Source organism: Pistacia vera, unplaced genomic scaffold (assembly GCF_008641045.1).
Source record: "Pistacia vera cultivar Batoury unplaced genomic scaffold, PisVer_v2 Contig71, whole genome shotgun sequence".
NCBI lineage: Eukaryota > Viridiplantae > Streptophyta > Magnoliopsida > Sapindales > Anacardiaceae > Pistacia > Pistacia vera.
In genome coordinates this window covers 829086-899115 of record NW_022196568.1, presented here as the reverse complement: position 1 = coordinate 899115, position 70030 = coordinate 829086, and the positions used below count along the sequence as shown (strand labels likewise).

Here is a 70030-nt window from a genome sequence, read left to right as displayed (position 1 = left end):
TAAAATTTAAAAATTAATAAAAAAAACTTTATAGTTTTGCTAATTTAACTAAACACCCAAATATATAAAATTTTTGTAAAATAACAAAAACACCCCCACTCACCCACAATGCCAGATTTCGGCCACCACCACCGGAATCTGGTCGGAATCTGACGTTACGACGCAGACCAATCGTGCGTCGATCTGGGCGTCGACGATCGCAAAATGTCAGATATGGTCATCGTTGTCGGTCAACGACGACCATTTCTTTTGCCGTCAACGCCTTTTCCGGCCAGATCCACTAAAGGCCATATCAACGAATTACCGACCAGTTCCGGTCGTTTGTACGCCGTTGTGATAGATTCCGGCTACTACCGATGGTGGTTTCTGGAATCTGGCAACTATGAGTGGGTGGGGGTGTTTTTGTTAATTAAAAAAAAAAAAATTTGGTGTTTAATTAAATTAATAAACTTAAGGAGTCTAAAAGTAATTAAATAAAATATAATAGTATTTCCTGAATAATTAAACAAACAGATATTTTGATAATATGATTGGAAATAGTAGGGGTGGGATAATTCGGTTAACCGAATCGGTTTATCCAAACCGGACCGGTTTCGGTTAAAACCGAATGTAAACCGAACCGAATTTTCAGTTTGGTTACTGGTTAACCGGTTTTAAATTACCTTTAATCCTTAAAATTCTTCAATGTTTCATTTAAGTTCCTAAATTCAAATATTTATTATTTTATATATAATAATTTTGTTGCTTTTATGTTTAGGGTAAAACCGGTTTAAAATTTTTTCCAAACTGAATCGATTTGTAAAAAAACTTAATTTTCGGTTCAGTTTGATTTTCAGATTATTTATCCTACCTCTAAAAAATAGGGTATAAAATAATAAACCAAATGACCCTAATTATCAAATGCATCAAAAATGGAAAGTATAAAGTACTAACTACTAACCTGCTTTACAACTGAAAAATAACTCAACTTATTCTGATGATTGAGTGATTCAAAGATGCTCCCAGCCCCACAGTAACTTTACTGTACCTCACCAACTTTTTTTTTTGACCACAAGAGAATTAAGAATAAATGCTTCCAAAGTAGAGAAAAAACTTTGACAAATGTGATTTCGACTTTACGAGCAGTAATATTGACCATCACCGACCATTCTCGACTCACGTGACAATTTTTAATAAAGAAATATAAATTATATTTACTCTGGACATAGACATAGTACAAGAAGAGTGGTGATTATCCTAACATTAATCTCACGTGACCATTAATTATTGAATAATATTATATTTATAATCTAATTTTATAAATTTTATTTCACAATCCCGACGTTATCACATCGAGGTTATGAGTAAAAGTTTGTGAGTTTTTTTCTAATTTAAGTGGGTTTACCCTATTAATATAATTAACATTTAACTATTTTTTAAATTCATAAAAATTGATCTTTCGGTGAAAACTATATGTAAACAATGGGTTATTAAAGTGTTGTTTGTAGAATTAGATTGACAAATGTTTTAATAATTCTGAAAACGATATGCTAAAGCTAGGTTGAAAAAAAAAACAAAAAAATCGAATTTATTTTATTGAATGGATTCCTCAAGTAAAAAATTCCTATAATTCCTTTAATTACAATGCATTCATTTTGAGCCTTTCCTTTTCATAAATGAAAAAGATAGTGATGACTATTGACTTTCACAAAATAATACACGGCTCTGTGATGCTTTCACATGATGATATGGCTCCCTGCGCATCAGACGGGTAAAGTTAACTATTTTAATAAAGGATGTTTATTCACCATTGATGTAACGTTTCAAAATCCTTTACACCTTTTGAACTCTATCTACCACAAATACATGTTAAGATATGGTATATTTTTATTTTAAACTGTAAATTCCTTATAATATTAAAGATATATTTTTAACTTTAAAAGGGTGATACAACGGTTAAGAAGTTTTATTTCATTTATTGATTTCCTAATTCGAACTTTAGGGTTACATACCATAAGCTGGTCTGAACACCCTGATTATAATTTTTTTATTTTTTTTAATTCCCATTTCTTGACTATTGATGGGTTATAAATATAATTAATTGAATTTGATGGTTATTAGTTTTTAACTTTTTACCAAATTGAATCGGATTATGTTAACATGTATGAGTATTATAATGGTAGCCAGATGTTGTAATTGCAAGTGCTAGGCAGTTGGCATGCGTAGAGAGTGGGGCGTAAAAAGGGTGCCAAAAAATTCCACGTTTTGGTTATATCTTTCTTCTTTTTTGAATCCGTCACACAGGGCCATATCATAATGTGGTCACTCATTGGTGTAAATTCTCTTTATTCGTCTGTGATCTCTCCTATTTTAGACATGTTGGCCGCAACTCAAAATCTTCACATGATTCGATTAAGATTCGTAATGTCAACTATTTGATTTCTATCAATTCGACGGTTATGATTCGCCTAACCCTTCCGACCAAATAAACCCTGGTACACCATACACATTCTTACGTAAAGAAAAGAAAACGAAAATAATAGTATAATAATTGATAGCATAAGAGCGTGCATCACAGAATTAACGCAGCAATTGCACCGAAACTAAACCCGGACGTATACTGGTGTAAAAACCGGATTTGATAATCGGCGATAGGTCCGGGGACTTTTGTGAAAAAATTTGGTGGATTTTGCTTGATTAGTTCCTCCTTCTGGTTGGTTCCTCTTTTTTTTCTATCGGTCAAAAAAGACGAGTCGGCGTTTCCTCTAACATTTTTCGCAAGCCCTAATTTCATCGATTATTCGTCTCTTCTCTCTAGTTCGTCTTAATTTGGTTAATCACACCGTAAGCTCTCTGCTTAATACGGTTTTTTGTTATGTAATTATCGTTATTTGTTTGTGATTTTATATTGTTTGGATTGCGATTAAATTCGATTAATTCTTATTGCTTGTTTGGTTGTTTTGATTAGATCGGCGGCTGTTTGAGGACTGTATGGGCTGATTTGGTTGATTATTGATTTTTGCGGCTATTAATTTAATACTGATTGAGGCTTCGTTTTTGTTGAAAATATAAGCTTATAAAGAGAGAGATGGATTTGGTTACTAGCTGCAAGGTACTTAAATTTACTGGATTGTTGTATGTTCAGTTTGCCTTTTTAGTTTAATTTGACTGTTGTCAGTACCTGTTAATGGGCTTTTTTTTTCTTGCTTATCAATTGTAGTTTTGTTAGTGTGGTTTATTGAATTCTTTATTAGTTGTTAATTGGAAGATAGTAAAAAGACGGTTTGCGGATTGCAAATTTGAGTTATTGGAATTAGTAACATGTTAATTCGCTCGTTATGATGTGATGAATAAATTTTGTTATTAGTTTTGTAGTCCAGTAGGGTGGAGCAATATGTAAATTATAACACGTGTAGCGTGTGCTCGCGCCCGTGCAAATTTGGGTTCTTTTATTGATTGCAGACTGTGCTCGTATGCTTACAGTGGGTTTCATGTCATCATCTCTTTATGTTTTGGTAATGCAGCTATAAAAAGAATAACACTTTGAATAGTTATGATAGTATATGTTGTTGAATTTATTTCATATTAAATATTATGAAGCATCGTGAAATTATTTGTGTGAATGAATAAAATGATATGCTTTTACTCGATGTTCAATGCACAACATTTTTTGGACAGCACCTTTTTATCTTCTTCGTCTGTGCATGTGTCTGCGTGTTGCAGCACATGCAAATTTGCAACTGTTACTTTTGAAACCAAGATTTGGTAGGTATGCTTAATGGAGTGTTTTGCTAATACGCTTTTATAAGTGCTTCTGAATTCACCATATACATTCAATATTATAAAGAAGAAAGAACCTAGCTCTCAATAGATTAGTTCATTAAATTACCATAGAAAGTAAAAACTAGAAATGAAACAATGATTGCGTCGTGCTGGGGAGTGCTGCCTCCTCACCCCACTTTAAGCTTTTGATGCTGCTAGTATGTGTCATTAAATATTTTAAGATTTGTGGTCATTTTTTACCCCTCTTCTGTAGAGTGTGGCGATGTGCAAAGAGTTTTTGAAGCTTGCATTTTCTGTTGTAGGACAAATTGGCATATTTTCGAATAAAGGAGCTCAAAGATGTACTCACTCAATTAGGTCTTTCGAAGCAGGGAAAGAAACAGGTTAGATGTCTGATTTTTCTCTTTTTATGCTCATCAACTTGTAATCGTGCATTCATGGCAAATGTTCAAAAATTGGTCAATTTTGAGGCCATTCATTATATTTCCCTTTATTCCTTCCAAATAAGGAAGAAGGTCCAGTGCCGACTAGCCTGATTTGGTTATTGTTGGATGCCACTGAAGGATTGTGTTTGATTTTTTTTCTGGGATGTGCAGGATCTCGTTGATCGGATATTAGCCATTCTGTCTGATGATCCAGGTAATTGTTCTGTTTCCCATTTTCTTCTTCTACATTTGGAAAGAGTTTTGTTGTTATTCTCAACAATTGGTTATTGCATCTTTTACTCTGTAAAGGAGTACTAAAGATGTTTGTAATGTTATAATTTTTTGTTCTGTTTTATCAAATGTTTATATTTATTATAAATTATATGCTATGCTCGATTTCTTATAACTTAAGGTTTAGTGCTATGATTGAAGCTGGAGCATTACTGGACCTTTTTTCCCCCTCAAGGTTTAGTGCTTTGATTGAAGCTGGGGCATTACTGAACTCATTTTTTTCCCCTTCCTTCTATTTATGTATCTTCACCTCTTTTTTACTTGCTTCTGAGTTTGCTTATGAATGACCTTTTGAGCTAGTGAAAGATTTTGATATCACAGGAGGCTGTTGCTTTTAATTTGTGCTTCCAATATGGAAGCTTGGGTGACTTACTGGCTAATATTTTGTTTGTCTTCTCTGTGTGTTCGTGTTGTGTGCACATGTTAGAGAGAGAGAGATTCTGATTTGAAAAAGGATTATTGAGATATTAGGAGAAGTTATTAATTGTAGCATGTGCTTCTAATGCAGAGATGCTTGTGAGGTTGCAGATTCATGTTTCATTATTCATTTGTGTCTGTGCCTATGTATCTTAGCTCTGATTGTTCAGAGTTAGTGTTTGTTGTGGTGGCAGTTATGATGGTGACGGTGGTAATCAAATGTTTCAGTGGCAATTTTCAGTAGAATTGACAAAACGTATTGAACTTTGAAGTGGAATGTTTTATCTTATTTTTTTGAGTTCTCAGAGGATTAGAAAGAAAGAATTGAATTCCTCAGTCAATATGGAGGCTCTTTTTACTGTGAAAAGATCAGAATCTTAAATAATTTGCTCAGTCTGGTGATTTATATTGAAGGCATTCTGAGTGCAAAATAAAAGCTAGTTGCTTTTGACCTTCTAAGGGCTCGTACACTCCCAAATCAACCTCAAGACGCACCCGTTTGTCATGTCTAAGGTGTAATTCAATTTGAATGAATACTCCCTTTTTGTTTGTGCTTATGGTTTTACTTTTTATATAGCTCTATATTTATTTTTGGGGGAGGGAAGGGGTTTGACATATGTGTATTGTTGTTTATGGTCTTGGTGGCGGTTTTGGTATTGCTTTTGAACATTCCCCTGGCAGCTGAACCTTTATTTAAGCAATGTTTGTCTTTGAGATTGCTTACGATGGAAATCATATAATCTTTGTCACTTAAATGTGTTTTGCTATTTCTTTTTCATAGTTTCCAAGATGTGGGCAAAGAAGAGTGCCGTAAGTAAGGAAGATGTGGCCAAACTGGTGGATGATACATACAGGTTGCTTTCTTAGTCATTTGTCCCTTTATTTTATGATTTAATTTGCAGTACTGATCAAGGGCTTATTGTTTTTCTTCTCCTGGTAGCACATTGTGAATAGTTTTTTTCTGCAGATGTTGCTTTGCTATTTGATATTTTGTCAGTTACAATACTTTTATGCTTTGTAGTGTCCTCTATATGTGAATGCTTCATTCTTATTGTATCTCCCTCTGACTAGCATATACCGTCTCTTTTTCCCAGAAAATTGCAGGTCTCTGTGGCCCCTGACTTAGCATCAAAGGGACAGGGCGTTTCCAATAGCAGTAACATGAAAATTAAAGGGGAAGTGGATGACTACATACAACCAGATACTAAAGTTCGCTGTCCATGTGGAAATTCTTTGGAATCTGAGTCGATGATCAAGGTTATACTATCTACATAGTATCTGTGTTTACTATTTATATGCTTGGATCCGTGCTTGTACTAGATTTATGAGTCTCACATGCTAATGTTTGATTAATGTGTAAAAAATTTGCTTCTTCTATGTATCAGAATTATGCAGGTGTTGCTCTTCTGTTTCCATTATTTTACCTACTAAGAATTGCTGATACTTTCTACTTTGCCTTTTTTTTGTTAATTCGCAGTGTGAGGGTCCCAGATGCCATGTGTGGCAGCACATGAGTTGTGTTATAATCCCAGAGAGACCTATGGAGGGAATTCCACCTGTTCCTGACTTGTTTTATTGTGAAATGTGTAGACTCAGCCGAGCTGACCCGTACGTATCACCTCAAATTCTACTTTTTTTTTTCCCGTGAACTGTAATGTTTTTGGCTTAGTACTGCTTTTACGCCGCCTCAAATTTGACAGTTACATAATCTTTAATATAACCCCCACCCAATCTGTCTAATTAACTGTCAAATCTTTTCATGATCTGCATTTTTTATGTAACTACTTTCTTCTGAACTTGTTTATTTCTTTCATCATAGGTGTTAACATGAGGTAAGCTGTTTATTTACTTTCAAAATTTACCTTTCCATGATATTCTGTGGGCATTCCCATTACAATTAGACAGACAAAGAAGACCATAAGACCAATATTTATAAAAAAGAGAAAAAATATATAATGCTGTAGGAATTTTAACAAATAAAGTTGTTATTTTCCTTTGNTGACAGTTACATAATCTTTAATATAACCCCCACCCAATCTGTCTAATCAACTGCTAAATCTTTTCATGATCTGCATTTTTTATATAACTACTTTCTTCTGAACTTGTTTATTTCTTTCATCATAGGTGTTAACATGAGGTAAGCTGTTTATTTACTTTCAAAATTTACCTTTCCATGATATTCTTTGGGCATTCCCATTACAATTAGACAGACAAAGAAGACCATAAGACCAATATTTATAAAAAAGAGAAAAAATATATAATGCTGTAGGAATTTTAACAAATAAAGTTGTTATTTTCCTTTGAAGATGTACCTGTGTTAAGTTATTATTTTGTCCAAAGTTTATGCCACACAATTATGTGGCTGAATAGGGTGGCATTATGCTTGATAATCATGGTTTTTTTTAACCTTTTTTTTTTTTTTGGTCAAAAAAATCTTTTTAAATGCATTGTTTATTGGTTGGAGTGAAGACAACGTGTTTCTGCTCCGGAATGAGTATGATGATTCGAAATTAGAAAAAATTAACCTGACCGATTAGTTTGCATGCAACATTTTTGTATGAATTGGCTTGAGCATTTGGGTAACAGGATTCTTTTGAAGTATGCCTCCAGGCTTAATTTTCTGCTAACACTGTTGAGGGAAGTCAAGTTCAATTCTTTAGATCTGGAGTTTTATGAAGTTTCTGGACCTCAACTTCCTGACCAGCCTCTGCCTTACTACGATTAGTTGTTTGATTCAGTTACTTCTTGGTGTTCCATTGAAGATAATTATTTGCATTTTGTTGATTCTTTGCTTCATTATTATTATTGCTTTTTAATGTGGTTCTATTTGTACAGTTTTTGGGTTACAATTGCAAACCCTTTATTCCCTGTGAAGTTGACAACTACAAATATTCCAACAGATGGGTGAGTTCATTATATTGCATTCCCCTTTAGACATTTTTGAGATTTTCAAATGTGTAATTTACTACAATTGTTTTATAGTAAGGTAGTGCGCAGACCTTAATTTTGCAAGGCACAGATAGCAGATTGGTACTTTGGTCTTGACTCAAACCTGATAGCTTGTAACATTCTATTAACACCCACTTATTGATGGTATTTTTCTTTCTATTGGCTAAATTAGGGACTGTGAGACCAAATCTTCGTGGTCTTTAGCTATCTAATTAATTTCAGTCTTCTAATGATTGTTGGAGGATCCCTTTTGTTGTTCCTATATTCATTTCCACAGGCAGAATTAATTGATTTTTGATATTGATTATGTGCTGTGTGATAAAGTGGATGTATTCTCAAATGGATTTAACAAGCTGTTTAATTGTTTGGATTATATCTTCTGTGTGGCAAGGAAGATGGTGCCATAGGCTTTGGTTTTGATATATGAATTGCATGATGTAGCCTCTTTCGTTGGATTTAAATGGACAGTTTTTGTTTAACTTGCTCTTTGTAAACAATCCACATTATAATTATTTTTGCTTGTATTTAGTAATAGTATTCTATTGATCTGTGTCATGGTCTTTTTTAATATATATTACATGTACAATATTTCCAGTACAAACCCAATGCAGAGTGTGGAGAAAACATTTCAACTCACAAGGGCAGACAAGGACTTAGTTTCAAAGCAAGAGTATGATGTTCAGGTTTGTTTCCGCACAAAATGAGGCCTTTTAGTTCAATAGTGTTTATTAGTTAAACATGTGCTAATGCTCTGTTTTTAATGTTATCATTAAGGCATGGTGTATGCTTTTGAATGACAAAGTTACATTTAGAATGCAGTGGCCACAGTATGCTGATCTACAGGTCAATGGTACAGTGATTGAAGTTTCTTTGAATGATTTGTTGATGCAGTGCTTACTTTTTTTGGCCAGGAAACCAGAAAATGTAGTGCTTAAACTTACCAGGATTTCTCTTTTCTGATCATAGTTATAATTAACTTGTACTTATATATTGAAATTATATCTGTAACTCCTTGCACTGGCATCTTTTGCACAATTATAAAATTATTTGTCAGTAGTTTACAAAATGAGATGTTTAGGTTGAGGAATTTCTACGTTTCAAAAAATAAAAATAATAAAGAGGTTTATTCAACAAATAAATCAGTGGTTGTTCCCTTAGGCAACATGACTTATGATTTAATTTATGCATGAATGATTGTACAGGTGTACCTGTTCGTGCTATTAATAGGCCTGGCTCACAACTTCTAGGTGCTAATGGTCGTGATGATGGTCCAATTGTGAGTTTCCTTTCTACAAAGACTTGGGAGTTTCTTATGCTCAATTTCTTCTCATATGTCTATCTCTCTATGCTTGCTATGTCTGTGCACGTTTGCGTGTGCATGCACGTGTGCTTATGTGTGAGTGAGTTGGTGACTGTGTGATTTATTTATATTCTATTACTATCTTTTGTTTTACTAGTGAAACATTTCTCCTGTGGTTTATTACATTCTATGTATCAACTTATTTTATATTCTGTTGTCAGATTACACCATGCACGAAAGACGGAATTAATAAAATTGTCTTGACTGGATGTGATGCTCGCATCTTCTGTTTAGGAGTTAGAATTGTAAAGCGGCGAACTGTTCAACAGGTAGTTTCTTCTTCTGAATGACCTGCTTTGGTTGAGCTTTTATGTCTTCTGGCCGTCTCTCTCTCTCTGTGTTTCAGTTTTTGGGGGCGTGGTGAGGAGTGTTTATATGTTTTTACCTTCTTTCTGTTATTGAAAAGACAGTTATTAGTGGTTTGCTAGCACTTATTCCTTTATGCATCTATTCAAAATTATTCCTTTTTGTCTTCTTTGTAATAGCATCTGGTTATGGGATGGGGTGGAAGAGGGTTTTGTTTTGGCTGGGTGGTGTAACAGTTTTCCACCTCTCCAAATTCGCCCTTTTTCCATCCTCAGTTGCATCTGGCATGATAGTCCTTGATATTTAATCATTTCTGCTGCACTTTATGGTTTATAAAAAGATTGTTTATTTTGTTTTTGTTCCTGGGATTGGACCTTTAATTTTTTCAATAATTTCTCTTTTCATGGTAGGATATGATATATGTATTTTTGCCTTGCTGTCTAGATTCTCAACTTGATTCCTAAGGAGTCTGATGGTGAGCGTTTTGAAGATGCTCTTGCTCGTGTTTGTCGTTGCGTTGGTGGTGGGAATGCAACTGACAATGCTGACAGTGACAGTGATTTGGAAGTTGTTGCTGACTCTATTGGTGTCAATTTACGTTGTCCTGTAAGTTGCATATTTTTCTTTGTGAAATGCAAATGGTCTTCTTATATTGTGTTAGAGTTATGATTTATGCTCTTAACATGGAAGACATCAATGATTTAGTTAATGGAATGTGCTATTTCAAAAGCATAAAAGTACATGCAACCCAAATGCTCACTTCACTTGCGCTCTCGGTCTACAAAAAAATGAAGATATTTTTCTTGAAAAGAGGCCAATTTCTTGGACAAGTTTGCAGTCAACATCTAAGTTAGTATTGTAGTTTTGTGGTATTAAATTCATCTGGAGTATGATCATACTATCAATAGTTAAGAAGAGAGAGTTGTTTGTGACATTCATTCCCCTGGTGATGAATCTACTCTTTACCTGTGAATTAGCAGCTTGAAAGTGGACTTCCTATTAAACCTTACATTAGAATATCTTGCACTTGTCTTGGGGGTTGTCTTTATGTTAGATTGATACTATCCAGTTTAATATATTTGGTACATTAAGAAATGCGTGGTCTTCACTCTTCCTTTTACCTAATCATCGTAACGTATTCCTGCAAGCTTCTTGTGAATAATTGGTTGTTTGCTCACTCCTGATTGTACTGTGATGGACATATTTGGAATTTGTCTACTATATCTCCTTCAGTTGTAGGGTTCATGGAAGTTGTTTGATAGTTTGACTAGGCTTAGGATGGGTTTACATTTGAAGCAAAAAAGTTGCTGAATTTCAAATATCAGCTGCTAGAAATTGCTTTATTTAATAATTTTTTTGATAAGAGCACGGATATGAATCTATATTTCTGGTTCTTCTATACAACTTCAAATACGGGGTCTTATGGTTGACATTAAACTGATTATTTTTAAAATGAAGGCAATTTGTGGTTCAAGGGTTTCGGTGTAGGTACCATGCCTGACAAATTTAAGGTTGAGCTTGAATTAACATTTAAACCACATTGGTTCTGAGAGTTTTAACTATAGTATCATGCTTGAGGCACCCTTCACTCCTACATCTCACTTTATGAATTAGTTATCTAAATGGCAAAGTATGATATGTATGTTTCCATTGTACAAGTTTTTGCTCTGTAATGTTTTTAGAAAATTACAATATTACCAACCAATTTTTTCTTTCAACTTTTAACATGAATAGTTTCTATGAGATTATCATAGGCAACATAAAATTAATAAAAATAAAATAAAATAAAAAAGAAAGAAAGAATTCTCTGTTGGCTTTTGAACATGGATAAATTTGTAGATAATGTGTTTTACATGGCATATTGTTTTCTCATTAAATTTATCACTCAGTTAATTATCATTTATTTGTACTAAATTAATATCTGTAAGACAGATATTTGTCATGTAATTCTTCATTTTTTTCCATGTGAATTGAGTTTGGTTGCAGTTTTTCTTTAGTGCATTAATGTGGATTAGACTTTGGTTATGTTAGGCAGTAAAAAGTATTTTGATTGAAAAGTTGCATTGATGTTATTTTGAAATATACAAAGTATATGTATATATATTTTATCCTTTTACCTGTTCATAGATGAGTGGTTCAAGGATGAAGGTTGCTGGAAGATTTAAACCCTGTGCTCATATGGGGTGTTTTGATCTTGATGTTTTTGTGGAGCTGAACCAACGTTCTAGAAAGGCAAGTAAACTGAATCTGTTAAATTAGTTTCATTTTCTTATTTCTTTTTCATTTTTTCCCCTTTCATGTCCTTATATATTCATTTTGTTAATTTTGACAAGCATTGGTCTTTGACTGCAGTGGCAGTGCCCTATTTGTCTCAAGAACTACTCATTGGAAAATGTAATTATTGATCCTTATTTCAATCGGATTGCATCTAAGGTAGTGCACTTTTTTGGACCTTCCGTGTTTATGTTTTGCTGAGATGCATTTTATATATATGGTTTACTTTTGTGGTCTAGATGAGGGACTGTGGGGAAGACATAGCTGAAATTGAGGTGAAGCCTGATGGTTCCTGGCGTGTAAAAACGAAAAGTGAAAGTGAGCGGAGGGAAGTTGGGGATCTTGCGCTCTGGCACTTTCCGGATGGCTCTCTTTGTGCCCCTGTTGAGGAAGTTAAACCAAAAGTGGAAACATTGAAGCATGTTAAACAAGAAGGTGTTTCAGATGGTCATATTGGTTTGAAACTTGGAATCAGGAAGAATCGCAATGGTTTGTGGGAAGTAAGCAAACCTGAAGATATAAACACTTCTTCTGGTAATAGATTGTCGGAAAAGTTAGAGAATCATGAGCCAAAAGTTATCCCAATGAGCAGCAGTGGCACTGGAAGCGGTAGGGATGATGAAGATCCAAGTGTAAATCAGGATGGTGGTGGTACTTTTGATTTTACTAACAATGGAATTGAGCTTGATTCTAGGTCATTGAATGTTGATCCAACATATGGATTTGCTGACCAAAATCTGTCTGCACCAGTTGCAAATGCAGAAGTTATTGTTCTTAGTGATTCAGAAGATGAAAATGACCTACTAATATCGTCTGGGAACGTGTACGGGGATAATCAAACTGATGTTGGTGGGGTTAATTTTCCAGTGCCCCCTACTGGAATTGTTGATAACTTTTCTGAAACTATGGGTACTATAGGTACTGGTGGGAATTCCTGCTTGGGTCTCTTTGCTGCCAATGAAGATGACTTTGGAATGCCCCTCTGGTCATTACCTTCTGGAGGCCAAGGTCCCCCAGGTTTTCAGCTGTTCACTTCGGATGCAGATGTCCCGGATGCCTTGGTGGGTTTACAGCATGGCCCCATCAACTGTCCGACACAGATGAATGGCTATGCATTGGCTCCGGACACTGCAATGGGGCCTTCATCTTTGGTCTCAGATTCTGCTATTGTTCAGCCTACTCCTGACCTCAGTGACGGTCTAGTTGACAATCCCTTGGCATTCGATAGGGAAGATCCCTCTCTTCAAATATTTCTTCCAACAAGGCCTTCAGATGTGTCAGTGCAGTCTGATTTGAGAGATCAAGCTGATATGTCAAATGGTATCCGCACTGAGGATTGGATCTCTCTTAGGCTTGGGGGCAGTGCCAGTGGCGGTCACAGTGAACCACCAGCTGCTAATGGATTAAATGCAAGGCAGCCAGTACAGTCTAGAGAAGGTGCCATGGATTCTTTGGCTGACACTGGTTTGTTCCCTTGTTCTTTTAAGAGCTACAATATTGTTTAAATTTTAGATATGATCATTACAGATTAAGTGAGGAAGCTTCTTGCTGGTTGCTTTCCACAAGCATGAGTGTATTTATTTAGGTTCTGTGTTACTGTTGTCAGTGCTGAAACTTGGTCTGTTAGTTTGGTGTAATTCTGTTTGGTGGTGTTATGAACTTAATTTTCAACCCTTTCCCCTATATATAATCATGATTCTCATTTTAGGGTTGGGATACAGCTAGGAATTTCGAGCCATCTTTGTGGCAGGGATTGTCCAGGTGTAGTTTGTCAAAGCATTCCTAGGATTACTGCAGAGTCATTATACTGTATCGTCCCTCACTCGTGAATTCTTTTTTTTTTTTCGGCTCCCTTAATCTTTGTCTGGCATGTTTCATTTTCTGCAGCTTCTTTACTTCTCGGTATGAATGATGGAAGATCTGAGAAGCCAAGCAGGCAAAGGTCAGATAGCCCTTTCATGTTCCCTCGCCAAAAACGTTCTGTAAGACCGCGGTTGTATCTTTCTATCGACTCAGACTCTGAATAGAAAATTTTGGTTCTTGTATCCAAAAAATTTATAGCACTCGTGCTTGAACCTTTCTTGGAGGTAGAAGGCTCCTTATGGGAGGTTTGTTGATCAGCCCTTAATGATTTGAAAGAAAGTTGACAAATATTTGGTCCTTGTAAAAGGCTCAATGCAAGTGTGAGAAATACACAGCAGAACTAAGTATGCAAGAAAATTATCTCTTAAAAATTTGTTGCCAGCGCCTGCAGAAATTTTCCTTTAATGGAGAGTTATAGGCCCTATCATCTGATGCTGTTTGTTTTAAAAGAAGCCCTTTCCCCTTGGTTGTTTTCAGAGAGCTGCAGGTCCATTGCTGGTAAATTGTACAGAAGAGAGTCATTTAATCAGAAAGTTGATTATTCCTTTGGTTTAAACCTTTGGATTTAGTGGGGGGTCCCCCCCCTTAGGTAAACACAAAATGCCTTTTTGTCTCTGTTTTATGATGAGAGCAAATAGCCTGTAAATGTTTACTCAGATTCAATTATTTATAGAGAAATAAATTTTCCCATTGAATAGTATGGCCAAGAATTGTCTATTTTACTATTTTGCTTCTGGTGTCTCTCACCACTATGCTTGATTGCTGGAATTTATATATTCAGTCAGAATTTGTGGATAGAGTTGGTGTTGGGGGCACTTTTTATGTCGTATCATATGGGCAGAAGGCAAAAATCTCAACAATGATCATGGAAGGTTAAATGTTGATATTTGTCAGCGTTGATGATGTGTGTACTCTCAACTCTGATTCTTAATGGTTGAGGAGTTGAAGGTGATGATCTTCTGGCACAAATCATTGAACTTGAATTTTGCTTATGTGGGCAAGTCATCTTTTGTATTATTACTATAGTTTAGTCTAACTTGTGTGTGTTTTTTTGTAACATATATTTTCTCAAAGTTATGAAGGTGCCATCCCCCACTTGCTGGCTGATATCACCTGCAGGTAATTCTTGGTATTTACTTCTGCCAGGTTGAGTTGAGTAGTGGGTAAATACTATGTTATCCGGCTGGTTATGTTGGCAAGCGGTTCTGATGTTTCCAGAAAAATAAAAATGTTTAGGAGGGTCAAACATACTTTCATTATCATCCTTAGGATCGGGATGAGCTGAACAGATATCTTAGATTGTCTTACATAATCTCTGAAAGGTACCAGAAATCTTGGGATATTTCTGACGCTTAAGATGGTTGATTTTAAATGGAAGTTGCACTGGGAGTGCCGTGGGATAAAGAAAAGAAAAGCTCAGAGGAATAGTTGCGTTACCGTGTGAATTATTTCATTCGGATTTCTTTCAGTTTTATGGGTGAAATGGTTACTCCTCTTTTCTGTTGGCCTATAATTTATTGGCCAGGGGTCGTGGTGATGTTAGATGAACGATTGGCCTTGTTGGAAGAAGAAAATCGGGTTTATCTTCAAATGGCAAATACAATAAAAAAGCAGACTAATCTCAAGTTTAAACCCTCATAGTGGGTTGTAGAAAGGGTCAGGCAGTGCAAGACAATCGTTGCCAGGTGCATGAAAAGCTGTTGATTAGTTTGGAGTAGGTTTCTCCAGGCTCAATAAAAGCCGCATTCAAAACTGTTGGTATCTACTTAAAATGTTTTGTTTGATTAGTTTGCAGTAGATTACTCCAGACTCTAGGAAAGCTCCAACACAAAAACGTTTTGACAGTTTGATTAGGAACGTAAATTTGAAAATGTAGCATTCCAGTTTCCCGAATTCAAGCTAGGGAAAACAATTTAGTACATGTAAAGCGCACGGTTTAGATCAACAAGAGAATTGTCTTGTAATTTTAAGGGATTGAAACGGAAGAGGAAATTTTCTCTTGAATAAATAACAGAAATGGAGGACAAGAAGACGCGTAGGCCGTAGGGAAATCCATACCGTAAGCCTATTCAGGTCACTTCAAATTTAGGCGTATGAAAATCAAGTTCTTAAGTTCTTATTCTGGAAACTTCTCATCTTCATTCACGTTCTGGAAAGTTGCTCGAGAAAGTTCTCCAAATTTTCTGTTTATAATCTGGTCTACAAAGTTGCCGGGGAAGGTTCTCCAAATTTGCAGTTTATAGTCCACTGTGTTTGCATGTTGGAATCAAGTACCGCACTTTACATCTTTTCTATTAATTTCTAGTGGGGAAAAATTTGGACACGGTTGACGGGTACAGACATTTTGAATGTTAATCCTCCGACGTAAGACATCATCGGCGGGACAATGAAAGTCGCTTAGCTATTTAACTCCTGGAAAACGACCAGCCATTTTGATTCAGATATTCATAACATTAATCAACACTACTAGAAAAAAAGGTAAAGAACGAGACAATCTTGAATTCACCAATGTCCAACTCATTTCTCAAAGGCCAGCACTATCAAGACTTCCAAATTTCTATCTCGTGGTTCAGTCAAAAACCCTGAGCCACAACAATTCTCCTAAAATCCAATTCAATTCCTTTTGATTATAACATTACAACAGAGTAAGACATTAATGTGACTTCTTCACATGCACTCGATTGCTACACCAGCATGCCCGATCAAACTAATAACGATCTAGATGTTTCAGATAAACACTGAGCATATAGAATGAACCTGAGTTCTGTAGGAGCTTTGGTTTGGAAGAATTGTTGGAATGGTGGGACAAAATCCAACACAATGCAAGTTTATCATTCTTCACCAGCAGCAACGGGCTTCAAGTGCCTAAAGCTCTCGCAACCTGGGCAATTATGCAAGCTTTCATGAATATAAATGTCACACTCAAGGCAGAAGTACTTCTTGCATTTTGGGCAGGCAACACAAAGGCCAGGTTTATTTCCTGCGACAAAACCAAATGGGTACTTAGAGCAAGAGAAGAACGAAATCTGTATCATATGGACATAGGATTCCACTCACTAACTATTGAAATAAAAGAGGAAAAAAGATGCACATTTCTTTGGTTTTCTCTCTCTCTCTTTTCCCCTGTTTTAACAAAAAAAGAAAAAAACAAAATATGACTCGGTTGAATAGAGTTTACTCGTGATTGGCTTAGTATAACATACCCTACTGCCACTGCATCTCTTCTACCACATAAGGTTAGCATATTCTCCAGATGATTTAAGCAGGTACCCTAGCTAGGAAGTTTGCCAAAAATGATTGTCTTCATCTCGGTTTAACTTGAAGTTCAGAAAGAGGGAGAGGGAGTGTGAGAAATTAAAGCTTGGTTAGATGGCTAACTCCTGTTCTCATCAACCTGCATTAAGCTTCAAGAAGGCACTGGCAGGTATGCTGACTCAGAGATGCCCAAACAAAAAGACTGAAAGAGAATAGGGTGTTTGTATATAAAAGTAGCATTCTTTGAAAACATTATTTACCAGCTTGTGTAAATTTAAATCACCAAATGCAATTTCATTATTGCTAATCAAAGTCAATCAAATGCCAAGTGATTCAGGAATTGCAATACTTTCATATATTGTTTTTCCACATAACTAGTGCTTACCAAGATTCAGAAGAGTCTGCTGACAACCAAAACAAGTTTTTTGTGATCTGATATGCGGATCATTCAGATTTGATGGAGGCACCTCATCAAATGGTGCAATTGGAAATAGATGATGATAAGACCTTGCCAAATGGGGTGAGGAAACAAGTTGCAACCCACAAATCCGACATTCAGTAGGTAGCTCACAGACACGTGCTTTGCATCTTGGACAAGTATACCCCACACCAACTTTAGCTTCTTTATGACACGAACAAATTGAGGTAGAGCTCTCCGCTGCTCTCTGTGGGAAACCCATCTTGATCAAATTGGCAATTGCAAATTCTGCTATTGCAGGAGGTGGAGGTGCATGCTCTAGTATTAACTCCTTAAAGTGAGACTGCATATTAATGAGACAACGTAAATCAAACTAATCATGAAAAAAACTTATTTCAATTAGCAAGTAAGAAATGTTATTACATGTGCTAATTGAGCAACTCCAACAAATTTTAAGCACAGAAGACAAGTATCTCCATTTGTGCTTGCTTATTTATATTAAGTGATTCTCATAGTGGCAATTCCATCAACATGGAATAATATTATGTTCCAATTCCTAGACAGTTTAAATTAAATTAAATTCCTCTTGGTCTGTAAGCACCAATTAGTTAGTCAAACTCACCTCATCCAAGGCTACAGAGTATGATCCACCAGTTTCGTGGCAAAGATGTTTGCATACAAACATTTCTGCAGAGAGGCCAATAACTGAACATCTTATTTTAGATTTCTTACATTGCTGAATGGTCTCCATTATATTTCCCGGATCACAAGTACTGAGAGCTGAATATAAGATCAGAACTTCACGATGACCATATGATGGAATTTGATTGAGAAGTGCTTGTGTGAGATCCAAGGCATTTTGTAGGGAAGCATCACCTGAGCATTCCAACTTACCCATCAAAGCTTTTATATGTGACTCAGGGCTCCCACCAAGATCAGTTAAGCAATGAGCAACCCCATCCTTTATGGTCACCAGCCCAATTTGACTGAGAGGATTCTGGTCAAAAAACTCCCTAACAAAAGCCTCTACATTTTTTGCAACCACAGCCATTCGACTTGGTCGAAAATCCATCTCAGAAGCTGCCTAAATGCATTAAAAGAAACAAAGGATTAGCAGTTCATCACTCTAACTATGACAACTGTATAACTTTTGAACCATGTCCTTCATTATTAATCAAAGATAACTTCTAAATAATATGCCTGTTTTCTAGTGTCTCAAGCATTTATCTTTTCACTACTGTTACACATGCTTTTCAAGTTTTGTCAATGTCAAACTCAGAAAGTCTCCGTAAAACATGATATCTATTTGATGCATAATCAGATAATCTCAGTTCCCAAAAACTTAAAATGCACATTCTTCTGAAACTAGAACCACTCAGACCAAAAGAGAACTATAAAATACAAATTATAAGAAATCATCCGATAAAATTAACAAAACATTTATGTGCTCTCCACAAAGAGCACTTCTTGCCTAAATCTGTCCTTGAATCTCTGTATGCAAAGTGCTAAAAGCTGTGGAAAAAAAAAAAAAAGAACTATCCAATAACAAAACTCTTTACCCTGTATGAAAACAACCCATGATAAAAAGTTTCAAACTTGAAGCCTTTAAAGAACACAAAATTCAAACTTGATCAAACCGTTAAAAGAATTCAAAAGTGATACACGTGATCAATATTCAAGTTGAACAGTGGAAAGCATACCCGAGAAAGATCGATAACAATGTAGAGATATCGAATGAGACCCTTTTGAATTCGAGAAGCGTTGGCAGAAAGAGAACGGGCACGAAGGCGGCGACGATACTGAGCATGATAAATTGCTGAGTTGTCAATGGGTCTAAGCAGCCCCGACTCGTCCTCTTGTAAAGCCTCCCATGATCTATCATCTGCGTAACTTCTTTCCCACGCTTCGAGGCCTCCATTCAAATCATCCTCATCTTCATCATCTTCTTCTGCTTCTCCGTTCAATCGCCTTCCCTCCCTGTTCTTCATCTTCCCCTAAACCCAACTGCTTCTTCAATATGTTTTGTGCTAATTTAGTGAAATAGCCTACACAACTAAAACTTTTCAAATCTAGCCTATTTAGGCTCTGAAAGACCTAAATGCCACTAAATGCTACACATTTTAAATTATTTTGGGCTAATCTCAGAAAGTACCCTTGGATTTTCAGAAATTATCAGATAGATGTAAATTTGGGGAAATCAGTCAGAAACTACCCTTACAAGGTCACCCCTCCAATTGACACTGTTTCATTTTCTCTCACAGTTGTGTTGAAATAATTATTTTTGTCCCTATATTTGTATATATGATTAATTATATTTCATAATGAGAAAGTTTAAAAACTGAAATTAAATATATGGACCAACGAGTAATTGTGTTCGGTAATTTTTATCTCTCAACTCTAAACATTCATCCCATGTAAAAAGGTGTGTAAAAGAGTTATTTTATGTCCATTAACTAAGTATTGTATACCCCTAAATTATCATTTACTCCCTTAAAATTATCATTTATCCCCTTGAGATTATCATTTAACCCCAAAAAGAGTATCAAAACAATCCCTATTAGAGGTATATAAATATAACACTTTCCAAAAACCTCAGAGGCATCTACTTCAATAACATTATAGAGTGCGTTTGGTGTAGTATTTTGGATAGGATTTTGAGGATAATATTGGATTGTTGGATAGGGGAATATTACGACGTAAATTTGAAAAATTTATGAAAAAGCCCTTAGGTTTACTAATTTAATTAAAGACCCTACTATATAAAATGACAAAAACACCCCCACCACCTGCAGTGTCAGATTCCGACCGCAACCGAAGGAATCTGGCCGAAAAATTTCGTCACGGCACAGACCGATCGGATCTGTGCCGTAACGCATCATTATGGCCTTTTCCGGCCAGATCTACGGCCAGCGACGGCCAGATCGGTGTAATTCTGGTCATTTATGATCGGAATTTAGGCCGTTGTACAGATTCCGGCTATCACCGGCGGTGGTTGTCGAAATCTGACAAGTTGGGTTGATGGGGGGTTTTTTGTTAATTTTTAAAAAAAAAAATCAGAGGGCATTTAGTGAAATTAATAACCTTATGGGGTCTAAAAGTTATTAAAAAAATAGAGTAATATTTCTGGAATAGTGTGCCAAACATTATTTGGAGAATAGAATTAGAAATATGGATAAAAATAGGGAGCCAATCGCACCCATAATTTACCTGATTTTTTGAGTTTATAAGGTGTTTAATAAACTTCGAGAATTAATTGAGATACACACAAATTAACCTAAACATCTCGAATACCCCAAAAAAAAAAAAAAAAAAAAAAAAAAAAAAAAAGTTTATTACGCTTGTGCAAGTCGTTGACTTCAGTTAAAACAGAGAGTAACTTGAAGGTGGAGCAACAATTTAAGTACTGTTTTAAGTATAGTGATAAACCTCCAACATAGACGTTACGAGGGCAGAAGCTATTTTCCTTCAATGTGTATAAATGCATCATACTTCTGAATTAACCAAACAATAATAGTGGGCAATGTATGTAATACAATGGCAACAGCTTTAAGGCTTTAAGCCATTCAATTTCTTTCTTTGGGAAAATGGGGCATGAAACTTAAAAAGTGTTGCAAAGAAATGAAATGCTACCAAAATTTTGCCTAATTTTCTTTTCCCACTAATAATCTCACATCTATATAGTTTACACCCATCTTTTCATACTAGAATCCCCTAACACAAATAATCTTATCTTGGACAAACCAGAATTTTGAACACTAATCTTAAATAAAACAGGTTTCAACTGGTCCAAAAAATTATCTGCAGGCAGCTTGACGAGATTAGCATGGAGGAGTCAGTGAATCTTGCCAAATGTACTCAGTCTTCATTTTCTGATTCAAAAACTGGGAGGATGCTTAAGGCTGAAGAACCAAGATGCATGCCTCGAACTATGCCTCCATATCCAACCTTAATCCTGTGACACAGAAGCAATATAGAATCCCATAGTGCTGTTCGTCCCTGAAAGTAAGGACCAAAAATGCTGGTTATTTTATTAAATTACTCTATATACCATTGCCATGGACCATATGAAACATTGACAAAATTAAGAACCATCATATGTGTGAAAACACACATTATGTGAAGACAAAACATTACAATTATACCAGTGAGGCATCTACATTAATTTGCTCTAATGGACGGCATACAAGAAAGCACACAATTAATGAAGTCAATGTGGTCTTAAATAAGGTTTTCATCATTCTTGTTATTTAAGATTCATCTTTATTGATATAAGGTTGGCTACAGTTCTGATTATATCTTGTCCTGTTACTTCCTACATTCATTCACTCTGTGGTCGTTATGTGTGCATATCAGGGTCAATGCCCTCTTTGACGCTGATTGCTGATATTGTCACAGACTGTTTATTCACAGGAAAAGATCACTTTAACTCCCCTTGTTTTATTATCTACTGGTTCTTTTTAGGGTCTGTTTCGTGCAACTTTCGTCCTCCCCTACTCACATCATCAAACATACTTTAATAAACAAATCCCATAAACTACACACCTGAAGAGGAAACTGTAGCTTCTTATCCCAGTACAAGGCAAAGATCGGTGAGCTTTGCTTTCCAACAACCAACACACAAGCTCCTGGGTGAAGAGTGGAAGGAACACCAGATATCACAGCAATGTACTTCTCAGGGAACCTGTCTTTTGGAGGCAGAACCCCCCAGAACAGTGGATTCTTGCTAGACTGTGCTCCAGCATAAGAGGTAGGATCCACGTGTAGCATCCACTTTGGGTGCTCTAAGAAGGCACAGAATAGATACAGGAGCAAGTGGGAGTCAGTTGGAAGCTCAAGAGTCCACTTCTTATTCTTTTTGTCATAGACCTCCCCGCTTCCAAGGTATTCATAATTCTTCAAGCAGGTTCCTTCAGCAAGCTCTGGAAAATTAAACAAGCACATACAGAAAGCTCAAGGTTAAAATTCTATGGCAGTAACTGGTGGTCATAAATTCAATTACAGATGATCTATGAAATTAACAAGAGGTGATTAGTATACGGTAAAAAATAAAATCAAAGTACCTCGAATCCTTTGCACTGTATAGTCAGCTCGAATACTACTTTGTGGAAGCAAACCTTTAACCCACTCTCCTTTCATCAATGCGTGAAGCCTCTGATGTTCAGTGATGGCATCCACACATTCCTGCATGACAGGGATCATATGATTTTGCTGAGGAGACTGCTGCAGATTGGCTAAAGTAAACTTTGCTGCATGTCATAAGAGTAACAACAAGAATCCTCAGCAAACTTCCACAACCAACATGATCAGCAAATGTAAATTAGAAAAGTAGTGTAGGAGCAACTTACGCACGGAAGCATCAAGAGTCTGTACAAGACTAGCACGTAACTGATGAAGAAGGTTATCCTCATCAAGAGTAAATGCTGGTTGCCATTCCTTAGTCCTATCAATCGGAGAGACTGTAGCAGGACTTCCACTTGTTGGTAAATCACTTCCAACAGGATTAATTGTGATGGAAATCCCAAGTTTAGCAGCTGCATTCATAACCTACAAACATGGAAGTAGAACAATTAGACACTTAACAGTAAAAAATATGTGGAAGTGGATGCCAATGATTATATCAAAATGAAGAGATCTCCTACAGCAACAACTGTTGAAGAACAAGAATGAAAGTTTGAAAAATCAAGAAGAGCTGAAGAACATGCATAAAAGTTTGAAAAAAAAAATTAACAGAATTTTGAATTTTGATTAAGTTCAAAACTATAACAACTTATGAACTCACATGTCTGAAAAAATAACATTGAGGAGGCTTCAAAGAGAATTTCAGTTGAAAACATAGCCAAGACATTCAATAGTATGAAGAGGAGGAGATGACAATGATTAGTTACCAAACCTGAATATGACTGGTTTCAAGCTTGTTGAGCAGAGGATTTAGCAAAACTGAAGAAAACCATTGCCTGAGGCGGTCACGCCACAGCTCAATTTGAGGATAGATGCCCAAATTCTCAAAAGCTTCAATAGCCTCTTCCATGGACATGGGAGGAGGAAAATCACCCTCTCCTTTCTTTGGAGGAGTAGTAAATTTCTGTGAACCAGGAGACATCCGCACAGGTCTCAAAGGCGTGCTCCTCGTAGTTCCTGATGTATTAGCTGAACTTGCAACAGTAGGACTGGCTATGCCAAAACCATTCACAGTAGGCGGAGGAGTTGCCAATTTGCCAGCTGATTCATTGATTTTCTCGCTTACCTCCGCCAAGAAATTTTCAAGTTCTTCTTCTGTTGTTATCTCCCTCGTGTAGGAGGATCGCTTACTTGACCAAGGGGTTGAAAGCACTTGGTCCCGACCTGGAGAAGTTTGAACAGCAGGTAATGGTGAACTAGCGGCAGGGACAAGATATAGAGAAGATGGGGAACTCTGTAATTTGGATGTAGTGCTGAAAGAATTCATCCTATTCCCACCACTGGTGTTTGATTTATCAGAACTGAGTCGGGGTTTCCGATTTGAACTGGAAATTGGCTGATGCAGTGGAACAAGGACATCTGGAGATGACAAGTGGGATCTGGACTTGGGGGGTTTCTTTGAAGATTCAGATACAACTTGTTCAACCTTTGGCTTTATTCCCAAAAGGCCTAATTGCTGGTTTGTTAGATTTGGTTGATCCTTGGTTCCTTTGCTTGCTCTACGTAGAGAGATGAATTTGAGAAGGGCAGATAAACTTCCAATGAAAATTAAACCAATCATAGTTTGTACTGCCTTCGCAAAGAAATCTGAAACACAAGATAACATTCAGATACCGCCACGAAAAGCAAACAAGTTAATTCAAAGAATCTATGACATTCCGTTAAAAATAGATGACTTACAAGCTGCAGCTTGGGATAACTTCCCGAACCTCAGTTTTGCAATCAACCCATTCTCCCTTAATTTATTTAAAACAATATATTAGTCAACTGATTAAATTCAGATTAAAGCAACCTCAACCAATAGATACAAACATAAAACTTACATCAATTTTAACCAAAAAAAAAAAAGGAACAATTCAACTTCAAATTCTCTATTACCAAACAATAAACCAGAAGAAAAAAAATGGACAATTAAAATCTCATCTTTTCTTTGTTCCTGAAAACCAGACAGCATTACATATAAAACTTATCATTTTGTTTAGCTATTCCTTTGTTACTTGTGACACCCAGGTGACAAATAAACAGAAAATATTTTGAAGGAAAAATAAAACTAATCTTCACCAATGTTCTAAGGCACTAAAAAACGCTAACACTTTCATTTTCTTTATCCCCCTTTTGACCACTTATTTCTCTGGTTAACCTAAAAGAAAAAGAAAAGGAATGTTAAATCTCATACTAAATTACATGTTCTCTTTCTATATTAAAACATAACTATTCTTAAAAGACAGCATTTTTTTCCATTTTGAAAGCATCAGTTGCTGAGAAATCATGTCTTGCATAAGTGTGAACATTATCAAACCTATAAAAGATATAGATTTCATAAGTGCTACAATGAAAATTACACTTATAACACCTTAAACAAGCACTTAGACGCCTCAAAGTTCTAATTCTTCTCCTTTTCTATAAACTTTCCATATCAACCAAACAAGTGTGCGAAAACAATTAAAAAAAAAAAAAAAAACACACAAATTAACTTCTCAAATAACATGTGCATCATATCATTACAATTTAAATCTCAACAAAACCCAAAACCCGGTTTCCAAAACCCAACTAAACTTAATACATACAGATGAAAATACATATACTTGCTTAAAACTACCAAGGCATAAACATACGAATACATATATGTATAAAGACATGACTACCTGGAGATAATGGAGAGAAGAGCGAAGGCGGAGGCGGAGGAGAAAGCGAAGATACACAAAAGAGTTGAGTTTGAGGGCTGAAGGCTTTTGGCAGTTAGGGCAGCGGAGAGGGCTGGGTTCTGGTACACGGCGAACTTGCTGGGCTTTTGTGGCGGAGATGGTTCCATTATGGAACTAAAAATTGAAGGAAAAATAATTTACAGGAAAACACGGCTTGTATTTAAAAACTGAAACAGAGATAGATTAAAAAAACCTAATTCCACAAGTAAATCTAATACTAATTAAAATTAATAAAGAGTAAGACGAGTCGGATTTAACAAGTAAATAAGACTTCTATTAAAATTAATAAATGTGTTTGCTTTCATTCCTGTAGCAGGATTTGTGGAATTTTCTTGGAGATACAGATACAGAAGCTCCATTGTGCTTCGGTTTGGAGCTCCCAAATTCAAAAAGTGTGATGTGGAAAAATAACCATTTTTACGTCGCTTTGAATTTGATACAAAGAGATAGCCAAATTTATGGAAAGTGACCACTTTTATATTGTTTTAATGAAAAATAACCACAAATCATCTAATATTACTTAGATTATTATGTTTTTATTTTATTTTTTAAAATCAATAATAATTATTATTGATTATAGAGTAAGTAATCTGAGTATCAGTATTTATTTAGATCTTTTAAGATTACTCAATAATCTTAATTTTGTTATTGTTTTATCTTTAACTATTAAAATTTTTGGACAATAATGCCCTTGTTTTTAAAACAATTTACAAAATTTTTTATGAACTATTTTATCCTTATATACAAAATTTTTAGGACATAAATACCCTTGAACTTGAAAAAAATTACCAAGACTGGTGGCCGGATCTGGCCACCACCATCGACCATCAGATGTTAGCATTGGAATGGAGCACGATCGGTCGAATATAGTTGGTTATCCGTCGATCTGACAATTAACTACGACCAACTCTCTGACTGTTAGCAACGGCCAGAACTCTAGCCGTTAACGACGGCCAGAATCTGGCAATAAATCTGCTCAGAAAAAGCCAAATCCAGTCGATCCTACGCCATTTCGGTCACTATCTCTACGGTCGGTAGTGGTGGCTAACGGCCAGCAATAACTTGGGGTGGGTGGGGGTGATTTTGTTAGAAATTAAACTTTCATGTGGTTGGGGTGTTTTAGCAAAATCTCAAATGTAAAAGGTTAAAAGAAATGATTCAAAAAATAATAATAAAAATAATATTATATTAATATTTAAAAAGGAGGGACCACCAATTTATTCTTCCCAACCAAACATATCAATATAACATACCTACCAATTTATTTCAACCTAACCAAACACATTTCCCTAAATATTTCCAGTAATCTTCAAGGTAATCTATCTTTCCATTAATATAACATTTCGAGCGTGTTTGGTTGGGGGTAATCCCCAATTATCGAGGTATGTCATCTTTTATTACTTGATTACCACGTTTGGTTGTCAAGTAATATAAGATTTCAGTAATCTTCCAAAACCAATAGTATTTACTGTTGGTTATATAGGAGGTAATCTGATTACCTCAATTTTCTTAAGTATTTTAAGATTACTTGGTAATCTTATTTTTGTTACAATCTTACCCCTTAGGGGACGTTTGGATCATATAATGTTTTGTTATAAGGGTATATTATATTAACGAAAATAAAGATCACCTTGAAAATTACTGGGAATATTTAGAAAATGTGTTTGGTTGGTTCAAATAAATTGGTGAATAATATGTTTAGTTGAGAGGATAAATGGGTGGCTATGTTATGTAGATTACTAAATTGTCCTCCATTTTAAATATTAATATAATAATATTTATTATTATTATTTTTTGAACCATTTCTTTTAACCCCTTACATTTGAAATTTTGCTAAAACACCCTAACCATATAAAACTTTAATTTATAGCAAAATCAACCCCACCCACTGCCGGTAGCCAGCCACCACCGCCGGTTGCCGCCAACAATCGACGGAATGGCGCATGACTAGTCGTATATGGCTAGGCAAAGCTAGAAATGGCCATGGATCACAAATCCATGGCCGGAAAATGACTAGATCTACGACCATTTCACAGCCATAGAAATGCTAGATCTGGCCGTTTCCGGCCATGGATCTGTAATCCATGGTCAGAAAAGGTCTTATCAACGCACGACTGGCCAGATCCCGTCGGTCGTGCACCATTATAGTGATTGGCGCTGACGGCCGGCAGTGTTGAGTCACGGCTGGCGATGGTCTTGGGTGGTTGGGGGTATTTTGTTAACTTTTAAACTTTTTTGCGGTTGATGTGTTTTAGCTAATTTTTCAAATGTAGGGAGACTGGGTAATTGTTATTTGGTAGACATTTGAGGGCAATTGTGTCCGAAATAGTTTTTAATTAAGGGCAAAAAGGAAAAAAAAATAGATTACCCCGGTAATGTTTTAATAACACCCCCTAACAAGGTAATAAGATTACCCCCCACATTACCAACAGTATACATTATTTGCAATAAAAGATTACCGTAATATTTTATTACTTGCAAACCAAACACAGGAATCTTATAAAATAAACGAATATTACCCCGATCCAAACGGTCTTTTATTAATAAATTTTTTGGACAATAATACCCTTATTTTGAAATTAATTAACATTAATCTGCCATTACAGTTTTACCCCTATTTAATTAAGTTTTTGGACAATAATACCCTTATATTTAAAGCAAATTGCAGGCCACTGGCCCACCGCCGCCCGCCAACCGCCTGAAGTTGTTGGAAATGACCACCGTACGTCGATCTGATCGTTTCCAGCCAGATCTACGGCTTCTGGTGTTAACGACAACTAGATCATTGGTCGTCGTTAATGACTAGATGGCCAAATAGATCTTACCATAGCTATTTCCGGCTAGATCCATAATGGATATGACCGAAAATGGCCAAATCAACGCACGGTTGACCAGATCTGGCTGTTCATGCGCCGTTACGACCACTTTCGATGCTGCCGGCGGTGGTGGCAAGCAGTGGCTTGGGGTGGGTGGGGGTATTTTTGTTAAGTTTTAAAATTTTTTGGTTGCTGGGGTGTTTTAGCAATATCTCAAACGTAGGGGGTTAAAAGAATTATTCAAAAAAAATATTATATTAATATTTAAAAAGTAGGACAATTTAGTAAATTATATAACATACCCACCAATTTATTCCAACCAACTAAACACATTTTCCTAAACATTCCCAATAATCTTCAAGGTAATATATTTTTATATTAATATAACATTCCGTGAATCAAACACATCATTTCAGTAATACAACCTTCCCCAAACCAAACTCACCCCAAGGGTTACCTAAATTAACTTCTGATATTAACTTTGTTTGTAAAATCGATTATTAACGACATTGACAATACATAATTCTTATTAACGAGTGCCATTCACATTAACTGTTAATCTTCAAAGGAATGCTTGATATTAACCGAAAAAGGAAAAAATAAAATCAAAACAATCATTAACTCAAAAAAAAAAAAAAAAAAATGACATTGACAATACATAATTCTTATTGACGAGTGTCATTCACATTAACTGTTAATCTTCAAAGGAATGCTTGATATTAACCGAAAAAGGAAAAAATAAAATCAAAACAATCATTAACTCAAAAAAAAAAAAAAAAAAAACATCTTCATTATCGTACATCAACAAATAATTCCAATATATTATTTGAAATTTCAAGCTAGAAAAGTTGGTAAAAATTCAATAAAGATCTCATATAAAACTTTATGCAATAACTCATATTACAAAGAAATATTCATATATAAAAATATTCACTTGTAATGTGATATGAATAATGATGAATCATGCTCATGTGTAGTGTTTTAATTATTTAATTGAAAGAGAGAGAGTGGTGAGTCACGACATCTATCCAAAAGGAGATTTTCATAACCATCCCTTACGTTTTGCTAACCGTAAACCATCCGGCACTTCCGAGGGAAATAGTTAAGAATCACCCCTAAACCCTAACGCCATCCAATTCCATTAAGTTGTAAGTTCAAATTTAAATAAAATTACTATTTTATCCCCACTTTCATTATATTTGAAATTTCCAATAACTCAAACCTAACACTTTTAAGTATTTAATTCAAAACTCTAACCAAAGTATATATTAATAATAATTTATATAACTTATGATACAATCATAAAAAACAAAATTTAAAAATTAAAAAAATAAAATAAATATATCATCTACTCATATAACTTAATTTCGCTAGATTAGTGAATTAATTATGATTTAAATTTGAATTCAATTGGGAGGAAAATCTTTTTATCATATTTAATGAGTAAGGGTAAAATTGAATTTTACAAAAAAAAAAATTAACTTGCAAGTTAACAGAATTGAATCGTGTTAGCGTTCAGGGGCATTTTTGACTATTTTTCACTAAAGTGCCATAATGTAATTAGTAAAAAAGTGAGGGGTAATTTTAAAGTCTCCCTTCATCCAGATGCCCACTCTGTCCAGAACAGGTAGGCAGGATAGCTCTTTCCACTTCAAGCCAGACTTTAAAATCTAAATCAGGAATCACCCCAAATAACACGTCACCATCTCAAGGTTGCCTAACTTCTGCAACAATCTCATGCGCCAAGTAATTAAGTACATTTATTTGTCCAAACTAATCATTATTAATTATCCAATAATTATATATGTATATAAACGGGAGAAGTAGACTTCATTCTCTTCTTCATTTTCTGAAACTATGCATAGGCTCTTCGCTCTACGCTCTCTCCGTCCCTCTGTTTTCACTAAGCAGAAGCAATCTGCTTCTTTCTCCACTTCTCTCCTCTTCGATGACACTCAGTTACAGGTACGATTTCTATATTTTATTTTTATTCATTACGAATTTCAATTGCAATTGCAATGAATTTTTTTTTTTTTTTTTAATATTTCTGATTTTTGTTTTCGTAGTTTAAAGAAAGTGTTGGACGGTTTGCGCAAGAAAACATTGCTCCTTACGCGTCCAAAATTGACCAAACAAATTCTCTCCCTAAGGTTATATCCTATAATAATCATGACTGTCATCATCCTGTTCGAGTAGTGTGACACTTCGGTTTACTTGTATTTATGATCTTGTTTCAGGAGGTTAACTTATGGAAACTCATGGGAGATTTCAATCTCCATGGAATAACAGCACCAGGTAATGTTAATTTAATCTGTTCATATACTATTTGTAGGAAGAACTTACTTGGTGGATCAGTTTTAAATGCTTAATAACTGTGTTCATGTCTACTAAAGTATGATGTTGCTAAAAAATTAACTGAGGATTGTTTTGTAGAGGAATATGGAGGACTCGGTCTTGGTTATTTGTATCACTGTATAGCGATGGAAGAAATTAGTCGTGCTTCCGGGTCTGTTGGACTCTCTTTTGGTGCACATTCTAATTTGTGCATCAATCAACTGGTAAACAATAAAACCAAGGGCTTAGTTGTAATAATAGTTTTATGGTCTCCTAATGTTTTTTTAAGATATTTGTTATGGTTTTGTAGGTGAGAAATGGAAACCCTGCTCAGAAAGAGAAGTACCTGCCAAAGGTTCGATTATCATCTAATTTGATTGTCTTTATTTTTAGTGTAATGTTCACTGATGCGCTGGTTGAGTCCTTTTCTGCTATAGGAATGGTTCTCACTTTATGTATCTTATGACAATTTTGTCTGCAATTTTGGCTTCTTTCATCTATTTGAATACAATTTTTGAGCTCTAGATGGCATTGCATGACAAGTTTTTTATCTGATTTTGCCTTTTCTGTTATTTTTTTTGGCTAATTAATCGTCTCTTTATGTGAAGCTTATCAGTGGAGAGCATGTAGGAGCTCTTGCAATGAGTGAACCTAATGGTAACTTGTATGATCTTCTTGTAAGCCCTGTGTAGCATATTGCTAGGTGATCTAGCTAATGCCTTTCTTTGTGTTATATGCAGCTGGCTCTGATGTTGTTAGCATGAAATGCAAAGCTGAACGTGTAGATGGGGGTTATGTTTTAAATGGGAACAAGATGTGGTGCACTAATGGTCCTGCCGCTCAGACATTGGTATTTTCTTAAAATTTGTTGGCAATTTTCTGGGCACAAGTATTTTTTCAATTGATTTCAGTTCAATTTATATATATCTTTCTAGGACTCTTTTTGGGATAATCTTATATAGTTTAAGGTTATGTGCTTTTGTAATATATCATCTCAATTCATCTGTGATTAAACACTATTTACCATATCTATCATATATGCAACAATTAGACCTGTCACTGTCAATTCTGAATTGATACAAGTCAAGTGAGATGGTAAGAGTTTATATGAATATGACAGATGGATCTCATACTGTAATATACAGCATGAGGATTCTTGACAGCAATATTTTCTAGTACTATACTTTTTATGTAAAGAAAATTGCCTATTCTAAAAAATTACTTTGTTTTCCATCTGAAAATAATAGTACTTGGTTGTAACATATGATGAACAACATGAAAACTGTCCCACCTTGTACAGCTATTGATATTTCTCTTGTTTGGTGCCTTTTTTTTTCTTGTATGTTTGTGGTGATCCATGAATTGCCCCAGGTTGTTTATGCAAAAACGGATGTAAAAGCTGGCTCAAAAGGAATCACAGCATTTATCATTGAGAAGGGAATGCCTGGGTAATTGCACCAAAGCTAATTTACTGGTTGGCTATTTAAAATGATCAAGTCATAAACAACTTTCTTGAACACTTTTAGCAAATTTAATAAACTCAAATTTTGTTGTATTACTGTCCGTCGAAGGATGGGCAATCGACTTGGGGTGCACAGATTAGTTTCAATGAATAATTCTATCAATGAGCCTGGCAACTAGCTGTTAAGATGATGCTTAAACTGATAACCACCACTGTCATTTGCTCAAATTAATTGAAGGCCACACGTTGGAGGACCCACTACAATTGTTTATGGATTGGAATGATAGAATATATGCTCAACTCAGCTAAACGTGATACAAATGTAATGAAGAAGTGGCTTCAAGACAACAAATGGGATGAAAGTGTTCATTTTTTTTTTCCATTCTAACAGTATAAAAAGGTCGAGACAGTTCTCTAAGGATAAAGTCTTCTGAAAAATATTCATTTAAATATTGTGTTATAAACAAATGACACAAATTTCATTATGTTTATTTTTTAACGCCAATCTAACCTAAATATATTCAAATAAACAGATGTGACCTCCTTAGATTAATTGAATTGTTGATTTTTACCAGGTTTCTTGTGGTTCTGCAGATTCAGTACTGCTCAGAAACTGGACAAGCTCGGGATGCGAGGAAGCGATACGTATGTCTAATGCTTTAAAGTAAACTTTTTGGTTTTGGAGCCTGTCCCTACTCTTCACCCTCCTTCATACTAATAATACAGATTATATGTGCAGATGTGAGCTAGTCTTTGAGAATTGCTTTGTTCCAGACGAAAACATCCTTGGGCAGGAAGGAAAAGGTTTTGCGTTACATTGAATTTCAAATTTTTGTTACAGTCACAATATAGAGATGATCTAAGTGAAATCAGATGTATGGTTAAAATGAATGACAACATGCCAAGAATCCGTTGAGGTTTTGTAATTAAAAAGAAAGACAATAGGTGAAAAATTATTGCACTAGTATTTTTTATTTTATTTGATCAATCTGAGTACCTTTTGAAGTATTAGGATGCCAAAACTTACTGTTAGAAGTATCTCGTTTCATAGTACTGTTATAGTGCAACCTCAGGTTCTACATAGGAATTCTAGGATATTGTTCTTGTAAATTTAAAATGAGTAAACTTGAGAAGGTTTGTGGAGTTTAAAGGACTGTATAGAAAATTTTCAAATAATTGTGTTCCTTGTATTTGAACTCTTCTCAAAACTGTATTATATAGTCCTTGAAAGAGATATTATATTCCCTGTTGTGTTTCTTCTCCTTTTTTATTATCTTTTCTTCGGTTTTGTTGTTTGGTAAACTCTTTAGTACAAGACCTTCCCTTCCCTCTCAGCCTAAACCACTCTTTTTGCTACTCGGGTTGAAAGATTGATGGCATATACTGTAGGCAAAAGAGAGGAAGGGTTAGTTGCTTCCAGCCTTACAATTTAAGGAAGAAACTGATAGAAGTTTTATTATGTATGTTACTTTGAACTTCTTTAGAGTGTCAGTTATCAGCTTATCTTTTAAGTTGTAAGAACCCACCATCTGTTCTGCCATCCACAAACATCATAATCTGTCTTGTTCATTTTAATGCATGTTATTGGAGAAGCACAAGAACTGAATCTGAGTTCTCCCTTTTTTTATTTATTCTTTTTAATCATCAGTACTAAGTTTTTATGATTGTGCTTCAACTGTTTAATGAAGAATCAATTACATCCATCACATCAAACTTGCAGAATAATCTGATTCAATCTTTTCTTTTCTTTAGGAGTTTATGTTATGATGTCTGGACTAGATTTGGAGAGACTTGTTTTGGCGGGTGGACCCCTTGGTATTATGCAGGCATGCCTTGATGTTGTTCTTCCTTATGTTAGACAACGAGAGCAGTTTGGTCGTCCAATTGGGGAATTTCAGTTTATACAGGTTTGAAATTACTACTTGCATTTGCTACCATTCTGATGATTTTTCTTTGGTGCTTACATTGGAATCATAGCCCCCTTGGTGTTCTTAACCTGCTATTTTGTTACAGGGGAAAATTGCAGACATGTATACTTCTTTACAATCTTCAAGGTACAGGACTCTGATTTGATAATACATCGATTTCTAAGTTAAATATTTCTCATGGCAGCACTTAACAATATTCATCCTTTCAGGTCCTATGTTTATTCCGTTGCCAGGGACTGTGACAGTGGAAAAGTTGACCCCAAGGTGTCCTGAGAATCTAAGTCTTTTCTTCTTTGCTTTTGTTCCATCCGTAATGGTAAAATATGAAGAATATTTCCTTTCTGTGAATACAATTTTCAGGACTGTGCTGGAGTAATACTTTGTGCAGCTGAAAGAGCCACCCAAGTTGCTCTACAGGTAAAATAACCTGCATCTTTTTATAGTCTTAACTCTTATCATTTTGTTTGTGCATTCACTAAATTTGGAGTTCTCTTCAACTTACTTAACATCATATAAATGGTGAAAGTCCTGCAAGATGTTGTCGATAAAAAAAAAAAAAAATTGATGAGTTTGCATTCAACTTTCCAGGCTATACAATGTTTAGGTGGTAATGGCTATGTAAATGAGTACCCAACTGGCCGGCTTCTTCGAGATGCCAAACTATATGAAATTGGGGCAGGCACCAGTGAGATTAGAAGAATGATCATCGGCCGTGAGCTTTTTAAGCAGGAGTGAGGGGAGCCAATTTATACATGTCTTCTTGGAATCATCACTTGGGCAATTTCTCATACTAATTCTGAAATGAGAATTTCTATCATCTAAAGAAAGAAATATGCTGATAATCACCAAATTAATAAATTTGTACTGCTTTATTGACTGTATAGAAAATAAAATTTTTCAATCTATTCCAACTCCTTAATATTTTTTATTGATCATCACTGCAATTTGATATTCTATCTTTGATAAATCAGTTACTTAAAAACATAAAAGAATTCAGATCTCTATCAGTCATTAAATTTAATCTGTTGAACTAAGTTCAACAATTAGGGGCGAAGCAAACGCATTCGGAGTCCCACTTCATAATTTATTTTTCTCTTGTATACAAACTTATTTTTTTCTCTTATATGAGTATAATAGTAAATCATAGGTAAATACATTTATTGTAACTCAAAAGGTGAAACAATATTCTAATAATATTGATTCTGTTGGACGTAGCCTGTTAATTGGGTGAATCAGGTAAACGGTGCTTGTTTTCTTTCTCTTTACTAGTTTAATATTTTTGTTTGTTTACTTGTTTGATTTCGTATTACTCTCTAGATTGTTTCAAGAAGAAGAACGTGCAAGGAGTGTCAGTCCCACTTCATAATTTAGGCAAGAGCTTTTAGTGAATGATCCATCCCCAAATCTAGTTCCAGTTCCACCTCATAATGCTTTAATTAAAGTTTAAAGCTTTAGTAAGCATGGCAAACGCTGCGTTTAGGAGTTTTCAACAGCTTGAATTTGAAATGTCATTGCTCATCAGTTGAATTATATGCCGTGCTTTGATAGGTAGTATTGATTGCCGGCCATAAAAATTGAAAGTGAAGGACAAAATAATGGTAGGTGTGCACAGAAGGGCTCTACATAAAAAGCAAAAATCTGTAAATTATTTATTGAGTTAGGGTCCCTTGCCCGTGTAAACAACGAGTGGAACTCCCTGAACGAAAATGATTATGCTTTATAGGATCAATGTGAAAAATGTTGCTTTTTTCATGGCTCAATTTATGACCTGCTTTTTTTTGGTTGAAAAAAGGGGCCTGAGCCCAGAATTTATGACTTTTCAGATAGTAGAGGTATTGGCTCCCACATCACTTAAAAGAACCGACCATTTTTTTCTGGTATGAAAAAGCCCCACTTAACAATAGTCTTAATACTAAAAATAAAACACAAAAACTCAACCAATTTACCCAACCGACTGCTTTCCATTGATGAATTTGCCACAATAACTCAGTATTAAGGTTTGTGTCGGTTTCCATAGTTGCTCACTACTTAGGTTTGTGTGGGTCAATGAATTTCACACACTGTCACATATTAACTTGCCTGAAAAATTGTTAAGTGTTGTTGGACTTCATAAAGACGAGTAAAGAGTGGTTAAATTGGAGTTGAAATTTATTCAGACTGTTCCATCGTTAACTACTTCATCAACTCCAGTACAATTCCAGTTTATCATAAAAAAAAAAAAATGAAGGCATTATCTATTGAGAATAAATTATAGTTCAGGATCCTAAAAATTAGTCAAGATACCAGTAAACTAGTCCGGATATCTCCGATCACAAAAAAACATATACAGTATGTAGTTGTGTATAGATACATATGTAGTACATAGCTACAAATTCTGAAAAAGATCTTACCATGGTCCCGTAGCCTATAGTTCAGGATTTGCTGATAGATATTAACGGTCAACTGTTTGTTAGAGGCCTGTTGAAAGTGATAATATCCTTCTGAAGGCTTTGTTTAAAGAATTATTTGTTTAATAAAATTGACAAAAGTTTGTATTTTGTAAATTTCACTGATGATATCCAAAACGAGATAAGGTTTCAGGAATGAAAAAGAAAAAAAAGTAATGGGGTTCGAGTGGTTGGTTAAATTTGTTGATTATTTTCCTGGGACCAGTATTATAGTGTTTAATTCTGGCATCTGTTAATGAATCCCTGCTCTTGCGGGTGCTTTTCTGAATCATTCTTTTGAAGCTTATCGCCTTATCCCTCTCATCATGAAACGAAACGCCCACTAGTATTTACTATTTAGTAGTCACCTACTTTTGTAAAGTTCTGAAACAAGCCCTGCTTCGTCTTTTGCTAAAATCTGAAAAGCCTGCGGTGCTCCTTGCAAGAAAATATTCAAAGATAACCCTACATTCAACTCAGAATTACAATTTGGTAGGGAACAAAATCAACGTTTTTCACATCCACTTGCCCCATTGTGACTGAATTACAGTAATTCAGTCAAGCACTATGCAGAATCACTAACAATTTACACTATTTAGAACATCTCAAAAGTGACACATTGAATGAATTATTATTCCACCACACATTCATTTACTAGCTTTAGTGCTACGTGCGGCTGATGAACAGAAAGCACCAGTTCAAACAGAGTTTAACAACTGTATTGTAATATCGATAATGGAAGAGCACAGAGATACACACTAAAGCCATACAAGACATTCAACTAGGTTCAGAATCCATAGGTTGTACACGCAACATATAAAACTTTATGCCAAACTTTCAAACCCTTATTACTGTAGGAGAAGAATCTGGCTGGCCCACCGACGAAGACTTTGAAGCTTCTATTACCACAGGTGCTTGATCCAAACAACTTTGAGTATCGTCGGTCATTCCAATCGTCATCTTCTCCACTTCTTCTAGGGTATATATATGGATCTTGGACACCACATTACAGAAGTCACTGATACCAGGAAAAGTCACATGTAAATGCCAGGGTCCAAAGAGCTAATTTTCATCATCGTTTCAATTTTGCATCAAGTTTCTTTTGAAACAGCATAAACCTTCTATTTATAATAGTGGCTCAACAAGCTAACAGAAAACCTTAATCTTAGTATCTTACTATCATAAGAAAATATCAAAAATCTAATCAGATATAGGTAAAACAGGACTTACATATCTACATTCCTAAAATAAAAATTCTTCGTAAGGTAACTACTAAAGATACTGTGTGATTCTACATAACCTATTCCCTTCCATTCTTCTCTTTGCATGTATTTTAACCATAAATATCTTTTAGATTGTCTGTTGGCTACCTCTCATGCAAAAGATACAAATGATTCTTACTTCTCTGTACAATTTACAGAACTACAATGCATACTGCATTTCTTTACAGGATTTCTAAAACTTAGGGTAGGCTTCACAAATCAGTTACTCATTTCTGTATTTTGGAAAATACTTTCCAATATTGTCTCTCTCTCTCAATTCACAACTATGATAACTTATAAACTTGGGGGTTCAATGAATAAATATATCTAAAAGAAATGCACGAAGTCAAATTTTTTTTTTTTTTTTTTTCAGATATGCACTTTGGAATAATAATCCCATATGCTCGCCTTGCAAGTCTTAGTATAGATAAAAATCTGATTAATGGATAAAAGGGAAAACTTAAAGAAATTGTTTCTAATGCAGAAACTTGTTTTAGAAAAAAGATCTTGAGGTTGGACACAATTTCTATCAGAGATTGAACAGGACAGATGATAAGAGACAATTAATATTAGAGATACTTACTGCCAAGGGTCATCCCCAACCACCATCATGTCGTTCTCACTGTCAGTGTACAAGATCTGCCATCCCTTATCAGGATCTCGTAGAAGGCCTTCCATATTGAATAGTTGTTCAAGTTCACTTAGCAGGTCACCATAGCCATTGAGTCTTGAGAGATCAATTGCTCTTCCAACCATGCTTCCTTGTTTGTGAACCTTCACACAATTTTGTAAGATCAGTAGCAGACAGTTGAAACAAAAACTGAAAAGTAGCAAGTTTTGTCTGACTTGAAGCTAATATACTTACCTTCGTACAACTCCTCTTACCAGTGCTTTGTGAACTTGGAGCGGGTGTTTCCGCAGTCAGCGAGAAACCAAAAAGTTTACATCCTGCCACTGCTCCATTAAAGCTGCCATCTTTCTTATTTCTCAGATTAGTCTTAAAAGTCGTAGGCATAGGAAGACTTTCTGGTGGTTTATGCTCGTTCAGTAGATTTGGCTTTCTAACCTCTTCACCAATGAGCCCTGTCTGGATGGAAGAAGAGTTGAATTGGACAGTTTCTCTTGGGAAGTTATTACCATAAGGGGGCATTGTGGGATTTTTGCCCGTTTTCTGCATGTCACCATAAGTAAAATACATATTTTGAAGACTTTCTGATGGTAATGCATAGAAATTGGGCTTGGCTGCTTGATACATGCTGAAAGAATTGCAACCAAGATTGGGTTTACCCCATGTGCCTAGACTGAGATCAACTTTTCCGGTCAGGGATCTCAACGGGCATATTTCTTGACCTTGCAAGACCTTTGGATACCTATTGGATTCCATAAAGCCTGTGTAAGTGGTGGGGTGCACCCTCATAAACTCATTAACGTTACCTTTTCCTATTCCAGTTAATGCAAGATTTTGACGCGCAGGAGTTCGCGTCTCAAAATCCAGCGGGTGGTTAACAGTATCACAACCATATAAGGGTGATACAAAACCTACATTTTCTTGACCTTGCAAGACCTTAGAGGATCTGACAGACTCCTCAAAGTCCAAAAATCGACCCCCTCCTGCAGCATAAAATCAGTGATTATAATAAATAGCCAAATACTATGATGCTGATTTTGTTATCTAAAATTGAACCATATATACCAGTGACAGGGTAGTCATGTGGGGTAGCCTGGAGACCTGCCCGCAGTTTCTTCATCCTTGGGGAGGACTGAAGGCTCAGGGGTGGGAGAGAAACAGAACAATCGATTTCCCAGGGGGAAACTCGTTCTTGATGATCACTCCCAATGTCTTCATCCCATCGGACCTGTCCAGAAATTTAAGGATTATGATTAAAATAAGTACAAACTTTGAACAGTTATGCATCCGTAAAACGTAACAATTTTTTTTTTTTCAGGAATAAGAAATAGAAAGTATACAGACAGATTTGAAAAAATTAAATAAAAATAAAAAAGGATGCAAGATCTCCCAAGTGAAATGGTTGCACAATGTAAAAACATTGGGATGCTGCAATCCTTGATACTGGAAGCATAACTACAAGCTCACCATTAAGCATCTCCATTTTGAGTTTGGCCATCGATAAGGATCCAAGTCACCCATTCCAGTCACGACACCATTGCACCTGCAAGAAAGCAGAAATTATACCATATTCTTTACCAGTTAAAATATTTTATATCCATAATATTTTATAAATTTGCACCAGACCTTCTTTCTGGTGATTCATCCACTTCAAATCTCATTTTGAATCTTGTTCCAATGCATATTGGATTTGCGATGCTCTTCATATACTTTTGATAGGGTATGACAAACTCAGCATGACTGGCCCTGCATTCAACATTACAAAAACTTAAATTCTCTTGTTAACCCAGCGTATATTTTTTAGTTCAGTTTTTCACCCAGAAGAAAGTTAAAATATTTTTTCTCAATAATTGCATACTTCTATCATTTGAGGGGAGAAAGTGTAGATAGTTTTAATCATTCTGTAATGACTTTAGTTTGCATGAGCTCTAGGTATTTTTAAGGTCCACTTCCAAACCTCACTACCAGCTCATAAAGCTTCCAGCATTCACTTGTTCCATTGGGCTTCTTGGAAATACTAGCTTGTTTTAGCTTTGTTATTTCAGCTCGCGTTTTGTCAAGAGAAATGAGCCAAGAGGCATCAAAACCACCAAGCCATTCTTCAGGCATGTATGAGCAAGTATTTGATTAAAGTTATCAAATATTTATCCATAATATTTACAAGCTTCCCTAAATCTATAACGTTACAATTTTCAAATAAAACATCTTTTGATTCCATTTATCCTAGTCATTAGCCCAAGAATATTAATATTCCTCCAATATTTACAGAGTTAGAGGAAATTAATGATTACGACTGCACAAGAAAGTTCTAGAAGATGTACTGAAGAAGCATCAAAGAGAAGTGGATAGGACCATTTAAGAAGCAATTGAAATTATGTTTGAAATACTTGGAAAGCATATAGAGAAGTGAAAATGCATTACACAATCACTAAGATAGTGTAAGTATGCAGCAGCAGCATGAAATATGAATGAGATCCAACATCAGATCATGACAAAATTAATTCTAAGCAAAATTGAAAAAAGTTATTAAGCTGGATTGAGTAAATGAGCAATTGGTTTGTAGTACCATGCCCTACTTTTCTTCTCAAGAAACTTAACGGAAAGAATAGGAGAAACCCCCAAACAGATAAGGTAAAAACCAAAGACGGCAAAGGAGATAAACAGAGAAACCAGACTAACAAATGGAGAGAAGCCTGTAGATTTCTCTTTTCCATTTTAACTTCCTACAACTAATTCCAACGGTTGTTGGGTCAAAAGGGTTGCATTAGCTGTTTTTGTGTCACTAAGATTTGGAAAAAAAAAAAAATAACGTAAGCTCCAACCCATTTTACAGAGAGGAGGCAGCAAAAACCTTTACTATTCTTGCTATTGATTCCCTATTCTATTTCTCAGCTCCTACAAACTCTTAGAAAACTGAGACATTTCTCTATCTTACATTTCCGATTAAAAACTATGAGTGGCAACCATGTCTTCCAACATCCGCTTAATCAATCAATAAAATGTTCTCTAGTTCAAGAGAACCACCTTTTTTACACAAATTTGATATTATCTCAGAGCCATTAGACATACATGCTTTCATGATTGAGATTCCATGCAATTTCTACATCTAATACACTCTGGCATTGACAAAACTTAAATTGAATCTTAACTATTCAAATGTACTAAATTAAAAATCAAAGCTTGGGAGTGAACTAAAATAAATCCATTGGATACTGACTGCAGACCTAGGAACTATTTACAGTCATCAAGCCGAGATGAAAATACCACAACGTAACCAAAGGAGTAAAAGTGTCACCATCAACATTTTCCTTTATTTGAACAGACAATGTCAATTACCTTGGACTGTAGAAAACATGAAATAAGCTCTTCGTTGATACTGCATTAGCCACTTGAGAAAGAATATTTGGGTGGGAGTTCTGCTTTGCAAGAATTGAATCAGGAAGACCATTTCTAGGTCGAACAGCTCTCCTAATTCCCAATCTCAGCTCTCCATCTTCCCCCCTACAAAGAAAACAGTAAAAAGATAGCTCAGATTTAACTTAATGAATGGTGGAAACACTCGATACATTTGGACATTGCTTGGAAATGTTACTTTCACATTCTGCAGGAGTGATTATTTCCTAAGTACAAATTCTTTTCTCCTTACTAATTGCTAAATTTAGAACGACAATAGTGCCTTCATCTCCAATTAAGAAAAAATGAGAAGGTTACCGGGTGGGATTTTATGTTCATCATTAAAATCTTAATTATTTTACCTCAAGAAGAGCACTGCATCCCCAGAAACAAGATTCTTTTGGCTCACAAAGATACTCCATCCTGTAGTAAGCAGATGTCGCCTTGGCTGACCTAAAAGGTTATAAACATTGATTACATCTATTTCTCCTTCAATTGATCCCAAGTCTCAATGTTTTATCAATATTACCTCTATATATGTGTCGAAATTTCCACTCCACTCCATGCAAGTCCTTTGCAACAAGCTCTTGAGATGGCCTCTGCTGTTTATAGTCCTGAAGCAAAGGAAATACCATCATTTTCACAAGAAACTCTCAACTGCATCTAATCATTTAAGTTGCCAAAAAACAAGGACATAAAAGATTAACATCACACCAGGGGAGGGAAACAATCTTCGGCGGCTCTACGAGGAACAGAGAAGCCTCCATGGGTGCTAGTATCAGAAGCTGTAAGTGTTTTGCAGAACATATGGGGGGTTGATCTTGTAGGTGATCCTCCATCTCCCTCCTCATCCACACCTGACTTTCCAAGCTCTTTGCCCTCTCTATCCATTCCTACCAACTATACAACACCCAAAATTGACACCAGAAAATAAATATAAAGCAACAGAAGTTTCAGTTAAACATAATAGAATCTAAGAAATCACATAATACAACTGCCACTTACCAAGAACCAGGAAATTTAAATCCAAAAGATGACAGATTACTAGCAAGAGCTAATTACAAAGATGAAGAAACTACTATACCTCCTGTTGAGGAAGCAAAGTAAGCTGTGTATAAACCTCATCATTCTCCTTATTAGCCTGTTTCAAGAGATTACAATTAAGAAATCCAAATTTGAAAGAAGAAATAAGTGGAAAATTTTATGACTTCTGATGGAGACTAATATGAGAATGCACAATCCAAACTTTTTGTAGAAAACCTGGTACTTACAAGTAGTTGGACATCAACAACGTTGCAAAAGATTTGAGCTTGAAGATCAAAGGTGGGAACTTCAATAGGTGAAAAGGGAGAGCATGAAGCAACTTGTTCCAAGTGACCTTGAGGGAAGTAAACAACTACATTTCCTTTCTTGGGCAGTGAAGTGAGAGGACCAGCACAAGCATGCCACAGCTCAAAGTAAATTGAAGAAGTCAAAGGAGATGAACCTGAATTTGAGGAACATGAAGAAGAAGATGAAGAGGACAAACGATGAACACACCCACTGTTCTTCTCACAGTTGCCATTGCAGAATGCAATTTTTTCCACTTCAGTAGTAGCTGCATGGTTCAGATCAATTTCCATGAACACCCCAAGTATATAGTATTCTTCGCTCTGTTTCTCTCTCAATAGAAATACAACTACATAACCAACCCACCAAAGAGAATATCTAGTAACTGAAAATAAAATAAAATAAAATAAAATAAAAGAAAGAGAAAAAGAAAAAGAAAGAGATGAGAGTAATCAAGTGGTGTTAACAAGAGTACCCACAAAGCTAAAAACTAAAGAAAATGTGAAATGAGGTCAAATCATAGGAAGAAAATTCATATTTTTTGAAGGGTACCCTAAAGCTAATTAAAACAGTAGAAGGGTTGCAAGAAGATGAATAGAAAACAACAAGAAAGTCATGTTAAGGCTAAAAAGATAGAGACGAAAGAAAGAGAAAGGAGAAAGAGAAGGGTATCAAATAATAACAAGGAATTCAAAGTATGATTCCTCTCCCATTTGCAGGTGCTGAGAAGAGGGAGCAGCAGACATAGACAATTGCATATAGAAAGAACAGAAACAAAAGGCGAAAAAAGGCAGTCTTGGTGGTGGCTTTTTGGACTTAGACTGTTATGAGAAAGAGAAAGAGAAACTGTTTTGGGTGGGGAGGGAGGGGGACAGGCTAAGACACTACAGAAACCACACTTCCCCACCTCTCTCTTTCTCTCTCTCCCTCAATTGCTTTCTTTCCCCTTAACTTTTTCTTTTCCTTTATTTATTTTTTCTTCTTCTTTATTTACTTGTAAATTATTTCCCTGTTGAGTGAAGTACTGATGAGGTATAAGCCCCTCCATCCACCAAGACAAAAGAGGTGTTTTCATTACATTCAACAACAAAATCTAATTTGTAACTTCTCTTTACAACTTTCTCCATTTTCCCATCCCAACAATCACATAACTTCAACCAAAAAACATAAACCTTTGTCACTCAGGACATGTAGTACAGTCTAGTCTACAGCATCATCTTAGCAACATATAATAATAATAATAATGTATCAGTAAAAAATTGAAATTTTTACAGTATAAACGATAAGATTTGATGTAGAAAGTGGTAAAAATGAATAGAATTATTAGTACCTGGATTATAAAAACAACTTTTGAGCAATGGCTTTGAAGGAGTTAAGAGTTGAAAGAAAGATGGAAGTTGAAAGGAGACAAAGAGCACAGTGTTTAATAAATAAAAAGAGAGAGAGTTGTCAATGTAAAATGGGGCCGAGAGTTGTTTTGTTTGGCAGCAAGTATCGTGGGCGGACGTGTTGTTAGTTGTTGGGACTCAGACTCAGTGAGTCAGAGGCCCCGGCTCTCCCTTCCTTTTACTATCTCTTGTCTAATCACTCTTTGTTCCTTTATATTTTATGTCTTCACTTGCCAATGTAAGGGGCGCGTGATTTTTAACACTAATTAATTAATTAATCAAATTTTTATTAAATGCACTAACAATTATTTGATTAACAAGTGTTCGTTTTTAACCTTTTAGTTGATTTTTAAAAACATTGTTTGAAAATCAAAAGTGGTCATTATTCTTAAGGGTGTTCAAAAGCGGTTAATCGATTCTTTTTTGAACTGAACTGGTTTGGAGAGATAATCGATTTTTCAGTTAATCAAAAAACTAGTTAACCACTTTGAAAGCGGTTAACCGGTTTTGAACCAGTTTTTTTTTTTATAAGACTTATTTTTTTAATTTTTTTCTAAATTAAATTATAAATATAAACAATACACATTCAAATAAAAAATTAAACATTCATACATATATTGATCAATACTAATAATATATTAAAAATTGATACAAATAAAAGTTCAAAATAAAAATATTTTTTATTTAATATAATATATATATATTTATATATTTGTAAAACCGGTTCAAAAAACAAATTTCGGTTAACCCTTTTTTTTTCGAACCGAAAATCCGGTTTTTTGAATTTTTCGAACTGTAATTGAACTATTTTTTTAGTTCGGTTCGGTTTTTGTATTTTTTTGAACACGCCTAATTATTCCTAGGTTGTTTTTTTTTTCAAGTTTTAAATGTTCGATGACATGTGGACAATTTTGTTTATTTATTTTATTTGTTGATATATATATATATATATATATTTTGTGATCGAAAGTATTTGAACCAACTTACACGTACCTCAATTTATTCTCTAGGACCCTGAAGTTGACGACCACCCCTATTAGGGCTTGTAGAGACTTGAACTCAAGAGCTCAAGAAACCTTCTTTTGCTATTTTATCATCAAAACACCCAATGATAGTTATTATATTTTCATTTTGTACTTATCCATCACACAATTTTTATTTACTAAAATAAAAGCTTATGTTAAGAGATAATATTTTTTAAAATTTAGAATTATATGTTAATTATATTGAGAGACATAATCCGATCTTCTTTATAAAGTCATTTTTTAGTCAAACGTCTTAATGTATTTTTTTTCAATACCATATGTATTTACTATTAAATTTATTATATTGAATTAAAATTATATTTTATAACCCCGATCCAATAATGCATAGCATACACATGATTCCGATCTATTAATATCAAAACGTCCTGATCGAAGAATTATTCCAATCATTATTGTTTTTTATTAAATTAAAAAGGCATTTTGTGATTTGTTTGAAAAAAGAGAATAAAAAATGAGAAAGTGAGATCGACGCGAGAAATGAGCGAATGGAAATGGTAAGGGAGGAGAAAGTAGGGTTGTAATTCATAGGTCCACCACATACATTCTTCTCTCTCACACCTCGATTTTCTCGACCCAATTTACCCTCCTACTTTTGCTTATTTATTATATCATTCTCCTTTTTTAACTTATTTATTAAACTATCCTCCTCCTCAATAGTACTACTGCTACATTACATGTCACAGACAGCCATTTACTGCTACTGTGGTGGGCAAAACGACAATTCAATATATTTAATGTCCTTAAATGGCAAACCCAATTTTAAATACTCATAAAACTAATGTCCTCCATAAAAGATTATATATTTTGGAGAAATACATNTACTTATCCATCACACAATTTTTATTTACTAAAATAAAAGCTTATGTTAAGAGATAATATTTTTTAAAATTTAGAATTATATGTTAATTATATTGAGAGACATAATCCGATCTTCTTTATAAAGTCATTTTTTAGTCAAACGTCTTAATGTATTTTTTTTCAATACCATATGTATTTACTATTAAATTTATTATATTGAATTAAAATTATATTTTATAACCCCGATCCAATAATGCATAGCATACACATGATTCCGATCTATTAATATCAAAACGTCCTGATCGAAGAATTATTCCAATCATTATTGTTTTTTATTAAATTAAAAAGGCATTTTGTGATTTGTTTGAAAAAAGAGAATAAAAAATGAGAAAGTGAGATCGACGCGAGAAATGAGCGAATGGAAATGGTAAGGGAGGAGAAAGTAGGGTTGTAATTCATAGGTCCACCACATACATTCTTCTCTCTCACACCTCGATTTTCTCGACCCAATTTACCCTCCTACTTTTACTTATTTATTATATCATTCTCCTTTTTTAACTTATTTATAAAACTATCCTCCTCCTCAATAGTACTACTGCTACATTACACGTCACAGACAGCCATTTACTGCTACTGTGGTGGGCAAAACGACAATTCAATATATTCAATGTCCTTAAATGGCAAACCTAATTTTAAATACTCATAAAACTAATGTCCTCCATAAAAGATTATATATTTTGGAGAAATACATTTTATTTGGGATTTTTTTTTCTACAAGATTTCTGTTATAAAATGTTTTTTTTAAGTTTTTTTTTTTAATAATAAACTCTATGTGTTTTGCCTTTTAATAACGGGTATTCACTGGATTAAAAATTGTCATTAATTCAACCATCAAATTTATCAATAATTTCACCAATTTTACTTCTAAAAAAATATATTAATCTCTTAATATGTTGACAGATTTTAGTAAAAATATCATTTTCTTTAAAGTTAAACAGAATAATATCGATCCATAAAAAAATGAGAATTATGATCATATTTTTAAAGCCACCAAATGTTTATTACAAAAAAAGTCAAACACGTAAGATTTATAATCGTATTTTTGAAACTAGAAGATGCTCGCTACAAAAGGCCCCAAACAAACAAAACTTATCTATCATAAAAACATTTTATACCCTTAAAATTATAAGTAATGTTATGCTTATAACCGAGTCATACAAACAGACAAAAAAAATAAAAAATAAAGTAATCATTTTACATAAATTTTATATAATTTTTATCTATTTATATGACACAGTTGTAAGTGAAATATTATCATAAAATTATTAAAAATCTTCAAAAATTACAAATAACTCTATAAGAGTATTAAAAGAAAAATAAAACTATGCGTTATAATTCATTATTATGTGTATTAATATTTAATAAAAAATCCACGTAAAAATATAAAACAGATATATTTAATATATTAAGATTAGAATTTAGAGTGGTGGTCCAGGGAGTAAGTTAATTAATTACTGAAATAAAAATATTAAAAGCCCCTCGAGGCTCATGCCGGTTACTTTCTGTTTCTGCCACTCATTCATTCACAGTCACAGTCACAGTCAGAGTCACAGATTGACAGAACCATCTCATCTCATCATCTCTCATTTTCTGTCAAATTGCTTTTATCATCAAATGATATTATATTTTTCAAATATTTTGTCTGATGGGTTGTTTTTGTTCTGCATTTTCTCGCCCGCATTCATCGTACCCTATATCATATCTCCATCTCTCTCGCCTCTCTACCATTCTTTTCTCCACAGAAAACTACACCCAATATGCCAATTTTCATTTCACATGTTCCTTATAGAAATGTTTTTTCAACTCATCAGGTGGTCCTGAGGGATACAAGAAGAATTTGAGGTGGATATGATGAGAGACTTTCTAAATTATAGGTGGAATTTTAAGTCTTTAGATAGAAAAGATGGTTTGGTTTAATTGGGGTTGATGTGAGTTAGAAGCGGTTGGGGCCCCAATTTAAGGGGGGACAAATGGTATCCCGATAATAACTATCCTTCAATTGGGGCATAAAAATGGAAGAATCCAAAACAAAAATAAATCAACCATAATAATAATTATAGACAAAGCAGCATAATTTGGTGCTTTTATGGAAAAACAGGTTAAGGTTAAGGGCCACACGTCATCATTTTCTATGGATAATGCCAACCTCGTTAACATAATTATGCACCACTGAGATCTTGTAACTTTGGAGATAAGATTTGGTTTATGAGTTTTCATTATTCCTTAATTATTATTATTATTATTATTATTATTATTTTGGAGTATTCAGACCAGCTTATGTATACCTCGATTAATTTTCTGAGACCTTGGAACTAACAAGAGATTCAATGACTATCCTTATTAGTTACTGACAAGGGATTTGAACTCAATATCTCTTGAGTAATACACTAAAAAATCTCTATCGAACCGCTCGATCACCTAAAAGTAGTTATTATCATTTATCTATGATAACCAAAGACCCTTCAACCAAATTAGGAAAAAATTAGCTAGAACAAAATTTTCATAGTTTTTAGAAATGGTATGTGAACTGAAAACTGCTTTTAACAAATAACAAAGTCCACAACAAAATACTTGTATTCAAGGTACAAATCAAACGGACCATTTGACCACACTCTTTATATCCTTTCTAATTATGTAATATGTACTACAGATTTTGACCATTAACCATGCTGTTCAACTTCTTCAAAAAGAATTTATGATGCAGCTAAGATTTTGACCATTTAGCCACCTATTAGCCTCAAAGAGGTCCATTTTAAGCCCTTACCAATCTTTTGTTTATTGGCTTATGGTGGAAGAGAAAAAGCTTGCGTTAACTATCTCTGAGTGACCAAGTGGTTCGATTGAGACTCTTGGGTGTATTACTCAAGAGGTTTGGAGTTCGAGTCTCTCCTCCATTGCTAATAGGGGTAGCCACTAGAGCTTTTACCTGACCGATATTAGTTTCACGGTCTCGATGGATTATTTGAGATGCGTGTAAACTAATCGGACACTCCCAGGTTACTTCTTCAAACTCTCGTACAAAGACTTCCATAGAAGTAAGAATATCAATACAGAATTTGGAGTGGATGAATGATAATATAATTTTTGTCACAAGTGGATGATTAAATCTTGTGTGAAGAAGATTTTGATTTAGGGTAGTTGGGGAGATGGATTGTTAAAGGGTCAATTTGTGGTTGAAAAAAAGGGGGACAAATTAGGTTTTCAGCAATTGAAAGGTGTAGGGGAATGATGTTGAGATAGTAAAGTTCTCATTAGACACCAATTTCCATCATAGTTAAACCCAAGAATTTTGTTTTTGTTTTTGTTCTTTGCTCCCTCACATGTTGCCTTCCTAAATCCTTCATAAACAATTTGTTTTGTCATTGTTTCCCAACATAGTCAAGAAGATATATATGCCCACAATTCCAGACAAATTGGAATCTGTGATCCTCTTCATGTGACCCTTGTTCCATGGATAATTAACATCAATATCTTCACCAAGATTTGATTTCTCCTTTGAATTTCTAAAAAAGAGTAGCTCTAACATCGGCTTCAACCATTGCTCTCAGTCTTTGTAGCATCTGCCTTTGATATCAAGTTGTTATCATTATTAATTATTAGACTGTTGAAATTATAGCCTTTGTTACCTAAAAATCAGTCGTGATTTCAGATTAGTGCAAAAGTTTTTTTTATTTTTTCTCCCCACTTTCTGTATCTAGTTGAAACCTGCAAAATATACCCCTAAAGCAACACATCAGTAATGTCACTAGGATAATACAAAATCCAATGTTAGATACTGTTACAAAAATCTTAATCTTTCGGTACAATTGCAATTTTTTTTTTTTTGTATCGGGGTTATCCAGGCCAGTTTGCGTGCAACTCAACTAGTTTTCCGGGGTCTTGAAGTTAACGGTCAGGTAAGTCTCTAGTAGATATCTCTTATTAGTAATTGTGGGGATTCGAACTCAAGACCTTTTGAGTAATACACCAAAAAGTCTCAAGCAAACCGTCAAGCTACTTAGAGGTAGTTCAATTGCCATGTTTGTGCATACCAAAAGCCTAATTCCCAGCAATGAAAAAAGATGTATCTTATGTCAAAATTAGGGTGAACGGTTGAGTTCTAAGTTCTAACCACTCCAATTTCTAATGGGCCGACATGTTTTTTTTTGATAATATCGGAGTGTGGGATGTGGCTCTCCTACTTTTAACTATTGTTTGTCCCACACCACTTTGATGATGCCATTTACAAGTTGCTAGTTTGTGTTATGTGGTTCGGGCCTGATCTGGGTTGCTGTGGGCCTTCCCTGCAACTTGCATGAGAGTTTTGTCTCTGTCTCATTTCTAGGGTTAGTCATTTAACACGTTTCTTATCACTTGTCACGACTATAACCACATTTCTGGAGTTAAATGTTCATAATCTCTTTCTTGCTGGTTGTCTGATAATCATATTTTACATTATGATTTTGCATTGAATTTTGATAGGATTTAGGATACTTTTCATACAATTTGGGCCATAATTGCTACCTAATTCTATTAATTTGTTTTTGCAGGCCTAAACGATGATTTTTAGTATAAATAACAATTTTGAGCGTAAATTGTGTAACTTGAGCTTGGAAACTCGGAATGAACTGAATTTAGAAGCTTTGGAAAGCTAAGAAGAAGAGCTATAACTTTTATGTTTTGGGTTTTTCCTAATTCTTACTTGGCAAGGGTGAAAACTTGGCTTGAAGTTGTGAAAAGTACGCTGGGAATTGAAGAAAAACGTCTTTGGACGTACTTCAGTATTTCTGCCATAACTTGAGCTGTAGACCTCGGATTGTGCTGATTCTTGAACGACCAGAAAGATAATTGAAAGGGATACAATTCATATGTTTAACATTTTTCTAGATTCAGACTCTATTAGGCTCAAATTTGGCCCAAAAGTATTTACCGCGGCGACAAAACCTGCATCAGATGTAAAAATAAAACGACGCGTTCTGGCTTGTTAGGGCTTGATCCTTAAGTGAGAGGGGTATAAATTAGAGCGAAAAGGAAGAGAAAAGGGTCTTGGTTCGTCATTTGGGAGGCAGCTCATGGAAGGAGAAGATTATTGAAGATTTGAGCTTCAAATTAGAGAAGATTTCTCCATCTTTTGCTTGTTTTTTGATGATGGATCTTGATTCAGTTTGTTTTTGTTATTTTATTTCGTTTTTTAGTATGAACTGAGTTGTTTAGCTAGGGTTTGATGTAACCTTGATACAATGATTCAGATTTATATGAATTGATTTACTTTGAGTTTTAATTTCATGATTTAGTGTTTATCTCTTTGCTTAATGACTTTTGAATACTTGATCACCATTCAAATGTGTGTTGTTCATAATGAGACCGAGAAGTGATTTGTGATTGTGCCTCTTGGGATAAATACCATAGATTAAGCAAATGCTAGAGATAGGTTTAGCGATTTATAAAATCTAGATAGAATTCCATAAAACTTAAAAGACTTTGAACTATTAATCTTCAATTTGTTGAGTGCGGAAGCTTAATAGGGATAAGTAGGGAAATGTAGCCTGAGAAGGTATGTTTTACAACTTAGGGAATTCGATTTTCAATCAAGGAATTAGAACTTGGGTAATAGATTCTATGATTTGGGTTAGCGTATCTAGGTGAAATCAACACCCTAGCATTTTTTAGCATTTTTTAATTAGTTAAGTTGTTGGGTTTTGCCTTAATTTCATTATCATTCATTTATATTTTGTTAATTTGTATTTAGTTGTAAATTTTCCATCAATTTAATTTAATGTTTCTTCAATTAGGACTTAAACTAGGGAAATCGGTACTTAGTAACACTATCCTCGTGGGAACGATACTCTACTCATCACTCTATTACTTGTGCGACTAGTATACTTGTTACATTTGCATGTTTATGAAATCACGCATCATTGTCTCTTCACTTTACTTTCACATTTTGATGAGCAATGTAAATAAATTGCTTGTCATCGATTCATAGTTTTGTTTGTGATACTTCTATTCTCTTAGTCAACTTATATGCATTTGTTGAGTTTTTATTTTTTTATTTTTTTATGTGTTCAGGTCAGTTTGCACTAACCTCAACTAATCTCTCAGGATCTTAAACTACTGATTAAGTAAGAGTTCCAGTGACCACCCCTATTAGGGGCTGTAGGGATTCGAACTGAGGAGATTCTGTTAAATCCTCTTCCTGCTCTTTTATACTATCAAGGAGACTCAAGTTTGTGAGACTATGTTAGATTCTCTTTTACTCTTTTACCATAGGTCACCTTGTGGCTAGTGGTGGTTCATTTGTTAAGTTCACTTTCTCATTTTCATCTCAAGACCCTAAATCTTAAACCCTGATATGATACAGTTTCAAAGAGTTGTTTAATAAGAGTTAAAGGTGAAGTGGCAAATGGTTTCAACTCAAATGGGCATGTTTGGTTGTTCTCTAATTTAATCAAAATGTGGTTGGGGAGGCAGGGGGCATGCTGGGGGAGGGTTTCACATGATGTTTGGGCTATAAAGACGGAGACCTTGCCTTATAATTCCTGTGTGAAAAGGGAAATTAACATAAGGAGAGATACACCGTTAAATTATTGGTTGTCAAGTCTGTCGTGAGCTAACTTGGCCTCGTTCTCTCTATCAGTGCAGGTGATTTGACACATTAGTTGACTCAAATGTCCAAAATTGGCGCCAGTATTAGCTTGCCTCTAGACAATTATTCGCCAGGTTTGGTCTAATTAATCATCAGGTTTCAGGCCCAGGATCATCTTCCAAGCAATGAGTTTCTATTGGAAAAAAATATAAAAGGATGACAAAATTTGACATGAATTTACAAGTGTATCAAGTTTTTCTTTATAAAGGCTTAACATGTCTACCCAATCATCTAATGTAACTGAATTTACAAGCTCAATTTCCTGGTTATGACTAATGTCAGTTCCTTTCTATTTGAATCTCGTTTGATGTAACGATGGCTGGATCAAGTCCATCTTGGGAAATTTCTTGATCACCTTCTATAATTTCTGTTTTTCCAGGAAAACTAGCGGGGTCTGATAGAATAGGCGTGCGATGATGATAAGATAAATCCAGGGAACCAAGGGTTCTGTTGCTGCTAAAATTAGTGGATGACATGTCGTGGCCAGATTGCGACATGTCCTGTTGTTTTTTCCTTTTGTGCTTTACTCCGTCATGCCATCTCTTTATAGCATTTGCTGTTTGCTCTTCCAGCAGTGCCTTTTTGAAATGTGATCCCATCTGTGTACAAACAAAAATACAATTTGCATTTCAAGCCCTAAAATTCTATGCCTCTATATACACATACTGAGACAGAAGCATACCTGAGTCACAAGAGCATAGAGGGGAAGTGTAATGTAGCTACATAAGACTTGAACTGTCACCCTGGAGAATTAACAGTGACAGAATTAACAGTCATAAAAATTTGTATGCAGAACCTGAGAATGATTTAAGGAAGAAATTTAGGTAGGAACAGAAGGAAAGAGAACTGGCACTTACGCTAGAACCGCCCGGATAATGATTATGTCTAATCTTTCATGGTAACAAGAGTGAATCCCATATAGCAACTACAGAGTAAGAATTGAAAACATCAGATCATATTTTCAGCTATCTAAACATGGGTTAAAAAAACACAAGAAGAAAATCAAAGAAAGTTGTACCGTGACCCAAACCAAGAAAGCTATCTCAAATGCATTCTGGAAACATGAAACAAGTCAGGATTAATTAATGAAAAAAAGATTTTTGGAAATAATCTGGAGGGGGTTATTACATACCACGAACAAAGTGTAGTGCAACAACGTCAATACAAATTCTGGGTTGTTGAACCAGAAGAAATTGTCGTTTGGATGCACTAAAGGGGCTCCTTTGATTACATTGTGGTCATCTTTGAGCTGAAGTGCCATTCTTGCAACGATTACTTGGAGTTTGGTTCCCAGAACTAAAACAATCTACAAATACAAGATGGTTAATTGAAGAGTTTTAAACTAATTAATTTTCACAAACTATGAATAACATAACGTGAATGTTTTTATACTTACAGTCAGTGGAATAAATGAAACCCATAGATAAACATTCCAACCTGTTAAATATGCATATACTTTCAATTAGTTGATGTTGTAAAAAGAAACAAAAGAAGAACATTGGAAGAAATTAATAGGATAATAAGATATTCATCCTCACCTTGCACGTCCAGGAGCATCAGAATAACCACTAAAAACCACATGAAAGGGCTGTCCAGAAAAGCTTCAAATGTTATATATATATATATATATATATATGAACATAAAATTTTTAAGAATTTATTAGCTAATCTCATCATAAATAATTGGCAAAGGAGAGATAATAAACTAACCTGATGCCAACTATAACTTTGAAATCATCCTCCAAGGATCTGTGAATGTACTTCTGGAAATTGAAGGAGCTGTTTGTGGACAAATGAGCCTACAAATTAAATTCACTGGAAATTAATGATCCTTTTGTAAAGAAGTTGATCATGATCAAAAGTTTGAATAAGATTCTAACCGAAATGAAACCATGGCGCAATGTGAGGTAATCAACTTTTGCCACGGAGTTGAAGAACTGATTGAAGAAACATTTCTGCAGGCATCCAATTAATTTTTGTAATACAGATGGAATAACAGCGGAGCTTAATTAATTAGATCAATTAAAATCTCCACTTACAATCCATAGATGGAGTGCTGTGCTTGTAAAAGAACTGATATGTCGACGTGCAAAGGTTGTTTGTCTCGTATATCTAAATCGATTAGGATCTAAAATGAAACACCATCATTGTTAAGATAAATTTACAAAGGAAAAAACAAAAATAAAATTAGACCACAAAGTTCAGCTCAATTCCAAGAATAATTATCTTTTGTCATCTATGACCAACTTGTATGCCTTACTGCAAATTTTGAATGAACAGATAACGCAATATATAATTAGGAATTTTGTTAATTTTCATTTCCTGGAAAGCAGTGTATGTACATACCATTGGCAGCCAGGTATTCCACAGTTTCAGTCTCTCTCTCCCAGGTTTTCCATCGCTTCATCTGTCAAGACAATTAACAAAAAAGAGCTTTTACAATTTTTTTTTTTAACAAAATGAATTTTTATTAAGAGAAATTGGTATTGAAATGAATGATTGCTCGTATTCGTGATTAAAAAGAAAAAAATTGGTGACGGGTTTGAAGATTTTATTGAAAAGAGTTTACGACTTTTTCTCACCCAAATAATGGTTTAATGACACTTTCTTATCTACAGACTTTTAAAATACTACTTTATTATCTAAATTTATATTCTAACGGCGAACAGAGAGCAAACTCGATCCAGACTGTTGGGGATTTTGAAGAAGAGAGGCTGATGAGTCTTTTGATGGTAAAATGTTGGATTTTGATGGTTGTGATTGATCAGAATTTGACTTGGGAGAGGCGGTTGTGCAAACCCTTATTGCTTAATTGCTGGTAATTGACGGAGTCGACGGGAGTAGGGTTTGGGTAAGTGATGATCGGAAAAGAGAATAGTAGTGGTGTCAGATCATAACGATGTCGGAATTAGAAACAGAATATAAATTTGGATGATAAATTAGTATTTTAAAAGTCGATGAGTGAAAAAATGTTCTTAAATCATTATTTGAGTGGAAAAAAGTCGTTTACTCTTATTGAAAATTAGAAAAACAATGGTGCTGTATTCTAGACTGCTTAACCCTCCTGACTGGCTGACTCGGGCTTGATACTCTCTCATATATATTGAACACATTGCTCATATTTTAGTACCGGAGACTGGAGAGGCTTTATTGAACCTTCAAATGTACGAGAGTTAATAAGTATGAGAAAGTCTCCTCAGGTCAATTAGTCAAGATATGCGGTATCAAATGTACACTTGCAATTAATTGCTTAGTTTTCCATACTTGACCAAAGGATATGGGAATTTGATTTGAACAATATATGTAGAGCAAACAACTTTTTCCCACTTAATGTTTGCCTTAATGGTGGTATTTTTTACCCAAAAAATTTTAAAATACCACTTTCTCATCCAATATTAATATTATGTTACTATCCAAAGCTGATTCCGATAACAAAAATTATCTTTGTCACTACCATTTGAATTTTTGGTCACCTCTCTACAAAACTTCTCTTACTCCGAAACCTGATTTCTCACCGATTTTTTACCACCGCAAAGCTAGGGTTTTCTATTTTTAACTGATTTCTAGTTACTTCTAACAACGAATATTCAATCGGTCATCATCATTTGATCAATCGGCCTCCAGACTACAAAGACCCTCTTACCCTGGCTCTTGGTAACTCGCTGAATGCCAATTGAGAAAGTGAAGTGTATTTTGGGTGTTAAGAGAATATAAACATTGGGTAGAAAAGTGGTATTTTAAAACTTTTTGGTAAGAAAGATCGTTAAGGCAAACCTGGGGTGGAAAAAAATCATTTACTCTAAATAGAGTCTAAAATGAAAATTCTAACTGTTTTCCCACGTATTCCTTGAATGGATGACCATACAATTACGTGTTCATATATATCTACCACAAGTTACACACACGAGATCCAAAGTTCTAAACACATTAATGAAATGAGCTCAAGAAGTCAAAACTATATAGTTGCTTAATAAATTATATTGAATACTAGCTACTCAAGTGGGTTATAATATTGTCTTACATTACGTAAGTGTGAGCAGATTTGAGTGACCAATCAAATAAAAATAAAATAATGCAATTACCTTAGCTCTTCCTAAAGCCATTGTGAGAACACAGTAGACAATCTGCATCACAGCTAACACAAAGAGGAAGATGCTCAGCTGGTTTAGTCCTTCCTGTGATATTAGAGAAGTCATTCCCTGCAAAACAATACCAAACTAATTTACTAATTACACAACCAAACACAGATTGATTAAAATAGTTAAAATTCAACCTTAGAGGCACAATAATCAGAAGATCCGCTTGTATCATCATCACTTGCAGCCAATCTTCTTCCTTGCAAAGAATCAATCCATACATGTTCATGATATGCTAATGCTTTTGTGGTTTTGGTCTGTGTAGTTTGACGGCAAGGGAGCATAGTGTTTGCAATTTTATTGGGGATGCAGATTTTCGAAATCCATCTCTGACTTACAGTAAGAATTAGAGACATGAACCCTAAGACGATGAGAACTGCACCAACCAACACAAATACAATATTACAAATACTGAAACAAAACCATCCCTTTTTTTTTTATCTTAAATATAGTTTGACAAGAAGATGTACGAATACCTGTTTTAAGCCCCTCCACAGCTTCAAACAAGGCAGTCTTCCTTTTTCTTTTAAGCCACTGCATTTAATAATTATAATATCACAAAATGAGGCAATAATCATATTCTAACTAAATTATAACATTGAATATGAGACTTACGTTGCCAAGGAGATGAATCAAATGTTCGATTAAAATAGAGAAGGAGATGAAGATGAAGCAGACGGTTGCTACAGCCCAGGTTGGTGTGACTTGCAGAGAACGAGAAGTTGTTGCTCCTCCTCCGGTTGCCATGTTGTTTACTTAAATGAATTCTTTCAGCATCCAGGGAAATTAAGAGACTTCATTAATAAAGAAAAACATAGCCGAGGGTATACGTAATTAGCTAGACCAGAACATATTTCTGAAGAAGAGAAGATCAACTTAAGAGAAAAAAAAAGTTGAAGCGTTCAACTTTTGAGACTACAAATCTTACTAGACTTGGCGGTTTTGCCATTGAACTTAAGTCTATTCAAATTCAATTGCACCGGTGAAGGTCCTATCTAAATGCTTTCCACAAACTAATATTATATCCTTTATATATTAATATCCAGATGCCGACATGGGAGAGTGGGACGACCTGGGGCACCCTTGCTTTTGGGAACGAGTTTGTTTTGAGGTGGCGTTTGGTTGCGGTAACGTGAGATTATTGGGTATCATTTTACCTTACTTAATAAGATTTTGGTAATCTTTAAATACCAATAGTAGTTATTATTAGTAATATTAGAAGTAACTTGATTACCTCTATTTTCTTAGGTATTGTAAGATTATCAAGGTAATTTTTCTTTATTACAATTATATCCCTTATTAATAAAATTTTAGGACAATAATGCCCTTATTTTTAAATTTATTTACATGAATGTTGCTTTTATTATTTCACCCAAATTAATTAACTTTTTAGATAAAATTACCCTTGAATTCAAAATAAATTGCAGCCCACCCAAACCACTACCCCCACAGGCCCCACCCACCTGTCGCCGGCAACCATTGCGTGGCCAGTCGTCGTCGACATCGTAAAGGTACATGGAAGGCCGGAATGGCCGTCCTGCGTCGATATGACCATTTCTAGCCAGATATCTGGTCGAAAATGGCCAGATTGTGAGTTGACGAGCAGATCTAATCTGGCTGTCAACAACCAGATTCGTTGATCTGCCGTTGATGGCCAGATTGATGGCCGTTAAGGGCTATAGACATGGCTGTTAACAGCCATCAATCAACGGATCTGGCCGTTGACAACTAGATCTTTGGCCGGAAATGGCCATAAGACGCACGGAGGCCATTTCCTGCCTTTCGTGTGCCATTAGGTTGTTGACAGCTTGCGGTGGTTGCTGGCAGCCGACTGTGGCTGGGTTATGGGTTATATAATCTAAATAATAATCAATATTAAAAAATAATATAATAATAATATTTAATTAGAGGACAATTCAGTAATTTACATACTATACCCACCAATTTATTCCTCCCAACCAAATATATTAATAAAACATACCAACTAATTTATTCCACCTAACCAAACACATTTTCCTAAAGATTCCTAGTAATCTTCAAGGTAATCTAACTTTCCAGTAATCCAACATTCCCAGTAATCCAATATTTTCTGAACCAAACACACCCTGAATTGTAAGTCTTCATTTGCATTGATTCACAACCATTTGTTATTTCTATGGAGTAAACGACTTTTACTCACCCAAATAATAGCTTGATAACATTTTTCTATCCACAAACTTTTAAAATACCTCTTTATTACCCAAATTTATATTTCGTTTCCGATTCTAACATTGTTGCGACCTCACACCATTATCATTCTCTTTCTTGTTCATGACTCACTAAAACCTTTCAAACCCTACTCTCGCTGACTTCACACCACCATCATTCTCTTTCTCTATCATTACTCATAAAAACCTCTCAAACAATACTGTCGTCGATCCCACCAATCACCGGTAATTAAGCGATTAAGGTTTGCGTAGTCGCCCCTCCTAAGTTAAATTCTAATCAATCTCAATCAACAAAATACAATCTTTCACCACAAAAAAATTTATCACCCTCCTTTTTAAAAGCTCCAACAGTATGGATTAACTTTCTGTTTGCCGCCAGAATATTATCTGGTTGGAAAAGTTGTTGTGATTGAATTGAGTGGATATGGAGGTATCGGTGGGGCAAGGGTAGTTCTTATTGTACAAATTGCAAAGGGGCATGAATTAAGCCCTAAGCTTGGGTTGAGTGGCTCCACATGACAACGAAATGTTCACAAAATATAAGCCGTATGAGTTAGCTTATATTTTCCAGTCAAATTTGACCATTCTATCTCTATGCACTGGGTTTCCTTTCCATTTGACGTCTTCTGTTCATCTGACCAAATTTATGTCAGTGGGACACGACAACATTAATTAATTCCTTTTATTTGTATATTTTTAATTTGGAAATGAAACATGTCTTTATCTTTTTATTTCATTGATGCCCTAATCATACTACTAACAGAATAGACTTGCAATACTTATTTGGGTTAAGTCTTACTGGGGAAAGAAACAAATTAATTAATGCTTATTTGAAGCGATTTCAATCAAAGCTTTTAATTAATATTCAATTATTAGTAATCAAAGCATTTATGATACATCAATGTAACACCTTTAATGATATTATGTAATAAGTAGAAGAGTAAACGATTTTTTTCCCACTCAAATAATGATTTATGGATATTTTCCTGTCCACAGACTTTTACATTACTATTTTAATATCTAAATTTATATTCTCTATCCAATTATGATATCGTTGTGACCTCACATTATCACTACTTTCTTCTTCGATCATCACTCACAAAAACTTCTCAAACGTTACTCCCGCCAATCACCGATAATTGAGTGATTAGTGTTTACGTAACTGCTCCTCCTAAGTCAAATTCTAATCAATCCCAACCATCAAAATCCAACTTTCTACCACCAAAAGACTCATCGGCACCCCCTCTTCAAAAATCTCAACAGCCTAAACCGAATTTGCTATCTGTTTGCAACCAAAATATAAATTTGGGTAATAAAGTAATATTTTAAAAGTCTATGAATAAGAAAGTGTCATTAAACCATTATTTAGGTGGGAAAGAATTCGTTAACTCTAAATATAAAACTCATAAAAGACTTATATTCATGTAATCACTTTATATTAATTTTGAAAAAGATTTAAGAACAAGTGATGTACATATGTCTGACCAAAAAGACCCATCAACTTCTTGTTAATATCATTCATTGGACCAGGATTGTATTTATTAACATTTTAAATGTAACAAGCAATTTCCCCTGAAGGTTACTTAAAAGAAAATTCCAACAAAATTTTCATTTATGTAGGCACCTCAACAGGTTGCAATTGAGATTGAGCAAAATCTTTTACACATTTAAATATTAAATATGCTTGACTACCCAACAACTTCAACGATGTTCTTTTCATAATCAACAACTCTTTCAGATATAATTTTATATAAGAGAGTTTGTATAAAACCCCTGCAAATATCAACAAAGTTACGGACACCGGCATTTTTGAACTAAAAATGTGTACCGGCTTACGTGTCCCCTTGACTCACACTAGTAATCCAGACGCGTGATTAAACAATAAATATTTTTTTAGTGAACGGCCGTCTATTAAATATGGACGGCCGTTTACTTACATGGACTCCCGTCGATATTATATGGACGGGGGTCCATTTACTACGGACGGGCGTCCCCATTTAAAGGACGTCCGTCCATAAGTAAAATGTAATAAAATATTATTATAAAAATTAGGGACGGCCGTTTATCTATTATGGATGGCCGTCCATTCATTTTGGACAGGCGCCCACAAATAAGGGACGCTCATCCTTAACCAAAATATGAAAATTAAAAAAAAAAAACCTTTGGGGACGCCCGTCCACAAATTGTGGACAGCCGTCCCTTACGTTTGGAAAAGCGTCTGTAAGGAATGGACGCCCGTCCCTTATTGTGGTTTTAAAAAATAAATAAAAACTTTGAAGTTTGTTCAAGTGCCCATGGTGGTCGACTCTCTTCCTTCACATGGTCCAATTCCTGCGAAACTGATCGAATGGCAACATCAAATGAGAGCACATGGTGGTCACCATTTGGCCCCAGGTTTACCCCTTTGTCATCATAAATTGGGCTATCATACATCTTTGATGTTGGCTTTGGAGAGAGTCGCTTGTGGTTTTTCTTGCCACTGAACCAAAAAGGTGGTAAGCGAGAGGCAATTTGGTGTTTGTTCAAGTGCCCAACATTATCAGACCCCAACGGATTCTGACCCAAATCAATCCACAATGAGTTGTCTGACGACTCATCTTCACTGAAAACTAGACTTTTCATTACTTCCACAACAGAGATACTCTCAGTTTCCCCAAATATGGTGCTTGTTCCATCCCTATTAGAATTATTATCCTGATCCATTTCCATATCAAATATATCTCTCACCTGAGCAGATGTGAATGCACCAGAAAAGGTTGGCAACTGAGAACTTGGGCGAATCTCGGATGGTTTATCACCATTCACAACAACCTCATTATCTTCAACTCTAGTCAATCTATCCAGATCATCAACAGAATCACTAAGAAGACGAAGAAGAAGAAGAAGAAGAGAGGAGATGGGGAATGAAGATGAAGAAGAAGAGCGAAGAAGAAGAGGGGCTTGCTATTTTTGTTTAGAATTTTTTTTTTTTTTTTTTTTTAAAAGTATGGACATGCGTCTTTGTATGTGGCCCCTCGTCCATAACCACAATAAGGGACGGGCGTCCATTCCTTACGGACGTCCATCCAAATGTAAGGGACAGGCGTCAATTCCTTACGGACGCCCATCCAAACGTAAGGGACGCTCGTCCACAATTTATGGACAGGCGTCCCCAATTTTTTTTTTTTAATTTTCATATTTGGGTTAAGGACGGGCGTCCCTTATTTGTGGGTGCCCGTCCAAAATGAATGGACGGCTGTCCATAACGGATGAACAGTCATCCCTAATTTTTATAAAAATATTTTATTGCATTTTACTTATGGATGGACGTCCTTTAAATGGGGACGTTCGTCCTTAGTAAATGGACCCCCATCCATATAATATAGACGGGAGTCCATGTAAGTGAATGGCCGCCGTTCACTAGAAAAATATTTATTGTTTAATCACGCGTCTGGATTGTTGGTGTGAGTCAAGGGGACACGTAAGCCGGTACACATTTTTGGTGCAAAAATGCTGGTGTCCGTAGCTTCGTTGTGCAAATACATACATGTTTTCTTAAATTTCAACACAAATTTAATAAGAATACATAAAATTGATAAATATATATGTAAAGGAAAAGTGTCATATACACTTCATACACAAAAAGGCAAGGTTAATCCCAACAAATACAATGTTACAAATCTCAATTTACAGAAAAACCATACCTGAAAACACACAAGAGCAATTGACATGCCTTAATTATCCAATTTCATGGCTACAAATTGGTTTCAGGGGTTGAAAGTATTGATCTGGCACTGATCACAGCAGCCGAAGTTGATGTTGCTTTCGCCATCTTCTTCAATACCTGAAATTCTGCCTTTGTCTTCCTCTTTCTGTAATTTATACATTAGAGAAACATCTCTCCACTCTCTCTGCGTAGATAAGAATCGGTGTCGTGCCAAGTACCGCTTAAGTTCTATGCCAAGGTTTCTGATAGGCTGACATAATACATTACCCACACAAGTCTGTCAATTCATGCCATACATATATTCATTTTGAAAATCATTAGTTGATTGTTAAATAAATCAGAAAGAATTATACTGACTTTGTTATACCGTTAACATGATACTCAATTTTCCCAAAATAACAAGAAAATTCAGAAGCAAACCTCAGCTCTTGATTCAAAAGCGAGGCTGAAGAAAGCAGCGGAAACGAAATGCTTCCCAACTGACTCGGCCAATTTGATCTGTCCGAGCCAATAAGACGCAGTCTCAAGCCTATCAAATCTGCATTTGCTGCACTTCTCTGCAGTGCGGTACGGCGTGCTTTCAGCCTTGTTACTCTTAATTAAAGAAGGCGACGCCACTGGAGTCCTTGGACTAACAACACTTTTCACATTCTCTTGTTGCAAAATGTTTTGTTGATTTTGAACGCAAAACCCCCTTTTCTTCAACTTTGGCTGTCCCTTTTTAGGGGAAGTCTTTCTAGAAATCTCATCAGTTTTTGCAGTTGTAGCTACATTCTTTGTTGAAGCAATTGGCTTTGGTTGTTTTTGAGGAAACCTTATAGAAGGTTTGTTCAAATGATTATTTGGTATTTCTTTTTTAGGGATGTTTGTGTTTTTAGCAGCTCCAAATACACGCTTCTGCCTGAAAACGGAGAAGCGGAAACGTGTTTTAGGGAAACAGAAAACATGTTGTCAGGAAGAAGAAGAAGAAGAAATAGAACGTATACCTAGAAATGTTTGGTTCCCTTGTTTTGGTTTTTGGTACATCAACTATACTCTTCCGGGTACTTTTCGGGTTTACGGGCTGTGTTTTGCCTGCATTTTAAGAATTAAGAACAATAATTTGTAAACAAACCAAATTAAAAATACAATTTATAAGTTCAGGGAGATAGAGATTTTTCATACTCGGAATGGGAGAGGAGCGGAGATCCATTGCAACGAGTATAAAGTGAAAGCGTAAGAGAGGTTAATGGTGTTCTAAGATTTTCAAGTTTTGAATGAGGAAGGAGCGCCAACGGTTCCCTCTTGCATAGTTTAAGACTTAAGAGGCGGTCCAACGGGTCAGGCCTTAGACCCACCCAAGCTACTGGCCCAAATCAAAATAAACTGGGCTAACTTCAGCAGTTGGGCCCATCATTACATAACCCACCAGTATAAACTAGAAAAACAATTTGCCACTTATTTTGGGGGTATGGACATTATAACCCAATTCAATAATCACATTTTTCCAAGTTTTATATAAAGGACAACTCTCATCGTAAAATCCAGTGATTTATCAATTATACTCTTAATGAAACAATATATGATATATTTCTAATAGGCAATATTATATTCACAATCCAATCTCACAAACTCTCTCTCACAACCCTTAGGTGGCAGTTTTCGGTTTTTTACTGATGAATTTCCTAAAATTTAAAATTTATAGGGTTTGTGAGAGAGAGTTTGTGAGCCAATCTTGATTGATTCCTAATATATAACCCTAAACTATGCTAGACTTGATTGTTTAACTCGAGTTTAATATTTAATTGTATGATTTAATAGTGTAATATGTGAAAATATTTCATGAGGGGGCTAACACACTTTCGTCCTCCAATTTTCTATTGAGTTTGTACACAAAGTTTTCATTTACCAATTTACATCTTTAATTTTAATTAATTATTTAACGTATCAATTTCTTTTCGATCAATTGGGTAAAGGAATTAACGAGAAGGGCATATGAAAATCAAATGAGGATTTGTTTTGTAAGCAAAGTTCAATTATGTGATTTGTAAAACAAGTTCACTAATTAATGTATGACACCTACAAACAGTCACACTAGGATCACAACAAATTATCTTCAAATTAACCGCAAAAAAAAAAAAAAAAAAAAGGGGGGATTGATGGGATCTTGCAAACAGGCACAAGAAAATAGAAATTTTAGTTTCACTATCAAACTTGAAATAACCCCAAGGAAAAGAGTAAACGATTTTTCCCACCCAAATAATTGCTTAATAACACTTCCCCACCTACATATTTTTAAGATACCACTTTATACTCAAATTTATATTCTGTTTCCGATTCCGGCATCGTAGCACCCCAAACCACCATCATTTTCTTCCTGAATCATCACTCACTAAAACTTCTTAAACCCTACCCTGTCGATCTTGCCAATCGTCGGTAATCGAGCAATTAAGGTTTGTATCTGTCCCTCCTAATTAAATTATGATCAGTCTTAACATCAAAATCTAACCTTCTACCTCAAAAGAGTCATTGATCTCTCCTCTTCAAAAGTCCTAATAACTGGACTGAGTTTACTTTTTGTTTGTCATCGGAATATAAATTGAGTAATAAAATGATATTTTAAAATTCTGACAAAAAAGTGTCATTAAACTATTGTGTGGGTGAAAAAAAGTTGCTAACTCCAAGAAAAACTGTTCCATGTGTCTTGTTGTGTGGACCTAAATGTAAACTTTGGCCCTTTGCAGCCAAATTCCATATGGCATATAATTTAGTTTACACGTGACTGGAGTTCTGTTCTGATTTTGGAGAAGAAAAATTCCAAATCATGATTGAGACGCTAGCGATACGTAGCCACCAACTGGTTTATAATTTGCCATTCTCTTAAGGACTTTGGGTTGGGTGAGAATTTGTTGATTTGTGGATTTTCTTTTAAATAATAAGAAAACCAATCAGAAATTCAGAATCAGGAACTCAAGAATCGTTTTTTTTGGAATAAAAACAGTATTTTCCACACCTTGAAAACCACTGGAAGCTTCATAATTTACAATCAAAGGACCATCTGTATCAGATAGGATACCCCACCGGACCGGAGTTTCCAGGGTCAATACTACGAAGAGTTTTCAAGCATACTTGATTTTTTTAATTCTGTGGACCTGGGTCGTGGTTTTACTTCATTCTTATATTAATCAATTTGGAGACTCACAAATTCCAGTCGCAGTTCTTGGATTAATTTTCTGGGAAAGTTATTTCCTACTTGCAAGCTCTGGGGTCCAATGAGGGAAATTGAAGTTCACGTTTTTATCAATGGCAATATCAAAGGATATTAACTAGGTCTCCTCCCCTCTGCATGGTTTTGAAAATTTTACTAGACACATGGGTTTGGACCAATTGGTTAAGAGAAGAAAGTCGATGAAAAATGTCGAAGGATTACTCTTAAATGCACCATTTAATTGACTTAAGAGAGCTGGTTGATTTGAAGGGAGATACCACTCAATACTAACAATTTCTCCTTTGACCTTCCAGAAAATCGCAGCCCAAATTTAGCTTCATGTCGAGTCTATCGGTCGAGTAACAATTTTCATGGAACCTGTTAATGGATGAAATATGAAATTGGTTCCCCGGGTGGGGTTTGGAACAGTAAAGCGCAGACATGGATATTTATGGCTACTTCATTTACATGTCTCTCATGGTCATGGAGAATCAGTTATGGTACTTACCATATTTCTCAGGCTTTAGTTTGAACTAATATTCAGTGAGCTAAACCAATCAGGATTCATGAATTTTAAGGGACACTGATGTATGAAATTCTTTTAGGACACAAGAATCCCCGTCCAGGAAAAGAAAAAAAAATAATAATAATAAAAATGGGTGTTAATTAAGCATGGTTTGAACACCACTGGAAGCTTCAAATTTTACTATCAAGAGAAGACCTTCTGTCTGGTTTCCGGGATGTAACGGCAAAGAATTAGTTCCAAACATACTTGACTTTCTCCACAAGTGATATGGACCTGGGTCTTCCTTGATATTTCACCTTCTTAATTAATTTAGAGAACCGACAGTTGATGTGGCTAGTATTAAACCAGCAAGCTATTGGCTCTAGGTCTTTCCTGGAACCCAATCTGTGGAATGGAATAGCATTCAATGGAATTATGAAACCTTAGGTCTCCTCTACAAGGTTTTGAACAATGGGTAGAAGGATTTGGCTTACTCAAGCAAGCGTATAAATCATGTAAGAAAAACACTATGCTTACTCACCACTTGTACTAACTGCCATACAACCTTTGTTAAAATTTTACATGGTACCCGTACTATGCGTATAGTACCAGTACTATGCGTTATATTTACAAAGGATAGTAAGATGGTTAGTAAGATGGTGAGTAAGTATAGTGGGACTGATCATGTAAAATTATAAAGGTGTCGCCGTCATAGGGGTTATAGTCTTTTCTCTAGAAGTTGCTGCTTAGTGGTTAGTAATGACAGTTTCTCAAACTTTGAGCTAATTCTTGTCTAATTTAGTAATGGAGCCTGAATTTAACGTGTCTGTGGACAAAAACTAGTGGCATTATATAAGTCGGAAGAAATTATCTAATGATAACTTAGTGATTTAATTTACTTTTTTTTTTTTTTTTTTAATGATTGGGGTGTTTAGGTCAGTTTCTACCTCAACTAATCTTTTAGAACTTTGAAATTATTAACCCGGGTAAGAGCTTCAATGACCACCCCTATTAGGGGTCGTGGAGACAACCAATCCTCACAATTGTAAGGACAACTAATCCCTTGAGACTCTGGCTTCAATGACCACTCCTATTAACAGTTGTGGGAATAACTAATCCCGGTAGTCATGGGGATAATTAATCACACGAGACTTTGCAACTACCAAACTTGGGAGACCACTCCCAAGACCTTGGAACTACCGATCAGGTAAGAACTCTAGTAATCATCCCTATTTGCAGTTGTGGAGACTAGAACTTAAAAAACCATATGAGATCTTCATTTATTCTTTTACCATCAGAGCATTCAGTGGTGATTATTTTTGTTTTCTTTTTCTAGATCTTTTAAGTATTATGACTATTGGTTGTGATCAACAGATTAATGAACTTAGCCATGAAAATTTATTTGCATTTAAAGGTCCCTAGATTTGTAAGTAGTAGGAGAAAGATGTCTTGGTGGTCCGATTGAACTATAACTACAGAGATTACTAAAACAATATCGTCCAGACCTTGAAAACCAAGGGAAGCTTCATAATATACAATCAAAAGATCATCAATATCATATAGGATACCCCACTGGACCGGAGTTTCCAGGGTCAATATTAAAAAGAGTTTCTGGATTTGTGCAGAGCAGGAGAACGATGTCTTGGCTTTGACATTGATTACTGTTGATATAATTAGCGTAATCTAACCTATATGATTTGTCGTAGGTGAAGTTTATTTTGTTGATTGAATGAATCGGCCAAGTAAATATGACACTAATATTTATGCAACCAATAGTAAAAACTGTTATTAATTTACTAATAAGGGTATTAGGGCATGATTTAAAATAAGAAAATGGTGATTAATAATAACATTTGGTTGAAAACGGCGTCGCCAGCATTGAAATTTAGGAGTTAAAACTTGATTTCTTCGTGATGAAACAACTGTGAATTCCCTTTATTACTTTTCTTTCAGTTACTGGAGCCGCTAGGATCTGAAGACAAGAAAAAAAAAAAAATTTTAATTAGGTAGGTAATATATAACTAATTACTAAATTAACACCATTGAAAGCCGTATCATACCAGTCTTCCCTACGTTCCTTTTAAATATTACATAATTTGTATCAATATTACACGTTTAACTTTCACAACACGTAATCTTTTTGCATTACCATGCATTAATGGTGTGCTAAATTATACCTAATACAGTAGTGGGTCTTTCACGCAAAACTTTATGACGTGAAAGGTAAAAACAAAGCATCGGTAAGGAACATACAAGTCATTACCAAGCTTTTTTTGAATAATTCGGTAGACTTATCAATGTCCACAGAGAGCCACAGAAATAACTGAAACAGGACATCACATAAATGTTAATTTAAAAATCATTAATTCTAAACTAAGTCTCAGATTAGTTTCAATCTTAATACCTAATTAGAGACTCATATGTTTATATATGAAATTTTATTAATTAATTGTTATGAGTTCATCTACTTATCTTTCTTCTTCTTCCCTTTTTCTTTTAAATTGATTTCCGGGATGAAGTTATTCTTACATTAGTAACATCGAATTTGCACCTAAGGTTGCACATTGATCTTCCCATTAAGTAAACAATCAACCGAGAAAAAAAGAGAATATTGCAAGAAGATTTGGTATGTTCACACGAGCCCCGAGAAAATCCTGAAAATATTGTAAAAGATGAGTAGGATATGGCTGTGTTGTCGTTTGTTGTGGGCGCCATTCTGCATCATCCAATTAATTTATCACAGAATAAAAATCTTCCCATGCTCGTCATTTCTTATTTAAAGTGTATGTATATACTATCTAATTTCGCTGATAGAATAATTTGATAAAAACTTTTTCGTATATTATTTAAAATATTATAAATTTGAATCTTTTTTCTATTGTTAATAGGGATAATCACTAGATTTTTTATATAATCAATAGTTCTAGAATTCTGAGAGATTAATTGAAATTTTTACTCAATTATTAATAAAAGTAATCATTAAAATTTTTATCTAATTAAAAATTTTAAAATTTTAAAATATTAGTTGAGATTCTTTTTCTACTAATAAGATAACCGTTAAAATTTTTAACTGATTAGTAGTTTCAGAATTTTGGATAGCTAGTTAAAGTGCACATAATTGTTAGCTTGAATACCATGTATATATAGCTTCCGTGAGATGGAAGGACGTACTGTATCGGTCAGGTCAAGAAATTAATTAAGATGGGAGGACGTACTGTGTCAGTCAGGTCAAGAAATTAAACCTGATCAAAATCAATGGTCAAAATTTAAATATGATCCAGTTGTCAATATTTGATCATCAGAGGATAACGTAGAGAACAAAATGAATTGAACAAACGCGTAATGTGAAAGAATTAATCATTCCATTATGAAGGTGGATGGCCGCAGAAATTTGGCCAAATTTGAGTTATATATAATGATTATGTCAACGACATTTGATCCGCACCATAACCTTTCAAAAGATTATGACCTTTTCTTACACCATGTCTAATCATCAATCATACTTTTCTTATATATTGATTCTCAAAACTAATAAAGCTTAATTGTTGTCATGCTGATGCTTGCCATTAATTGAGGGAAGAGGTTCGCTGG

General features: G+C 34.9%; 7 protein-coding genes across 11 annotated transcripts; 2 read left to right on the top strand and 5 right to left on the bottom strand.

Moving 5' to 3' along the window:
- Nucleotides 1-2574: 2574 nt before the first annotated feature.
- LOC116114322 (E3 SUMO-protein ligase SIZ1) lies at nt 2575-14342 on the top strand. The gene is made up of 17 exons (XM_031400468.1): nt 2575-2823; nt 2948-3091; nt 4065-4145; nt 4359-4401; nt 5677-5749; nt 5990-6152; nt 6373-6503; nt 7731-7799; nt 8440-8527; nt 8619-8694; nt 9047-9120; nt 9366-9473; nt 9955-10116; nt 11638-11742; nt 11863-11943; nt 12024-13248; nt 13672-14342. The coding sequence occupies exons 2-17, from the start codon at nt 3068-3070 to the stop codon at nt 13809-13811; spliced, it is 2643 nt and encodes an 880-aa protein (XP_031256328.1). The 5' UTR covers nt 2575-2823; nt 2948-3067; the 3' UTR covers nt 13812-14342.
- A 1865-nt stretch (nt 14343-16207) lies between these two features.
- On the bottom strand, nt 16208-19350 carry LOC116114419 (general transcription factor IIH subunit 2). Of its 2 annotated transcripts, XM_031400563.1 has the most exons (5): nt 19021-19350; nt 18215-18404; nt 17943-18100; nt 17288-17663; nt 16208-16627 (listed from the first exon to the last, which is right to left on the bottom strand). In XM_031400563.1, the coding sequence occupies exons 1-5, from the start codon at nt 19306-19308 to the stop codon at nt 16479-16481; spliced, it is 1161 nt and encodes a 386-aa protein (XP_031256423.1). In that variant the 5' UTR covers nt 19309-19350; the 3' UTR covers nt 16208-16478. The 2 variants fall into 2 exon arrangements, with proteins under 2 accessions (XP_031256423.1, XP_031256422.1); XM_031400562.1 differs by having other exon boundaries at nt 17943-18404.
- A 1578-nt stretch (nt 19351-20928) lies between these two features.
- On the bottom strand, nt 20929-25594 carry LOC116114460 (transmembrane protein 209). Its single transcript, XM_031400612.1, has 7 exons — nt 25144-25594; nt 24179-24234; nt 23211-24085; nt 22666-22864; nt 22381-22566; nt 21863-22239; nt 20929-21316 (listed from the first exon to the last, which is right to left on the bottom strand). The coding sequence occupies exons 1-7, from the start codon at nt 25308-25310 to the stop codon at nt 21176-21178; spliced, it is 2001 nt and encodes a 666-aa protein (XP_031256472.1). The 5' UTR covers nt 25311-25594; the 3' UTR covers nt 20929-21175.
- Nucleotides 25595-29876: 4282 nt separating this feature from the next.
- On the top strand, nt 29877-34564 carry LOC116114359 (isovaleryl-CoA dehydrogenase, mitochondrial-like). Its single transcript, XM_031400498.1, has 14 exons — nt 29877-29984; nt 30257-30314; nt 30453-30577; nt 30664-30708; nt 30962-31010; nt 31094-31203; nt 31725-31801; nt 32410-32460; nt 32555-32619; nt 33568-33722; nt 33829-33869; nt 33953-34007; nt 34104-34160; nt 34332-34564. Exons 1-14 carry the CDS (start codon nt 29877-29879, stop codon nt 34476-34478), a joined length of 1143 nt encoding a protein of 380 aa, XP_031256358.1. The 3' UTR covers nt 34479-34564.
- Nucleotides 34565-36772: 2208 nt separating this feature from the next.
- LOC116114323 (auxin response factor 4) lies at nt 36773-44233 on the bottom strand. 3 transcript variants are annotated; one of them, XM_031400472.1, is made up of 13 exons: nt 44112-44233; nt 42724-43049; nt 42537-42593; nt 42167-42352; nt 41982-42066; nt 41815-41905; nt 41396-41560; nt 39686-39805; nt 39527-39602; nt 39125-39287; nt 38297-39042; nt 38015-38205; nt 36773-37187 (listed from the first exon to the last, which is right to left on the bottom strand). In XM_031400472.1, the coding sequence occupies exons 4-13, from the start codon at nt 42341-42343 to the stop codon at nt 37007-37009; spliced, it is 1995 nt and encodes a 664-aa protein (XP_031256332.1). In that variant the 5' UTR covers nt 42344-42352; nt 42537-42593; nt 42724-43049; nt 44112-44233; the 3' UTR covers nt 36773-37006. The 3 variants fall into 3 exon arrangements, with proteins under 3 accessions (XP_031256332.1, XP_031256329.1, XP_031256330.1); XM_031400469.1 differs by lacking the exon at nt 44112-44233 and having other exon boundaries at nt 42724-43705; XM_031400470.1 differs by lacking the exons at nt 36773-37187; nt 44112-44233 and having other exon boundaries at nt 38036-38205; nt 38317-39042; nt 42724-43715.
- Nucleotides 44234-52837: 8604 nt separating this feature from the next.
- Nucleotides 52838-57770, bottom strand: LOC116114424 (MLO-like protein 3). Of its 2 annotated transcripts, XM_031400567.1 has the most exons (15): nt 57450-57770; nt 57311-57368; nt 56972-57210; nt 56781-56897; nt 55045-55105; nt 54738-54826; nt 54579-54653; nt 54409-54497; nt 54237-54286; nt 54095-54135; nt 53831-54004; nt 53717-53752; nt 53556-53623; nt 53381-53441; nt 52838-53297 (listed from the first exon to the last, which is right to left on the bottom strand). In XM_031400567.1, exons 1-15 carry the CDS (start codon nt 57579-57581, stop codon nt 52977-52979), a joined length of 1611 nt encoding a protein of 536 aa, XP_031256427.1. In that variant the 5' UTR covers nt 57582-57770; the 3' UTR covers nt 52838-52976. The 2 variants fall into 2 exon arrangements, with proteins under 2 accessions (XP_031256427.1, XP_031256428.1); XM_031400568.1 differs by lacking the exon at nt 53717-53752.
- Nucleotides 57771-62685: 4915 nt separating this feature from the next.
- LOC116114327 lies at nt 62686-64002 on the bottom strand. Its single transcript, XM_031400475.1, has 4 exons — nt 63912-64002; nt 63734-63821; nt 63168-63648; nt 62686-62997 (listed from the first exon to the last, which is right to left on the bottom strand). The coding sequence occupies exons 1-4, from the start codon at nt 63937-63939 to the stop codon at nt 62788-62790; spliced, it is 807 nt and encodes a 268-aa protein (XP_031256335.1). The 5' UTR covers nt 63940-64002; the 3' UTR covers nt 62686-62787.
- Between the last annotated feature and the right edge of the window lie 6028 nt (nt 64003-70030).

Bases quoted from the DNA above. Each gene is read 5' to 3' on its own strand.
- LOC116114322 (XM_031400468.1), top strand. From the start codon at position 3,068: ATGGATTTGGTTACTAGCTGCAAG. The intron at 4,402-5,676 runs GTAATTGTTCTG...TCTTTTTCATAG, and splicing joins CATTCTGTCTGATGATCCAG to TTTCCAAGATGTGGGCAAAG. The intron at 9,121-9,365 runs GTGAGTTTCCTT...TTCTGTTGTCAG, and splicing joins GTCGTGATGATGGTCCAATT to ATTACACCATGCACGAAAGA.
- LOC116114419 (XM_031400562.1), bottom strand. From the start codon at position 19,308: ATGAAGAACAGGGAGGGAAGGCGATTGAACGGAGAAGCAGAAGAAGAT. The intron at 17,664-17,942 runs GTGAGTTTGACT...ATTAATATGCAG, and splicing joins ACTCTGTAGCCTTGGATGAG to TCTCACTTTAAGGAGTTAAT. The intron at 16,628-17,287 runs GTAAGCACTAGT...GTTTTGTCGCAG, and splicing joins GCAGACTCTTCTGAATCTTG to GAAATAAACCTGGCCTTTGT.
- LOC116114460 (XM_031400612.1), bottom strand. From the start codon at position 25,310: ATGGAACCATCTCCGCCACAAAAGCCCAGCAAGTTCGCCGTGTACCAG. The intron at 22,567-22,665 runs GTAAGTTGCTCC...TATGACATGCAG, and splicing joins GACTCTTGATGCTTCCGTGC to CAAAGTTTACTTTAGCCAAT. The intron at 22,240-22,380 runs GTACTTTGATTT...TTAATTTTCCAG, and splicing joins TACAGTGCAAAGGATTCGAG to AGCTTGCTGAAGGAACCTGC.
- LOC116114359 (XM_031400498.1), top strand. From the start codon at position 29,877: ATGCATAGGCTCTTCGCTCTACGCTCTCTCCGTCCCTCTGTTTTCACT. The intron at 30,578-30,663 runs GTAAACAATAAA...ATGGTTTTGTAG, and splicing joins ATTTGTGCATCAATCAACTG to GTGAGAAATGGAAACCCTGC. The intron at 32,620-33,567 runs GTTTTGCGTTAC...TCTTTTCTTTAG, and splicing joins CCTTGGGCAGGAAGGAAAAG to GAGTTTATGTTATGATGTCT.
- LOC116114323 (XM_031400469.1), bottom strand. From the start codon at position 43,074: ATGGAAATTGATCTGAACCATGCAGCTACTACTGAAGTGGAAAAAATT. The intron at 39,806-41,395 runs GTAATTGACATT...TGTTGAATGCAG, and splicing joins CATGTTTTCTACAGTCCAAG to GGCCAGTCATGCTGAGTTTG. The intron at 37,188-38,014 runs GTAAGTATCTCT...TCCTGGTATCAG, and splicing joins GTTGGGGATGACCCTTGGCA to TGACTTCTGTAATGTGGTGT.
- LOC116114424 (XM_031400567.1), bottom strand. From the start codon at position 57,581: ATGGCAACCGGAGGAGGAGCAACAACTTCTCGTTCTCTGCAAGTCACA. The intron at 56,898-56,971 runs GTTGAATTTTAA...ATTGTTTTGCAG, and splicing joins CTGATTATTGTGCCTCTAAG to GGAATGACTTCTCTAATATC. The intron at 53,624-53,716 runs GTACAACTTTCT...CTTACTCTGTAG, and splicing joins CTTTCTTGGTTTGGGTCACG to TTGCTATATGGGATTCACTC.
- LOC116114327 (XM_031400475.1), bottom strand. From the start codon at position 63,939: ATGGATCTCCGCTCCTCTCCCATTCCGA. The intron at 63,649-63,733 runs GTATACGTTCTA...CTCCGTTTTCAG, and splicing joins AGGGAACCAAACATTTCTAG to GCAGAAGCGTGTATTTGGAG. The intron at 62,998-63,167 runs GTTTGCTTCTGA...GTATTATGTCAG, and splicing joins CTTTTGAATCAAGAGCTGAG to CCTATCAGAAACCTTGGCAT.